This window comes from Lathyrus oleraceus, chromosome 4, assembly GCF_024323335.1.
Source record: "Lathyrus oleraceus cultivar Zhongwan6 chromosome 4, CAAS_Psat_ZW6_1.0, whole genome shotgun sequence".
Lineage (NCBI taxonomy): Eukaryota > Viridiplantae > Streptophyta > Magnoliopsida > Fabales > Fabaceae > Lathyrus > Lathyrus oleraceus.
In genome coordinates this window covers 87,100,008-87,172,096 of record NC_066582.1, presented here as the reverse complement: position 1 = coordinate 87,172,096, position 72,089 = coordinate 87,100,008, and the positions used below count along the sequence as shown (strand labels likewise).

At 38.0% G+C, this 72,089-nt stretch overlaps 1 protein-coding gene, 1 long non-coding RNA gene and 1 pseudogene across 2 annotated transcripts; all 3 read left to right on the top strand.

Moving 5' to 3' along the window:
* Positions 1-18,827: 18,827 nt before the first annotated feature.
* On the top strand, positions 18,828-19,717 carry LOC127135233 (uncharacterized). The gene is made up of 2 exons (XR_007808473.1): positions 18,828-19,011; positions 19,497-19,717. It is a non-coding gene; the product is annotated as an uncharacterized LOC127135233 (long non-coding RNA).
* Positions 19,718-21,049: 1,332 nt separating this feature from the next.
* LOC127136136 (zinc finger BED domain-containing protein RICESLEEPER 2-like) lies at positions 21,050-24,455 on the top strand (annotated as a pseudogene).
* A 26,798-nt stretch (positions 24,456-51,253) lies between these two features.
* LOC127136135 (zinc finger CCCH domain-containing protein 39) lies at positions 51,254-52,857 on the top strand. Its single transcript, XM_051062732.1, has 2 exons — positions 51,254-51,599; positions 52,625-52,857. Exons 1-2 carry the CDS (start codon positions 51,254-51,256, stop codon positions 52,855-52,857), a joined length of 579 nt encoding a protein of 192 aa, XP_050918689.1.
* Positions 52,858-72,089: the final 19,232 nt, after the last annotated feature.

The window sequence follows — 72,089 nt, the reverse complement described above, 5'->3', positions numbered from 1 at the left end:
ACAAATATTATTAGATATAGCCTAACGTACGGCTCATTCTGATTCAGCCTAACGTATGGTTCCTTCAACTGTTCCAATACGGTCTAGCGTACGACCCATTTGGATATTCATCCCCTCAGATACTACCTAGCATACGGTACATTCTGAAATGTAGTCTAGCGTATGACTACCCCTTTTATCATCAGATACAACCTAATGGACGGCTCATTCTGCTACTCAGATACGATCTAGCGTATGATCCATTCTAATCTTTTATCCTCAGATACAGCCTAATGGACGGATCATTCTGCAACTCAGATACGGTCTAGTGTACGACCCAGTCTGGCTCTTCTCATCAGATACTACCTAGCGTACGGTACATTCTGAAATGTAGTCTAGCGTACGACTACTTTTTATCGCCAGATACAGCCTAACAGACGGCTCATTCTACTACTCAGATACGATCTAGCGTACGATCCATTCTGATCTTTATTTCTCCAGATACAGCCTAACGGACGGCTCACTCTGCTACTCAGATACGGTCTAGCGTATGACCCATTCTGATCCTTATCTCATCAGGTTCATCTCACCCTAATATCACCTAATGGATGACTCATTATACGGTCTAGCGTATGACCCAGTGTGACACCCATGTCTTCAGATATGGTCTAATGTACGACGCATTCTGAAGCTCTCATCATCAAACTTTCTGGATGGCATCTTTAAGCCCATCTCCATCAAGACTATCTTTTAATTAACAAGTGCAAATTTTTGGGGCATTCTAAGTGTTCAATAATCTTCCACCTCCAGATCACGAATGGCGTACATACCATTCTAATTCTCTCGGTTTAAGAATATTGAACAGGGGCAACTGTCATACCCCAAAATTTGCCTGTTAATTTTTATGATAAATTGATTCATGCATGGCATTCATTTCACATTTGCATTCATTCATTAGCATACATTCTCATATAAATTATAAATTTTAATTTATTTATTATGTGATACAGATATAAAAAATAATAATGATTTTGGTTATCTGTATGATATAAATAAATTATATATATAAATAAAATAGTTTTAATTTAATGATAAATAAAAATAGATTTGAATTTTAATTGTATAATTAAAATTTTAAATTAATTTTATTTGTTAAAGCTCATTAAATTATAATAACTATTTTTTATAATTTAGTGACTCATGTTCCATTTATTCATTATTTATAAATAGTATTTATTTAGTAATTCACGTTTTTTACTTAATAAAATTTATTTATAAGAGTAACATTTTTTAAAAGCCCATAAATTATAAAATAATTTTGGTTGATATAAGTAAGAATAATTTTGATTTTTTTTAAATGATGAAAGTAAAAATAGAAATAGGTTTAAATTTTAATTCAATTATGTAACTAAAATTTAAATTAATTTTTATTTGTTAAAAGTCATTTAAATTATTCATTATTTATAATAATATTTGTATTTAATAAATATTTATTTATAATAATAGATATTTAAGACCAAATCCAAACTAAAAATATATAAATAATCATAGTATTATTTATCATGTGATGGTTTTGTTTTATAAAAATAATTTTGGCTCTAATTTAATAACAAAAATTTAAATTTTAATTGTGCAATTAAAGCTTTAAATTAATTTTATTTTTGGTTTATTATTAAATTGCATTTTATTATAATTTAGAAAAGTGAAGTTTGAATGAGTATTCCATGCCTCACGTGGAATTTGAACTTTTGAAATACCAGCCCATGCAAAATGTTAGAGCTAACTCTCCTAAATTATATGGTGAGATCCTAAAGTACAGGGAGGGATCCAAATATTTAGCAAGGTTAAACCCTAATCCACACCATTATAAATACTTCATATGGCTGCAGCGAGAGGAAAAGACGAAAAAGAGGAGAGATACAGCAGAAGAAGATACACAAGGCAAGGCAGAAGCAAGAAGATTCACGGGCAGGGAAAAGAGAAGCAACCATAAAGCACTCATAGCCTGAATAAGAACAACACACATACAGTGAGCAAGCTAGAAGAATCAAATCCCCAGTAAGTGTTCATTATGGAATTTGCATCCAGCATGATTACCTTGCAATACTCCTTAATTCATGCATGAATAATATTGGTTTAATATATATATTGAGATGATGTATTCATGGTTTGGTGGATGTGGATATTGCTTTATTCAATTATGCATCTGTTCTTGATATGTCATAGCATGTTGAAGAAATTCTGTTTGCATGATTAAAGAATTATATCTTCCATTTAATTATTATTATATGAGTGTTGTTTCTAGCATGATTATGTTTATTTCACATGTTGTTATTACATAATAATTATGATGATGATATAATGGTGATAATATAAATCCTTGGTTGTCTTTAGCATGTATGTGTAAGGTTTGTTTTATCATTATCACTTGCAGTAAAGAGAACTAATACATGAGTAAAATAATATAAGCTTCTTGATTTGTGCATGGCTATTTTTATTATTGCATGATGATTACATATGATCTTATTTTATGTGTGTGGTTTGATATAAGATGAAGTTACAGGTTTGTTGTATTCACATGAAAGAAACAGCATGAGAAAAAAATAAAGTAGCTTGCCGTAAGAGAGAAAGTTGTAACATGCATGGTGGTGTTGTGTCAAAATGGGAATTTCCATGTAGAATTAATATATATTTTAATGAAGGCGAATAAATAACGAATGGACCAACATGGCTCGTTGGTAGTCTATTTTAATGGTGGTAGTCTATTTTGAATAATAAAAATCTAATTATATTTTTTTTCTCTTTTCTTTAAAAATTTCTATCAATTTAGTCTAAGTTTTTCCATAAATTCATAAAAAAAAAAGTTTCTATTATTATAGACTAAAAATATTCTTAATTCATTCTTAAATTTAGTTTATTTATTTCATTTGTCATGAACTTTCTATGTAATAGATTTAATTAGGATTTTTTTTTATTTCTTTCTTTTTAGTTTAATTAGGTTTTATTATTTTGTATGCCCTTTTAATTTTGTACTCGTTAATTAAGATTTAGATATTTTATATCCCCTTTTAAATTATGTACCCCCCACCCCGAAGCCATGTAATAGCGTAGTCTTATTTTTCGCACTTTAATTTTTCCATACTGTGAATATAACTGTCTAGATGTATGCTAATAGGATTGCATGGAAAAATAAATAATCGAACTTAGATAAATTAATTCAAGATAATATATCTGAATCCAATCATTTCCACACTTGCACCTCTAGGGTAACTGAAATTCTAGTTAACAGACTTTCGATGTTACACGGGATGTTATGACATCCAATTCTGCGCAGACAAGAATTATGCAGAACTTAAAAAGTAAGTGCAGTAAATAATCACAAGGAATTGTTTACCCAGTTCGGTCCAACATGACCTACGTCTGGGGGCTACCAAGCCAGGGAGGAAATCCACTATTAGTAGTATTAATTCAGACCTTAAACCAACTGTTTAACCCTATCACTTAATACCTACCCAATGCAATTTCAATCTTACACTAAGATCAGAGTTCCTACTCACTCCCCCTCAATCACCTCAGTGATTACAACCTTTAATTAAGATTAAAGATAATTATGAAGTCACATTTCAAACAACTCTTGATTGTGCTTAACAGCTTTAATCAAGATACACAGCACTTACGCTTAAAAGCTTAGAGTGACACAACACTTACAACTCAATGAACACCCTAGTCCAATGCAATCATCTAGGTGATAATTGCTTGGCTCACAAGATACACCTAATACAAGACACTCACAAAAATACAGCAGTGAAGTATATGAAACAATAAAATCTTCACGCCTAAAATCCCCGAGTTCTGAATGAAGGATAACCATCCTTTTATATTGCAGCACTTGAGCCTTGTACTTGTATTTCCTGAAATTAAGGTCAAGCAAGTTAACCTAATTTCCACATCTTAGGGTACTAACAAATAAGCTATTTGTTAGGTTCATTAATTGTAGCTTAGTTGTTAGTTTCCTAGATTTTAGCTCAGTTGTTGACTTCCTGAAGAATAGCTTGAGAAAAATGCTGAAACAGAAAAACTAAACAACCTACAATTTAGCATATGCTGTCAGGAATGAATGTCACAACATTCAGTTTGACGTCCACATCATAGACCATATGCTAAGTCTGTTTTTCCTGAAAACAGACTGTACAAATTTGTTGTATTGTATAGGACCAATCCGTCCATACTCCAGTATCAGCTTACATTAATAAATGTCACAATATCCAATTTGACATTTACACATAAGGCCTTATGCCATGGTCTGTTGTTCTCCTGAAGAACGGACAGAGATACATACTGAAGTGTAGCAGAAAACCAACCTGCCTATTATTCAGTATATGCTGTCAATGATGAATGTCATAACATCCAGTTTGACATTCAGACAGTAGGCCTTGTGCCAGGTCTGTTATTCCCTTGATAAACAGACTGAAAATAAATACTGAGTTATAGAAGAACACCAACTGTTCTATTCCTCAGTATCTGCTGACAGGGATGAATGTCATAACATCTAGTTTGACATTCAGTGAGTCCTGTATTAGCTAAACCTGCAGCATACTACTCAAGTATGTCATGACATCATTCAAGACATCAGAGTACAGTTAGATGATCTAACACACAATGCAGTCAAACAAACATCTCCACAGCATGTCATGACATCAATCAAGACATTTGAATCCAGCTAGTGTTTTACCATAAAATGCCGCCAATCAAACATCTACAAACTCCCCCTTTGGCAAATTTTTGGTTAAAACACTTTGGCCTCACAACAGAGTACACAGCAGCAGAAAACACACATCTAGCAGGGAAATCGACCTAGCTAATACACTCAGAGTAGCAACACACTCACACACATAGAAGTTAAATAAAAACTTCACATATCATCACACATACAGAAGTTAAATACAAACTTCTAATTGCAACACACAAAAACACACTCACACTCATGGAAGTGGAACATCAGCTGCAGCACAACCTCTGGATTAGAGGATCTTCAATATCTGTTTAGAAAAAAATTTGTTGTCCTGGGGCATCACAGGTGTTACTCCCCCTTTTTGTCAAAAATGTTGCCAAAGCAACACTTTAAATTACAGACCACAATAAACAGAATTACACATAAATGACAGAATTACAGAAAATGATTTATTCATCTGACTTAGAGTCAGCCTCATCATCAGTGCCATCATCAGAACTGGCCTCCTCTTCACCCTCTGCACTTTGCCTTGAGCTCCTTCTGTACCCTCAGTAGCTTCACCAAGCACACCATCATCAGACATCTCCAATTGGATAATCAACCTTTCCAAAGTGAGCTTCCTTGCCTCTAGCTCTTTGCAAGTTTCTCTGAGTATGGCAACGACAGCAGCCTTATCTGGTTGATTGTCAACACTTGATGTTTCTCCAGTTGTCATGGCAATGTCAGGGACATGCTTACCCAGGAACAGTTTATAATTAAAGGCCAACAGACTCTCTCTTCTTTTCACAAAGTCATTGTCTGTCAAGATGTTTGGGAATTGATTTAGCACAATGCCACATATGAGGGAAGGAAAGGCTATAGGCCCTTTCACACTGAAGCTCCCAGCATGTTTCATGGTCTGATCAAAAATGTAGGTTCCATAGTCAAACTTTGCTTTGGCTCCAACAGCATAGATGAACTTTCCAAGCATCACAGACACAGTGGACTTGTGATTTGTGGGCACCCAGTTGGCAGCTCCAACTTTGTGTAGCATAGCATACTTCACACTGAGTTTGCTGGCCACCAACTTACCTTTAAGAGGCCACTTCCTGACTTGATTTGCAGTGATGACTTGACAGATTCTGTTGTCAGACACTTCAAGCTCTGGTTGAACTACATCAGGTCTTCCCAAATACAGGTTGATAACTGAGGAAGAGAAGTTCACACACTTGCCTCGCACATATACCTTTCTGAATTCACTTGACTTTCCATCTGCCCATTCCTCAGACACATTGACAATAAACTCCTTTACTAAGGTCTCATAGCACTTTGGGAGTTGAGTCACAATTTTCAGTAAGCTTGCTTCTTGAATCAGGTCTACAATCTCCTTACACTCCAGGGCATTCTGAGCCAGTTCCCTCTCCAAGGCCAGCCTCTTGTGATAGACGTACTTCCACCTGTTTACACTGGAGGCAAAATGGAATGACATGTTGTCAATAGGTACCTCAGGGACACTAGAAGCCAGCTTGCTAGTGGTTGGCTTCTTCTTTGACAGAGATGTTGTGACATCACAAGGGACATCAGAATCAGACTCCAAAACAACAGTCTTGGTCTTCATTTTCTTGGGCACCTCTTTGCTCCAAGATTTTGCAGGCCCATGCCCTTTCCTTTTGAGGGAACTCTCTGTCACCTTTGGAGTGGGAGAAGTTTCTACATCAACCTTCACAGTCTTCTTTCCTCTCCTAGTCCTAACCCTTTTGGCTATGCTAGGGACAACTGAGGTCAACAATTCATTATCAGAGAATTCTTCCAGATTCACTGTGTCAGCTTTAGGGTTGTCACTGACATCTTGAGTGACACGGACCTTCTCACCTCTCACATTGTCTAAGGGTTTGTCAAATTTTGACCCCTCAGGTTGCTCAGCATTGTCAGAAACATTCTTTCTTAATACGACTGCGTTTTCTTGACATGCTACATTATCAGGTATGATAGTGTTCAAGGGAACGGAAACCCCAGGAACATTCTGATTGTCAGATAGTATATTAGTGACAATAGTTGCAATGGCATTATGCACATACCTCGAGCCTTCCCTGGGTTGTTCATCACGTGCGATTGCTGACGAGAATCCGGAGACCGTTTCTTTAGGTCTTCTTGCATGATGCGAAGTTGCAACGTCAGCCACATGATCCTCCCGGTTAGGTTTGCAAGACTCAGAGCTGGAGGAATCAGACATGGTCGTGTAGGAGATTGAGTCGGATTTGTGCGACATGATGAATATCTCGGAGGAGAGTTGAACAGTTTCTTTGGGAGAAAGTTTGCAAGACTGAAAGTTGAAGCGATGGAATAGGAAACGCTTGTTGCACGAGCAATGTCTATTATTTGTTGACCACTCAGAGTGCACTATTAATTGTTTAATAAGTTGACTTACTAAACAGTAAATAACTAACATCATTAGTTGCTATAATTTCTCAGAAGCGCACATCCCCTCTTTGCCCCTAACTTCGTCAGACTGAGTAGCATCTAATGTCATGACATTCTGAGTGACATTGTACTCAGTCTGCATCTGGTTCATCCATACCAGAGGTGAACACCTGCTGCCAGAAGCTAGGTACTTAGCTTCTGCAGTGGACAATGATACACACATCTGTTTATCCCTTGCTACTGCACCATTTGTATGATGACCAATAGGTGACAATGACTCATAGCTTTCAATCAGACATTTTCCACAGTCTGTTCTTTTATCCATAAGCATATTTGGGATTCCTCTAATTGGTTCCTTGGATATGATCTTCTTCATTCCTTTTAAATGAAGTTGTCCAAGTCTTCCATGTCCCAGCTTCACTTCCTGCTCTCCCTTGGCTAAGGGGCACTTGGAGGAGTAGAGTGAGTCTTTAGATTCCCATGGATAACAATTATCTTTGGATCTGGCTCCTCTCATCACTTCCTGATTGCAACCATTCAACACCACACATCCTCCCCTAGTGAATTGCACATTGAATCCTTGGTCACATAGCTGGCTTATGCTGATGAGATTAGCAGTTAGTCCTTTTACTAACAGCACATTACTCAGTTTTGGAACTTCAGGAGAATCCAGCTTACCAACACCCTTGATTTCTCCTTTAGCTCCATCACCAAATGTCACATACCTGGTGGCATGGGGTTGAAGATCCACCAATAAGTTGCTCATCCCAGTCATATGTCTTGAGCAGCCACTATCAAAATACCAGTCTTGTCTGGTAGATGCCCTTGGAGATGTGTGAGCTAGTTTAGCAACCCATTGTTGTTTCTCAATGGGGATATTATGCTTAGATGCCTGCTGCTTAGGTCTGACTTGAGGTGTCTGATTAGCAACCCATTTTTGTTTCTTAATGGGGGCATTATGCTTAGATGCCTTCAGCTTAGGTCTGACTTGAGCAGTCTGGTTAGGATAACCATGCAGCCTGTAGCAGAAAGGTTTATGTGACCAAATCTACCACAGTAGTGACATCTCCATCTTTGAAATTTCTTCTTCTGATGGTTACTCATCCTGGTTCCCTGATGTTGAGACATCGGTTGTGACTTCTGCTTGAGTTTCTGAACTTCAGCCTTTGATCTCTTGAGTTCAGTTGAGGATTTCTTAGCATAGCCTAAACCAGACATGGTTCCTGACTTCTGCCCCACCTTTAGAATCTCTTCCAAGGTGTCAGTTCCTTTATTCAGCATTCTGATGGATTTAGTCATTTGTTCTAGCTTAGATGTCAGCACAGATATCTCACCATTCAGACCATCTATGACTGTCAGCTGCTTCTGTTTCTCAGCTTCCAACTCTTTGATGAGTTTCTTCTGCTTTTCTCCTTGGATGTAAACTTCTGCACTTTTAATACATAGTTTTTTATATGAAGCAGCAAGTTCATCAAGGGTAAGTTCATCTCCACTTGAGTCATCATCAGAGGCACAGACACTGGTCAGAGCAGTGACATGTTTAGCAGATTCTCCTTCAGATTCACTCTCAGAATCTCCTTCGGACCATGTGACAGATAACCCTTTCTTTTGCATCTTGAGAAAGGTAGGGCATTCAGCTTTAATATGACCATAACCTTCACATCTATGGCACTGGATTCCCTTGCCTTGAGTGACCTTTTCTTCATATTTTGACTTTTTACTGATGTCATATGAAGAGTTCTTGACATTAGGCCTAAAACCTGTTGATCAACCTTCTTTATGAACTTGTTGAACTGTCTTCCAAGCATGGCTATGGCTTCTGAAATGCTTTCATTTCCTCCAATGTTTCCTACTTCTGAATTCTCTTCAGTATTTGACACAAAAGCTATGCTTTTGTTCTTCTTTTCAGCATCCTCACATAAGCCCATTTCAAAGGTTTGGAGTGAACCAATAAGCTCATCAACCTTCATATTGCTGATATCTTGAGCCTCTTCTATGACTGTGACCTTCATGGCAAATCTCTTTGGCAATGATCTGAGAATCTTCCTTACAAGCTTCTCTTCAGCCATTTTCTCACCTAAGCCACCAGAAGTTTGGCGATTTCAAGAATATTCATGTGGAAGTCATGAATAGTCTCATCTTCTTTCATCCTCAGAATTTCAAACTTGGTGGTCAGCATCTGAAGTTTAGACATCCTAACCTTGGAGGTACCTTCATGAGTTATCTTGAGGGTATCCCAGACTTCCTTAGCCAGCTCACAGTGATGCACCAGTCTGAAGATGTTCTTACTTATTCCATTGAACAATGCATTCAAGGCCTTAGAATTTCCAAGGGCTAATGCCTCTTGCTCCCTGTCCCACTCTTCTTCAGGAATTTGCACACTGACTCCATCTTCATCTGTCTTCATTGGATGTTCCCATCCTTTGTTGACAGCTCTCCAGACTTTGCTATCTAGAGAGCTTAGGAAGGCTATCATACGAGGCTTCCAGTTATCATAGTTAGATCCATCCAGCATGGATGGTCTATTTGAGTATCCTACATCCTTGTCCATGGTACTAGAAAGTAACTTCCCTAGATCTCACCCAGAAATTAACAGGCAGGGTGCCTGCTCTGATGCCAATTGAAATTCTAGTTAACAGACTTTCGATGTCACACGGGATGTTATGACATCCAATTCTGCGCAGACAAGAATTATGCAGAACTTAAAAAGTAAGTGCAGTAAATAATCATAAGGAATTGTTTACCCAGTTCGTTCCAACATGACCTACGTCTGGGGGCTACCAAGCCAGGGAGGAAATCCATATTAGTAGTATTAATTCAGACCTTAAACCAACTGTTTAACCCTATCACTTAATACCTACCCAATGCAATTTCAATCTTACACTAAGATCAGAGTTCCTACTCACTCCCCCTCAATCACCTCAGTGATTACAACCTTTAATTAAGATTAAAGATAATTATGAAGTCACACTTCAAACAACTCTTGATTGTGCTTAACAGCTTTAATCAAGATACACATCACTCACGCTTAAAAGCTTAGAGTGACACAACACTTACAACTCAATGAACACCCTAGTCCAATGCAATCATCTAGGTGATAATTTCTTGGCTCACAAGATACACCTAATACAAGACACTCACAAAAATACAGCAGTGAAGTATATGAAACAATAAAATCTTCACACCTAAAATCCCCGAGTTCTGAATGAAGGATAGCCATCTTTTTATATTGCAGCACTTGGGCCTTGTACTTGTATTTCCTGAAATTAAGGTCAAGCAAGTTAACCTAATTTCCACATCTTAGGGTACTAACAAATAAGCTATTTGTTAGGTTCATTAATTGTAGCTTAGTTGTTAGTTTCCTAGATTTTAGCTCAGCTGTTGACTTCCTGAAGAATAGCCTGAGAAAAATGCTGAAACAGAAAAACTAAACAACCTACAATTTAGCATATGCTGTCAGGAATGAATGTCACAACATTCAGTTTGACATCCACATCATAGACCATATGCTAGGTCTGTTTTTCCTGAAAACAGACTGTATAAATTTGTTGTACTATATAGGACCAATCCGTCCATACTTCAGTATCAGCTTACATTAATAAATGTTACAATATCCAATTTGACATTTACACATAAGGCCTTATGCCATGGTCTGTTGTTCTCCTGAAGAACAGACAGAGATACATACTGAAGTGTAGCAGAAAACCAACCTGCCTATTATTCAGTATATGTTGTCAATGATGAATGTCATACCATCCAGTTTGACATTCAGACAGTAGGCCTTGTGCCAGGTCTGTTATTCCCTTGATAAACAGACTGAAAATAAATACTGAGTTATAGAAGAACACCAACTGTTCTATTCCTCAGTATCTGCTGACAGGGATGAATGTCATAACATCTAGTTTGACATTCAGTGAGTCCTGTATTAGCTAAACCTGCAGCATACTACTCAAGTATGTCATGACATCATTCAAGACATCAGAGTACAATTAGATGATCTAACACACAATGCAGTCAAACAAACATCTCCACAGCATGTCATGACATCAGTCAAGACATTTGAATCCAGCTAGTGTTTTACCATAAAATGCCGCCAATCAAACATCTACAGTAACCCTCTCTTTGTTGCCTTACGATATTACGGTCATGTCCCGCGAATGTGGGGATACCATTAGCAAAGACCCTTTCGATTAAATCATCATCATCCCTAAACAGATAAGTCATAGTCCCTTCGATCAAAAGGTCAATGTCCCTACAAGATAAATCATAGTCCCTCGAACATTGCCTTCGAATATATGACTTTGTCCCTTGATGACCCTTCGTTGTAGCCTACGATTAAATGATGATCGTCCCTTCGAATGCTAAGGTATCCTTACAAATGTTGCCTTCAATGACCAATCGACGACCCCACGATGTCCCTTTTCATCCAAGAGATAAGACTAATTACTTCTCAACAGTAAGGATAAGTTTACCCTCCTAAGGATAGGAAATACCTATAAAGACCTTGGTTAGGTATAACTCTTAAATGCTTGCTCACAGCTTAAAATACTTTTCACACCTCACACTTTTCAAAACATCTTTTAGAAAATCACCACTTGGTATACATTCGCACCAGAATCATCGCCGAGTTATATTTTTCTAAACATCTTTCAAAATCAAACGAGATAAACACTTTGTATACATTCGTACAAGAATCATTACAAAGTTAAACTCTCCTTTCAAAATATTTTCTAAACACACCACATTTCTCAAACACTTTCTCAAACAAGGAAAACATAAGTGAGTTAAGCAATTAAGAGCCCATGGATAACCATGGATACAAAGGGTGCTAACACCTTCCCTTTGTATAATGTACCTCCCGAACTCAAAATCTAATCAAGGTCTTTCCTGTTCTTTTCCGTCTTTCCTTATTGGATAAAAGAAAAGTCGGTGGCGACTCTTGCTATCCGCAACATTGCTTTTCAAAGCAAAAACACAAAGTCAGATCACCGTATCACAAATCCTAATAAGACATAAGTAAAAAATGCAATCATAAGAAGAAATACATAATATAAACATAGATAACAAAGGTATACGACTTTAAAATGGAATAAGTAAAAAGAGAGTGATAACATACAAATGTCGAGATATTCTCGAGTGTTCCTCTGTTTTCATCACCCATAGTTAATAGAGACATAATTTGATGTTGCAGAGCTTGAGTGTGGCAGAGAAATAGTATGGCAAAGAAAGAGTATAGATGAGTAGTGTTGGAGATGATTTGATATTGTGATTTGAAGGCTATTTATAGATGAGTGAGTTAGTAGGTTTGCAACCTACGAAGCATGTGATTGGTTGCATGTAATGACAAAAGTAGACTAGCCTTAGTCTTAGGCGCATGCATGTGAAGAATCACATGCAAGGAAGAGACGCCCTTCCTCTTGACGCCTGCATGTGATTAGTCACATGCAAGGAAGAGGCGCCCTTCCTCTTGGCGCCTAGGAGTAAATGAATATAAGGGACGCCCTTCCTCTTGGCGCCCATGTTGCTTTATGACGCATAGGGAATGAGCGCCTGTTTAGAATCTTAGGGCACAAAACTTCCTTGCTACAGAGATTCCCTGGGCGCATGTGTGTTCTTGTCATTCTTGTCACTGCATATGGATTCTTTTCACTGCATGCATGGTCAAGTCTGTGCAGACGCACCAAGTGATCAATGCGTTCAATGTTTACGCTATTTAGTATGTGCAGATGATCAACTTAGCAATGCATTCAATTTTAGTAAAGAAAAGAAAGTTAGATTTTTAAAAAATGTCTTCCTCACAACATTACATGATCAGTGCCCATATTGAAGGTGAAATATTTGATCATTAATGATTCGGTTTTTGTTTTCAAAACACAGGGGTAACTCGGTTTATAATAAATCGACGATCAAATTTTTCACATCTGAAACAAAGAATAGAAAAGAAATTGCAGTGCATTAATGTGTGCCAAATCATCTATAAAAATCCGGTTTGGTTTGCAGAAAACTAGATGAAGTTTTATCAGAAGAAGATTCTAGATGATGACGATGTTCAGCATATGTTTGTCAGTCATGAACAATCTGGTTACAACGATATAGAGTTGTATATATTACCACATCAACAACAAGTGTCTCAGTTCATTTATCAGTCACAAGTGTTTTGTGAAACTGATGACGAACAAGCTGAGGTGAATGTTCCAGATGACGAAGAAGAAGAAGTCGAGATCATGGTTGATTCAATGGTGAACGCTGATGAGGAAGAGGAGTCAATACCAACTAGTCATGTATATTGTCCACCCCAACACGTGACAGGGTTGAATTTGGGTTCCAATGAACCTTCATTAGATATATGGTACAATCCTTATATGCAAATGCAAGGATCTTTGAAACAAGGAGACACATTTCGCACAAAAGATGAATGTGTAAAAGCCATTAAGAAATTACACATGCAATTATCAGCTGATTTCAGAGTTGACAGAACTAACGCATTGAGGTATAAAATTTATTGTCCGAATGAGCACTGCCTTTTTAGGTTGTCGACTTCGTACCGGAAGAAGAGCGAGTCTTGGGAGATTGGATCCATGGGTCCAGATCACACATGCATGCTGACAAAACCAATGCAGGATCATCGAAAATTAAGCTCTCAGCTAATATGCGATGAAATATTGTTTGTCATTGACGACAATTCGTCGTTAAAGGTGAGTACAATAATCTTGCATATTAGGGCAGAGTACGAGTACACTCCATCATATAGGAAGGCATGGACAGTTAGGACAAAGGTTGTTGAAAGAGTGTTTGGCAATTGGGAGGAGTCTTACAAACAACTTCCAAAATACTTGTTGGCTCTAAAACAATATGCTTCCGGGACTATTGTCAAGTTGGAAACATTGCTCGCGTATACACCAGACGGGACGTGTGCTATTGGAAATGGAATATTCCACCGTCTCTTCTGGGCGTATCAACCATGCATCATAGGTTTTTCTTTCTGTAAATCAATTATACAAATTGATGGTACATGGTTGTACGGTAAATACAAAGGAACGTTACTGATGGTAGTGACACAAGATGGAAACAACAACATTTTTCCAATCGCCTTTTCCCTAGTTGAAGAGGAGACTGCTGAGGGATGGAGTTTTTTCCTAAGAAATCTCCGATTGCACGTTGCACCTCAGCCTAACTTATGTTTGATATCTGACAGACACCCTTCAATCATCAATGCACATAATAACATTGATAATGGCTGGCAAAATCCTCCTTCGACGCATATGTTCTGTATTAGACATATTGCTCCGAATTTCATACGGGAAATCAAAGATAAGACGTTACGGAAGAAGGTTGTCAATGCAGGTTACGCATTATCATAACCTTCTTTCAAACACTACCGCGAAGAAATAAGATTGTCAAACGAAGATGCAGTATGGTGGATCGATAGTATTCTATTGGACAAGTGGACTAGGGCATACGACAACGGTCAGTGTTGGGGCCACATGACAACAAATATTGTGGAATCAATGAACTCTATCTTCAAAGACATCTGCAACCTACTTATAACCGTTTTGGTGCAGGCAACATATTTCAGGCTAGGGGCGTTATTTGAGAGCCGACGTTCCAAATGGAGTTCAGTGTTACAATCTAAGGAGTTGTTTAGTGATGCTTCAATGAAATTCATTAAACATGAAGTTGCCAAAGCAAATACACATGTAGTCACGGTGTTTGACCGCACTAAAGGTTGGTATAGTGTTGTCGAGTCCATGGATCACAATGAGGGCATGCCGATGGGACGGTACAGAGTCGAACTAGATAGAGGTTGGTGTGACTACGGAAAGTTCCAAGCCTTTCGTACGCCCTGCTCCCATGTCATTGCAGCATGCTCAAAGGTTCGAAGGGATCCATCCTACTTGCTATCTGAAGTTTACAAAGTCACCAACCTATCAAATGTTTATAAAATTAGTTTTTCTGTAGTGGCAAAAGAGGATTACTGGCCAAAATATCAAGGGGACATCGTCTGGCACAACGAAGTTATGCGAAGGAAGAAAAAAGGTCGCCCAAACAGTACTCGGATTCGAACCGAAATGGATACGACGAACAAATGGTTAGATTATATAGTTCGTGCCGTCAGTCAGGTCACAATCGTAATAATTGTCCTAGTGTTGGAACGAACACAACCTGATAAATTCACATGTACCTCTATTGCAATATATGAAAAACTAAATTTATTTCATATTAGACATCTGTGACGAAAGTACCATTATATAAACAATAACACAAACAATTAAAACAACTAGAATACAAGAACTATGCGATTACAACCATCAATACAATTTTGAACATGTAATGCATCATCCTACGAGCGTCGTGGTCGGTCTTAATATCCACCCATTCGCGCACTTCTCAAGTTTAGTTGAATGTGGACACAAACCATTGTATTCTTCTAATCATTTCACCCTTTCCAATTTCTCCCTCTAATCAACTATACAACGTCCGGTTAAGACGTTCAAACGTATATGTACCGGAGCCGCAATGACGGAAAATATTACATCAACATTTCGCTTCTAAGTGTATGCAGACATGGTTAAAACACATAAACTTGAAGGTGGGTGGGGTTGAATTAAAGAAAATATGGTAGTAGGGGATGATTTTGTGGGGAAAATATTGCATCCAATGCGTGTTATTATACAAAGAGGCATAAAATGCATGCGCCAAGAGGGTTGGCGCCCAACATGACACAACATGCAGACGCTAGAGGCATTGACACCTTCACTTAAGGCACCACACATGCGCCAAGGGAATTGACGCCTCCTCATGAAGGTCAATGCATGCGCCAAGAGCATTGGCGTCTCCTCATGAGGAGCCCAATACATGCGTCAATGCCTTGAGCGCCTCCTTTGCTAGCTTAAGGGATGCGTCAGTTCAACCGGCGCATCCTCTTCTAAAAATGGTTATTTGATTTATTTTTGAAATATTTATTATTTTTGAATTTTTATAAAAATGATTATTTTAAAAAACAAATTCAACTGTGCACTATATATATTTTCGCTCTATTTTTTCTTGCGTGACAAATAATTTTCTGTACCTACGGATTTCTTCCTTCAAGGAGGCTATAGTAACGACGGATTTCTTCCTTCAAGGAGGCTATAGTAACGAATTTTGGCCGATGGCATAGAGCATTTAGTTATACCTATGAATTTGACTGAACGTATAATCTGAGCATTTTGCTTTTTAGACACAGCTCTGTCCCATTATTTTACTAATATTATTATTCATTAAAAAAATATTAATAGTTCAAATCACACAATGGAAAGAAAATTTTTAAAAAAATTACTAACAGTTTGAGTAAAAAAAAATTACTAACAGTTCAAATCACACAATCGAAATAACATTATCAGTAACAGAAAAAAAATAGTGTTATTAAACCTTCAAACAGAATATAAAAATTATGAAAAATAATTAATCACTTGTCATTAACGATGATCTAATGTAAACAATTCCAAGTCAAATATTAAATGTGATAATACAATCAAAATTCTTAGTAGCCTAAAAGCTTATACTAAAATATTTTAAAAAATGTTACACCTTGCTAGCATCAACACTAGATGTTCAACTTGTTGCATCCAAATACGAATAAAACTCACTTTCAACCTTGTCCTCTATTAGAACCCAAAATTTAATACCAACTCTTTGAAGAGCACAATACCAAAATTGAGAGAATCATCACGGGAGCATATAAAGAAACCTTGATTGAGACAAGCAAAACCCAAAGTACATGGTCATTAAATACAAGTGAATACTTCACACCTTTGCTGTATTTTCAATTGGCCAAGGTTATGTTCGTGTCAATAGTAAAAATAGAGATAATATGAATTATGATGCAGAAACTTACCTTGCAACATAAGTGGCATTCTCAATTGAAGCAAAGAGAAACCTCAAAGGATTCAGACCCTACAAATCGTAAAACACTCCATTACAAGTTCAACAATGAATAAATAGTCTTATATCATGTAACTACATTTTTAAGTGTAGTCCATACTAAGCTACTGGAGGGTAAATATATAACTCACATTTAACCAAATATGAGTCATCCTTCCATTCAAGTATAGAAATGTCATTGCCCAACCAAGGAAAGTCCCTATGCTATTGTGTCCTGGTGCGCCATTGACAATAAATTCAATACCATTAAACCCTTCAATTTTTATAAACAAATAGAATACAAATGGTACATAGAATGAAACTATTATTTTTCTTTGTATTAGGTCCAACTCTGACTATTTGCCTTAGAATAAAAATGATCCATAGAACAAAATCATTGTTGCTCAAGTCAGTACAATCAAAACAAAATATCACTTAAAATTAGGATGTCAAAACGGATCTGGCTGTCCGTTTTGCCTGCACTTTACTGTGGATAGGCCAAGGGTTTAGGTCTTCATCCTCTAATGTGTCCGTCCTACCCGTCCCATTTTTTTTTTGTGGGTTTTTGCGGGCATGAAAACTTACATACACTTTTGTGTTTTTAGGCTTAAAAAATACAGTGTCTGCAGAATTTTCCTGCCCCGCCCTCATTCTTTTGTGGGGCAGATTTAATTTTTAAACTCGCGTCTTCAACTATGACTGCCCCGTTCCGTTTTTATGCAGACTTTTGTGAGACGGGTCTAAACGGCGCGGATTCCCGTTTGTCACAATTCTTAAAATATACATCTTTATCAATATAATGACTAGTAAAAAAATCCATCCTCTTCACAATTATCTAAAATTGACAAGAGAAGTGATGATCAAAATTTAATAAATAATTATATAAATATAAATTTTATCAGAAAATTAAGATAAAAACAAATTTGAGCTTGAGATGAACCTCTCTGAAACTGACTCTAATGTGTGCATCTATCATCTCCAATGGGAAATTGAAACTAGAATTTCACACAAGCTATATTCATCCAACAAAAAAATCAATGGTAAGAACATTGGGAACAAGAATTGATTATGTTCTGATATCTGGGATGGATTAAATTCAAAGAAAAATAGAATAAATTGAAAAAAAATCAAAGATCTACATATGATTTGATACCTATAATAGATTGTGGAATGTTGATGACGTCTTACTTTAATGCATCGACAAAGAAAAGAGCACTGATAGATTCCTTAAGATACGTTCCCAAAAAAATACCGTATATAGGTATTTTGAGCTATACCTAGGATAAATATATACCAGTATTTATCTACGCTTTTAAGATATCACTAAAAGTAAATTTTCTTGTATTATATAATTTGAACTATTAGTAATTTTTTTTAATGGATAATGATATCTAGTGTCTTTGGAATATAACTTAAAAAACTCATATATAGAAGATTTGTATTGAAATAAACAATTACATCATTAATTATATATTTGTATTAAATTCACCATATAATTTTAAATTTTTTTATTATATTTATCTTTTAACTAGTCCTCATTACCCTAATAATATTAGTAAAATAATTGGACAAAGCTGTCTGAATAGCAAAATGCTCAATTTATACCTGCAGTCGAAATTCGTAGGTACAACTAAAATGTTCTGTCATAGGCTAAAATTCGTTATATAGCCTATAGTGAAAGAAGAAATCCGTAGTTACAAAAAATTATATATCACGAAAAAAAATACTGTAGATATAGGTGTTTTGAGCTATACCTACTATAAATATATATTTACCCCTTTTATGTTTTTATGCTGTCATTAAAAGTCAATTTTCTTGTATTAAGAGTCCTCTTCAATCAGCATTGGAACTATTGGTAATAATTTGGAAGGCAATAAGATTGTGACAAAGCCACCTAGGGGCACTTATTGGAAGACTCAGTCAGCCATGTGTCAAGTGGAAGCATACCAGGAGATGTCCCATTGGTGATGAATGTCACTTTGCTCATGGAGATGCTGGTAATAAGATTGGTTTGTGTTTTTTCCCATAGAATCCTACTCTTGTTTTTTGTTCAATTATATAAACTCTGTTTTTTATTTTTTATTTTCATGATGATGTGTAAAAGGTCATTTTCTATGATATGATGTACTATTCCAGTGTTTGAATGCGCGTTGTTTTTGTTGTTGTGTATGATGTTTCCATGTTTGATTTGGCATAAACTGCTCCTCCTACTTGTTGTCTCTTTACCTTGTCTCCACAAAAAGTGTCTTCCTTAAAAAGTTGATCTATTTAGCTCTGTGAAGCACTGATACTCCATTTTAGACAAAGTATCGAGTACGTATCGTACGGTATTCGTATGGTACGTACCGATATCGTACCAATTTTTTTTAATTTTTGTTTAAGTCGGTACTCAATTTAGCTCTGTGAAACTGTTTGGTTTCCATGTATCTTCTTCATCTTCTTCTGACTAATGAAATGAAGTATTGGTTGTTTTGCTATTCAGAGGTACAAATTCTCGGTGGAGGCGTTGAAGCTGAAGCTGAGTTGATGAGACCTGATCTTGATGAGGATTCTTCTCTATGATGAATGGAGTTCAATTCATGTTAGCCAAACAAATATCCTGCAAGTGATATGCATCTGGCTGGTTGTTGGAGCCTGAATATTAAGATGTTTCTCTAGTGTGATTCTCATAATTATCTTTCTACAATTATCCTTGGAGAATAATTCACATATTTTTCTCACTTTCTCAAGAGTTACTGGAAAAAAAACCTCATTTGGAGCTTGTTTGCTCAGCTGGTGCATTATATATTGGTGAGTAGACAAATAGTGTGGAATGTAATAGAGGTGTTAATCTAAAGGCATCTAAATTAAAACTACATATTAATTTTTAAAATTGAAAATTACATAGAAATTAAATATTATTAGATTATGTTTGAGAATTTTTTACAAAAATAATCCAATTTTTTGAAGAAAAATCCTAAAATATCCCTCGTTTCAAAATTTTTTCCCAAATTATCCCATTTTTAGGAGGAGGCGCCAATTCAATTGGCGACTCCTCTTAAAAATTGAATGGAGACGTCAATTGGATTGGCTAGGACACATGCCCTACCCAATCCAATTGGCGCCCATGTGTATTTTTACAAAGGAGGCGCCAATTGGATTGACACCTCAGTGTAAAATATATTTTTTTTTGCTAAATGGTCTACGTGATACATAATTTTGAAATAAGACCGATTGATATTAATAAAATTTTCCGTTTACACAAAAAAGCCTAATGGCGATGACCTGGATCACCTAACCGACCTCCGGTCCCACATCCCCTAGCTACCCTAACTCGTGGTCCTAACCCACGTTGATGATTCACTACTGGTGTTTGAGCATCTGAGGGGTCAGGAGCGTCACTACCAACTACAAGAGATAGCCTATTGAGGTAGTCAGACAAGTCGGCATAGTCTTCAGTATGTAGGGGTGTTCAAAACCAAACCGGCCCAATAAAAAACCGCAAACCGAACCTAACCAAACCGAAAATCGTAAAAACCGCATTTGGTTCGGATTTGTTTGGGCCACTTTATGACAGAACCGTGCGGTTTGGTTTGGTTTGCGGTTTATATTTTGAAACCAAACCAAACCACGTTATTTACAACCCATTTATTTTACACCAAACCCAAGCCCATTTCTAAAGAAAGAAACATGAAAACCTAGGGTTAGCAACAGAACAAAAACATGAAAACTTATGAATGCATCGAAAGGTAAAGACAAAATCGTACACAGAAGAAGGCAAAGACAAAATCGTACACAGAAGAAGGCAAAGACAAATTAGTTTATCATCTAGGGTTTCTCATCTTCATCCTCTTCACAATCGAAAGGTAAATCTCTCGCTTCATAAGTTTTCATGTTTTTGTACACAGAAGAAGGCAAAGACAAATTAGTTTATCATCTAGGGTTTCTCATCTTCATCCTCTTCACAATCGAAAGGTAAATCTCTCGCTTCCTCATGTTTCAATTTCGTTTTTCATCTCCTCTTCTCTAATATCCCTTCTTCTCTCTTTCTTAGATATGACTATTGAGAAGGAAGTCAGTTCTGTTGCCGAAAATCAGGTAAAATATAGAAATTATTCTCTGTAATTTGTGAGTTTTTAGGGAGATGGGTGAGTTCATAATTTGTGGTTAGTTGTCAATGATTGATTGGTTCAGTTTTATGATGATGTGACAATGTTAGTTTGGGTTCAATTAGTTTGTTCAGTTATGGTTAAAATGCATATCTGGTTTGAATCAATGGATTGTGATCTCATGACTTATTGCTGCTCATTTATTTGTTGTTGAATATGTGACCATTGTTGAATTTCTTGCATTGGTTGTTATTGATATGTTATGTTAATGGACTTTTGTGAAGTTATTATGATACCTTGTATGATAAAAATTTTGCTGTCATAATGCTTTGTGATGATTGAACTGCTTGCCCTGTTGCATTGCTCTTGATTGTATTTACTGTTGCAGCCTTGATGAATGATGCTTTGATGTTTGATCTATTATGCTTAATGTAGAATGTTAGGTTTGGATATGTTGGCGACAACTGATGTTTTACTGAGGGCTTATGAATGACAAGTTTGTTTGTATGATCATTGCAATTGGGTGCATGTGAATGGTTGCATTTCTTGTAAATGTTTGCATCATTAATATGATGTTAGGTCTGCTATGTGCATATGCGGGGTGAAATGCTTGATGACAGGGTTGTAACATTATTGATGTGCATATGCGTGGACTGGCTGGCTGCAATGTATGGCGCATAATTGTTGGTTGCTACAGCCTGTTGTGAAATTTTTATGCTTAGCATGATGATTGGAAATGTGCAGCTTGATCTGTTACATGTTATGATGATGTGTTAGGTCTGCTATGATGCTTGTTTCTGCAGGTTTTGTGTGGTGCTGTAGTAGGATAGCCATGGCTTGCTGCAGTAGGATAGCCATGGCTTGTTTCTGCAGGTTTTATGTGGTCTGCTATGATGCATGGTTCTGCAGGTTTTGTGTTAGGTTTTTTGTTCATGATTTCCTTTTATTGCCTTGGTTTGGTTTGGTCATGTATGGTGCATTGTTATGTCACTTGTTTGGTGCATTGTTATGTCACTTGTGATAGGATATTAATTGAAATATATGCATACTCAATTAAGTGCAGTTTAAATATTATGCAGTAAATTAACAAACAATATATGTATATATATTTGCAGTATGAAAATAATCCATCGATGGCGATGCCTACAGCAAATCCATCTCAAACTATTGATTTGGACAAACATGAAGATGATAATGTTCAAAAGAAAAAGAAAAGGAAAGTTGGAGAAGTTGGTGATTCTAATGCTAATGATTCTAATGATGGAGATTCAGGTAAACAAAAACCTTGTAGGCCTAAATCTTGGGTTTGGGATCATTTTACAAGAGACACTTCGGGTAATCGTGCTAAGTGTAATTGGTGTACGAAGTCGTATACTGCTGATTCACACAAAAATGGAACCACCAATTTAAATAACCATTTGTTGCATCAATGTAAAAAAATTCCCAAGAGTGTTCTTGATCCTACTCAAACCACTCTTAGCCTTCAAGAAGGTGGTAAAGGAACTAGTAATAATAAACTTGTTGGTATCCATTTTGATGTTGAATTATGTAGACAAGCTTTAGCTAGAATGATAATTGTGGATGAGTTGCCTTTTTCGTTTGTTGAAAATGAAGGATTTCGTTATTTTATGAGTGTTACACAACCTAGGCTCCCACTTCCGGGAAGGATTTCAATTGCTAGGGATTGTTTGAGTCTTTAAATGAGTGAAAAACATAAGTTTAGAGACTTATTTACTAAAACAAATCAAAGTGTATGTCTAACAACTAATACTTGGACTTCCGTGCAAAATATTAATTATATGGTTCTTACTGCGCATTTCATTGATCAAGACTGGAAGTTGCGTAAAAGAATTCTCAATTTTTGTCCAATAACATCTCATAAGGGAGAGATAATTGGGAAAAAGATTGAAAAGTGTTTGGAGGGTTGGATGATAGATAAGGTTTTCACCATCACAGTTGATAATGCTGCTTCAAATGATGTTGCTATCTCTTACCTAAAAAATAGAATGGAGGATTGGAATTCACATCCATTAAAAGGAGAGCATTTACACGTCAGATGTTGTGCCCACATTCTTAACCTTGTTGTCAATGATGGGTTAAAGTTGAAGAAAATGCATTCTTCAATTTCCAAAATTAGGAGTGCGGTTCGATATGTTCGTCAGTCACCTGGCCGTTTAGATAGGTTTAGGACATGTATTAAAGAAGTTAGGATACAAGACAAGTCTACAGTGCAATATGATTGTCCCACTAGGTGGAACTCCACATACCTTATGCTTGAAAGCGCATTGAAGTTTCAAAAGGCCTTTAAAAGATTAGGTGAGAAGTGTGTTGAGTATGCGATGTTGGAAGGTGGTATCCCAAATAATGAGGATTGGGATAATGCCAAGTGTTTTGTGAAATTTTGAAGTTGTTTTTTGAAATCACTACAAAGGTGTCAGGTTCAACTTATGTAACATCTTCTACATATTTCATGGAACATTGTACGATATTGGGGGCATTGAAGACTTGGACGGAATATCATAAAGATGACCCATTACTTACAAATATGGCTAATGCTATGAACGACAAATATAATAGGTATTAGGGGGATGCCATAAAGATGAATAAGCTAGTCTTTATTGCTGTCATTTTTTATCCTCGATGTAAGTTCCAGTTTATTCGGTGGGGATTGGATAAGATTTATGATAAGGAAGTTGCTGATTCTCTGTGTGATAAGGTGAGGCAAACATTAAACAAAATGTTTGAAAGCTATAGTCTTTTCTTAAGTAAAGGCCAAGTCGAAAGTGATGCACAAGAAATAGAGCTATCAGAATTTGTTACATCTTTTGATCATATGGATGATCAATTTGAGAAGGACATGGACCAAGATTCAAATTTAAATAAAAATGAAGTGGATTTGTATCTCATGGAGACGAGGGAGAAGAAAAGTCAACATTTTGACATCTTGAATTGGTGGAAGGTAAATTCCACCAAATACCCTACTCTTGGTATAATGGCTAGAGATATCTTGGCTATGCCAATATCTACTGTTGCTTCGGAGTCTGCTTTTAGCACCGGGGGTAGAGTTCTTAGTTGTTATAGGAGCTCTCTTACACCAAACACTGTTGAAGCTTTGATATGTGCACAAAATTGGTTAAGATCTTCCCCTTTGAAAGTGGATATTGAAGAGCACTTGGAAGACTTGGAGAAGCTCGAACAAGGTATATATAAATTTGTAAACTTTATTTGTTCATGATTCTATTTTATTCAATTGTTTGTTTTGTCTAACATTTGTTAATATATTTGATATATTTTTAGAAATGGCTCCGATCCCGCAACTAAATGAAGGATTTTCTGATATTGAATTTGACTAGTATACGTGCTTGAAAAAAAGGTATGTGTTTTAATATTTGCTTCCTTTTAAATTCCAGTTTAACCTTTTCTATCATTAGGACTTTCAATTTGGTTATGAGTTACTTTAAGTTGCTTGCTATATAAATGACTTATACTTAGCATTGGTGGGGTTGGCTAGAATATTGAGTGTGATTATTGAAAGTGTAGCATTGTGGATAGGGATTATATTAGCATGAGTAAATATAAGGCTACTAGATGATACTTATACTTGAAGATGACGTTGTTGTGGGAACATTGGTGGATTATTGCAATCCATTTTAAGCTATTAAATTAGTGAGAAGAGTCCTAACAAATTCATGTCTAAAATCTAAAATTTATTGCTGATTGTTCATTCTACTGTGGATATTTTCCAGTTGCTTTTTCAAATTTTAAGATTTGATGATGAGTGTGGTTGATTGTATCTTCAGTATATTCATAAACAAGTTAAGTAGAATTATCTAATCCTTAAAAGAATGATGTGTAGGTTTACGAGATATGAAGAGGAAGTTTCATCTCCGGATGCCACCGGTTGTGAAGAGGTAGCTCCTGCTCCCATGGTTTCTTGTTTAAGTCTACAGAGACTAACCGTTTTGAACCTACACGAGCCATTTCTGTGTGGTGATGTTTTTATAAAAAAGAAACAGGTGTATATATGTAGGAATAGTAGTAGTTATCCTACTGCAGCAAGCCATGGCTATTCCAGTTTAAATATTATGCAGTAAATTAACAAATAGTATAACTTATGTAGAAATATATGCATACTTAATTAAGTGCAGTTTAAATATTATGCAGTAAATTAACAAACTTATATATAACCTATTCTTTATTATCTTGTCATTACTTATGACTCAAAAATCAATCTGTATCAAGAAACTTTAGATATATTGTATGTTTATATTAAGTTTTCTCCTTTTACTAAAGACTAGAATATTATTAGGACTTTCAATTTGACTGAATTTTGCATTTGTGAACAAACAGGATGGATGCTAGAAGACACATGAACCAATATTATTATGAGGATGGATGCTAGAAGACACATGAACCAATATTATTATGAGAAAACAAACGCCATTGTGAACAAACATGAAGAATTATGAATTATCAACTATGTAGTTTTTTTATGAACAAACAGAAAGTTTAATTGTAATTCATAATTCTATTTTTACAAATCTCTTTTTTATGAATACTATTTTTATAAGTTTGGTAATGTGTGAATTGTTATTCGGTAATGTTTATGTATGAATGATTTGGTATTTATTTATTATTGACTATACATAATAAAAGTATTGTAAAAAACCGCATCAACCGAACCAACTCAAACCGCATTGGTTTGGTTTTTTTTTTTTTAATCTTCAACCGAACCAAACCGAACCGCATGTTTTTTTCTCTTGCGGTTCGGATGATTTTTAACATTAAAACCGCTCAAACCGCACCGCGAACACCCTTATCAGTATGCGTTGAGGGTGTACCGTCGTAGCTGAGTTCATGACCCATGCCAGAGTAGTTGGGTTGTGTTTGACTCATTGGTGGGCGATCGGGACGGTTGAAGGGAGACATGGGTGTGAATGATGCATCGAGGAAAGGTTGGAAAGGTTGGAAAGGTTGTTGGGGTGTTTGGTATAGATAGGGTTGTTGGAGGTTTTGCTTTTGTGAGGTTTGGGCTTCTTCGCTATGGTAGGAAGAGGGGCAGTTGATGTTGAATGATCGTTGGGTGTTCTGGCTAAGGCGGCTTTGGTAGGGTGATGTGGTGGGTGCGAAGCGATGTTGGGTCTCAGGTTGATGGTCAATTTGTTGGTGGAGGTATGAGGTATGATCTTGGTATTAGGGTTGGGTGTATGACATATTTTGGTTGTATGTTTGTGTATTGGTTGAACGGAACGTTTGACGGACAGGTGGTTGTGGGTATCCAGTCTGACAATGTTGTTGGGGGTTTGATGTTGAGGTATCAGGTGTGTAAGTTTGTTGGCGTGGGTCGTACAAGTACATATCCTCGGCGATGAACTGAAAACCAACCGATGTGTACCAAGCCATATAAGTACGACTTGGTTTTTTCTTCATTTGGCATGACTGCGTCAGTTAAGACATGGTCATGGTGGTGCTTCCATTTGCGACACTCCGATCTTGCGAAGTTTTTCCATGGATTGAAGTTCCATTGGTCATTAACTTTACGCAGATGCCCTTCTCCTAGACTTGCTGGGGGATCTGGGATATTTTAGGGCATACCGAACTGCAACTTCACACGATCACTGTTGTGCATCTCCATAGTTGTGAATCGTATTATCGGTGTGCATGCAGTCCATACGGCCGCGTCTTCAGCGTTAACCTCATGGTCATGATCCAAGTTAAGGTATGGACGCCAAATGAACTGAAATGTGAAAGATAATAGGATTATAATCTAGGTAGAAGAAGTTAACAAATTATAACGAAATAATGAGGTTATTATCCTTATGTCTGTCGGTCGAAGATGATCCAACAGATTGTGATACTGAGTAATACAATGTCTAGGACATATGTTATAACTCATACCACGTGCAGACCATCTACATCAAAAAGGTAAAAATTATAGTTAGAGATAATAATCTTTAAAGAAATAAGTAAATATATAGCAATTTAAACAACTTACTTTTGTGCATACGGGAATGTGAAAGGGTTGTTGTTGACGGGTGCTAGGGACGGTAGTCTTGACCAACCCCATGCTTGGAGCAAAACAGCACATCCAGAAAATGTAGATGTGTCTTTCTATGAGTTTTTGCACAAGGAGCTATAGAGATAGACTAGACAAGCAGATCCCCAACTGTAACTTCCTATTCTATCTATATGTCTAAGTAAAGGTAAATACATAATATGCATGCTAGAACCACTACCTCCGGGAAATAAAAAAGAACCAATTAAAAACATAATGTAACACCTAGTTTTTATTATTCGAGCATCTTCGGTAGAATGCTCATCTAAGTATAAACTGTTATAGTATGACTTAAGGCGTGAAAGGAGTATACCTTGACCTCTTGAGTTATCATCTAACAAATCAGTCTCCAAGAGGTCCATGCAAATTGAATTTGCATAGTTGGTTTTACCATTAACACCCTTATCTTCAATGGGCAGTCCCAAAAGCATGTAGACGTCTTATAACGTCACGATACACTCACCGGTTGGGAACCAAATGTGTGTGTCTCTGGACGCCATCTTTCGCATAAAGCAAGAATGAATTTGTTATCTACCGACCAAGACAAAATCTTGCTTATATGACCAAAACCGACGAGTTCAACATAAGGTTGAATCATCGGGTCCATATGGACATATTCGTGGACACGAGCCCGGAACCTTGAAACATCCTATAAACGAAAGAACAAAAAACTTTACTAAGTTGGTATGTTATTAAAAGGGACTCTATTAAAACAAATAACAAAAGAAGAAAACGCTTACATAAGTTGCTATGTTTGCAACCGTTCCTCTATGCGATTCGCCCATTGTGAGGATAGATATTTTGTCGGGGATGAAAGCGGTTGGTGAAGATGAAACCACAAGAAGTTGTTGCAGATGAAATTATAGAAGAAGTATTATAGAAGAAGTAGTGAGTGATGGTGTGGAAGAAGTGTTAATGGTGTGGATGTATTTATAGGCAAATGGCTTGGAGCATGAAAAGTTGTGTTTGCATGTGGTCTCCAATTTAATTGGCGCCCATGTGCAATTTGTACATAGTGTCGCCATTCAAATTGGCTCCTCCATTGGGGCATGCATGACACACATATGTCTGATTGTTTGGTTTCGAGGTCTCCATGCATGCAAGACAAGGTGTCGCCAAATGGATTGGCGCCCATGTGCAAGGAATGAATGGGGGCGCCAATTCAATTGGAGTGTGTGTCTGCATGTCTGACACATGGTTGTCCTCTCTCTTGCATGTTGAACATGTCACTTTTGAGTAGCTTGCATGGTTGACACATCATTTAGGACTAGCTTGCATGTGCGACACATCACTTCGAACTAGCTTGCATGTGAGACACATCACTCACCTATTTAAGTGTCTTACTATCAACATCCATGACTCAACCCACATTCATCTGCAGCAAGAAAATAGTTTTCATCTGCACAATGTCATCTTCACCAAAATACAGTGTCAATGTTCACTGCAACAGTGAAACATACGAGTCTGAGTTATACGATTTTTGTTTTTGAAACACCGATACCATTAGACTTACGATCAAGATAAATGCAACCTTCTTGCATTTGAAAAAAAAAATACAATCATGTATAGGATCGGGTATTGTGTCAAAGATCACGTATCAAAATCCAATATTTTTTTAGAACAGTCAATGCAAGTTTTTCCCGCTTAAGGTACGGGCGATGAAGATGTTGAATACATGTTTGTTAGTCATGAACATACAGGTTGCAATTGTATTGAGTTGTATATTACTCTTCAACCATGTATACTATCTCAGCAGTCTCAAATAACCAGTCAGGATGAATCTAGTGAATTTGATCCACAATGGTCAGATGACGTCAACCCAGAAGCAGAAGCAGAAGTGGATGTCGTTGACGAAGAAGAAGAGGAGACCGAGATACAGGTTGATCACATGCTGAACAATGACATTGAAAATGATGATCAACCACCGGCAATACCTCATAGTCATGTCTATAGTCCATCACAACATATGATAAAGATGGATCTGCATGACGATGAAACATCCAAAAATGTTTTCTATAACCCGTATCCACGATCAGAAGGCGAATTAAAGGTGGGAGGCATGTTTCGTACGAAAGAAGAATGTGTGTGAGCTATCAAAAAATTCCACATGAACAACTCTGCTGATTTTACAGTGAAATACACTGATTCGAGAAGGTATGTCATCGAATATCGTAACATCCTTTGTAAGTTTCGGTTGACTGTGTCTTACAAAAAGAAAAACGACTCTTGGGAGATCACTTCAATAGACCCACCTCACAGTTGCATTGCAACTAACGTTGAACAAGATCACCGTAAACTAAGCGCTGCATTAATATGTTAAGACATTCTGCCGTTGGTTAATAAAGACCCATCAGTGAAGGTGAGTATAATTATATCCCATATCAGAACAACATATAATTATACTCCATCTTACAAGAAAGCCTAGATTGCGAGGTCAAAGGCTGTTGAATAGGTATTCGACAATTGGGAGGATTCATACAAAGAATTGCCACGATTTTTATGGGCACTAAAAACATATGTCCCAGGAACTATGGCAATTATGGAGACATTGCCAACAATGATGCCAGGAGAAACCTATGTTACAGGTAATAGAATCTTTCACCGTCTCTTTTGGGCGTTTGACTCATGCATCAAAGGTTTCACATTCTGCAAACCTATTATTCAAATTGATGGCACTTGGTTATACAGCAAATACAAGGGTACTTTGCTTATGGCGGTTGCACAAGACGGCAACAACAATGTCTTTCCCATTGCCTTTGCTCTGGTTGAAGGTGAAACGGCTGGTGGATGAGGTTTCTTTCTTCGACATCTCAGAATGCATGTGGTTCCACAAGCCAATCTCTGTTTGATTTCTGATAGACATGCTGTCATTGAGAGTGCATACAACAACCATGACAACGGATGGCATGATTCTCCTTCTACCCATGTCTATTGCATTAGACATATTGCACAAAACTTCATGCGTGCAATAAAAGATAAGAATTTTCGCAAGAAGGTGGTGAATGTTAGGTATGCTCTAACTCAGCCGTCATTTCAATATTATCGTGATGAAATTAGACTGTCTAATGAAGACGCAGGGAGATGGCTAAATAATATACCAGTAGAGCAGTGGACAAGGGCATTTGATAGAGGTTGTCGATGGGGACACATGACAACAAACCTTGTGGAATGCATGAACGGGGTATTCAAAGGAATTAGAAATCTGCCAATAACCGCCTTGGTAAGATCGACCTATTATAGGTTGGCTTCTACGTTCATAACTAGAGGTGAAAGATGGAGTACAGTGTTAATGTCTGGTCAAGTATTCAGTGAGTGTTGCATGAAAGTCATGAAAGAGGAAAGCATCAAAGCTAGCACACATGCTGTAACAGTCTTTGACCGTCATAGGCAAAATTTCAGCGTCCAGGAAACAATGGACCACAACGAGCGGAGACCAAATTTAGCCTATGCTGTTAGACTAAACAAAAGTTGGTGCGATTGTGGAAAGTTCCAGGCCTTCCGTATTCCTTGCTCCCATGTCATTGCAGCATGCGCATATACTCGTCAAGACGCTTACAACCATTTATCTGATGTGTATAAGGTTGTCACCGTCATGAATGTATATAATAAAAGCTTCTCGGTACTACCAATGGAGGAATACTGGCCTCCATATGAAGGTGATATAGTTTGGCACAACGACGAGATGCGTAGAAAGAAAAAAGGAAGGCCAAACAACACACATATCAGGACAGAAATGGATTCGACAGATAAAATGATAAGATTATGTAGTATCTGTCGTTAGCCAGGACACAACAAGAACAATTGTCCCAATCGAGGAGCATCATCTGGGTCATAAGCTTTTTTTAACATTGTATTTCTGTAACCTTCAATCATTATATATCATAATGTTTTTGTTACAACGAGGTTCACAACAAACATCAGTACAAAACAAGCTAACTGAAAACATAAATATTTATAACTGATTACAACAATCAAATTGATGTCATCTCGACCGAACATCATTTCCCTAACATCATTATTAGTCTTCATTCGCATTCAACCAAAGATATTGTCGAGTCTCTCAATACTTCTAATTTTTCCCCTTCTGGTATTTTTCCATCTAACCAACAAATCAGCTCCCTCTTCAGTTGCCCGAACGTAGTGATGTTCCAAAAGAGCATCAGCATCTGAGGTTTGTCTCTCGCATAAATCACATTTCCGTATCGGCGACGAACACCAAACATGATTTCTAAATGATTAAATGAGATGTGGAACAATGACTCACACAACACATCTATTTATAACAAAAAATTGCATTTTACACTGAGGTGTCAATCCAATTGGCGTCTCCTTTGTAAAAATACACATGGGCGTCAATTGGATTGGTTAGAGCATGTGCCCTAGCCAATCCAATTGACGCCTCCATTCAATCTTTAAGACGAGTCGCCATTAGAATTGGCGTCTCCTCCTAAAAGTGTGGTAGTTTGAGAATTTTTTTGAAACCAAGGGTATTTTGGGAATTTTCTTGAAATTTGGGTTATTTTTGTGAAAGATTCTTATGTTTGAATTGTATTTATTTATGAAAATAGTTTGAATGAATCAAATTTTAAATTGAATTTTAAATTATATCAAATCGAACTAAACTGCATATCTATATTTTAATATTTTTTTATATTAGTATAATATATTATTCTAATACCTTATTAATTGATTTTTAATTTTTTCATACAATTCATTATTTTAACTTAATTTTTTATTTATTTTATATATTTCAAATGTAATTGATGGATTTTATTTCTTAATATTAAAATTTTTAATATATTATACATTTTATTTATATTATGTTTATATCAAATTTATTATTTTATTACATTTTATAATATTATTAATTAAAAATTATAACTTAAAATTTTGAATATCCAAAAAAAAACAGATTTAAAATATACCATCTCAAATATTTAACCATTACAATTAGGTGCCCAGTTGAATGGAGAGTCATTCATGGCTGTACTTGGGTTTGTGTGCAGAGGAGGACGCCGTTTAGTGGTCAATCGATGTATCTGCTAAGTTACCTCAATTGGGTATTAATGCCAACGTCGAATTGCATGTTGCTGGTTATGTCCGTTAGTTATCTTGCTAACATGATAAACCAATATCTTATGTTTGGTTAAGAAAACTTGTATATGTTCTAGTATAAACTATTTCTATAATTAAAAACAAGTGTTTAATCAATATTGATTACATCAGGATTTTCACACCACCTAGGGTTTTCACTGTCTTAACTCAACAATAAAAAATATCTTGTAAGACTGGACATTGGACGCTCCATATCGGTTTTCGGTTGAAAAATGTTCATCGTTATTAATAGGACTAATTTTTCAAACTGTCCCATTGTTGAAAACTTTTTTCCACAATACCCTAGTCTAAAAAAAATTCTCAAACTGTCACATTTTTCTTTTGGAACTCGCCCATTGATTGAACGAGAGGATGAAGACTTTTTAGCGATGACTAGGCTCGGCCATTGGTTGGCCGAGCTAGTGAAGGGAGAGTTTTTTTTTATTTTTTATTATTTTAAAAACTATTATATAATTAAATAATTTTATTAAAATTATTATTAAATAGTTTTTTAATTAATTCTATATTTAAATAATAAATTTGATTATTTTTAAATAATAATGTTTTTATAAAATACAAATAATAGTTTTCTAATATTGTTTTATTAAAATATTAATAATAAAAATGATTATTTTTTATAATATTAATAATAAAAATAATTATTTTTTTAAATATTAATAGAAATAATTTTTTTGAAAATATTAATAATAAAAATGATATGTTTCCTTCCAAAATTTCAATAATTTTTTGGAATGATATGTTTCCCTCCAAAAAAATTTGAATGATATGTTTCCCTCCAAAATTTCAATGACAGAGCAATTGCTTTGTGTTTGTACTGTCTCGGCCAATGATTGGCCGAGTATTCAAGTATTATTTTTCTATAAAAAGTAGGACTTCTAAAAAATTAACTCAAAGCACAAAATCCTTTATTTTGGTAAAAATGTATGTTTGGGGTCTTGTATTTTATGGACATGGTGAAAAAATCAGTGTTTGTCTCGATTCGCAATGAAATTTCAGAACACTGATTTCAGCCATCCACACTGGTTTCCAACTGTTGGGCGGGCGTCGTATGAAGGTGAGGAAAGTAGAGTATCGTTGTCCATACATAACGTTGACTGATGCAAGCCCCGATGGTACGTACATGTATTACCTGGATCATATAGAAAACGATGAAGATGTTCAATGTATGTTTTCGGCACATAGTGGTGAAGTTAATAGAGGAGTTGAAGGTTCACTTGTGTTGGTTGTTGTTGTTGATTAGTTTTTTAATTACCACTTGTGTTGGTTATTGTTGTTGTTTAGTTGATGTGGTCGTACTTTGTAACCAGAAGCCTTTGATTATCAAATGTATTTCATAATTGTTTGTTCCCAAAAGACATTAGAAATACACAATGGTTTATATATAGTACGTGCATAGTAGTTAATAATTAAAAAAAAACATAATCATCTTGACGGATATTTAAAATAACAACATAATCATCTGGATGGTCGCTGGGACGGTCTTGCAACATTAGGACATTTCCTACGCATGTGTCCTATTTCACGGCAAATTCCACACCTTTTCTTTTCCTTCTCAACGTCGTCCATCTCGGTTCTAATCCTGGTGCTATTTGGGTGCCCTTTCTTCCTCCTTCTCATAGAATCGTCGTGGCAAAGAGTAAATCCTTCATATTGTGGCCAATTCTCCTCATGGGGAAGTCCTAGGAAACTCTCCTTATAGACCTTGAACACGTTAAGAATTTTGAAGACATCTGAAATGTGAATGGAGTACTCCTGGTGTATGCTCGAACATGTTGCGATTACATGGGAGCAACTACTATTACAACCAACAATATCAACAACAAACCAACATACGCCTGTCATACCCCAAAATTTGCCCGTTAATCTTACAAAACATTTTTCGAAGCACTCCAACTCATTTTTCAAGGGATTGACCTTAAAAGAACCAAAGGCCCAGCTCACGAGGGGCCCAATCCAGAAAATGGCCCAAACTGGCCTGCTCGCTAGGCGAGCAACTCCTTCGCCTAGCGAACCCTTCGCTACACGCTCGCCTAGCGAAGCTTGCGAATATCAGAATTTTTGGCCTTCATTCTGAGCCCATTAGGTCACCACAATCACTATAAATACCGACACTTCAGTCACGAAAAGGGACAGACAAAGACGGACAGAAACCCTGGAGACCAACTCAGAGAATTCCGAGTAAAGAAACCCTGAAGGCCGCTCATCCGCACCGAAGTTACCTCCGCCCAACTCCATCCGATACCAAGAGTGGTCAGTCCCTTCAACATCGCAGCTCAGTTGCAAACAGGTTTGCGCATCACTACTGTTTTATGCTTTTAATCGGTAATCTCTACATACATAAGGCATCATGATTAAATTTTCGGATATGTAATTTGATTTCACATGTGAATTTAAGTATGCCTGAATATCCTGAATGTTTGTCCATGTTATTCCTGTAATTAAATGCCATAAAGTTCAGGGTTCCGGAGATCATGCTGCTATCAAACTCAAAACCCGTAGCCGCTCGCTAGCACATCGCTAAGCGAGCCTGTAGCGAGCACTCGCTAAGCCTTCGCTAGGCGAAGCAGGAGCGAACGAGACAGTGGCTGTTTTGTTTTCTTTGTTGTTCGGCCTTATGTTTATCTAATCAAGATTTATTATAATTCTGCATTATTTGGCCTGACCTTATGACTGTTGTGTTTATTTTGTGGTGCAATTTTCAATTGTACTTTCTCTCGATGTTCTAACCCGTGTGCTGAATTGTGTAAAGGCTTACATATTCCCGAAGAAACGGTCGGCTAGGTATTCCACTTTATTTGTGGGATACCCTTATGGAGGTGGATTCTGAATTACTTAATTTTAATGTGGAGATTCATCCTAATTGCCTAATTAATTTTAATGTGGAGATTCATCCTAATTACTTAATTAATATGGACTTAATTACCTAATTGATTATAACTATCTAATCGATTGCAAAATATTGCCTTTGAATATGTGATCTTGGACCTCTCTTTGTTGCCTTACGGTATTACGGTCATGTCCCGCGAATGTGGGGATACCCTTAGCCAAGACCCTTCGATTAAATCATCATGTCCCTCTAAAATAAACCATAGCCCCTCGGATGTTGCCTTCGAATATATGATTTTGTCCCTCGATGACCCTTCGGTGTAGCCTACGGTTAAATGATGATAGTCCCTTCGAATGCTGAGGTGTCCTCACAACCGTTGCTTTCAATGACCAATCGATGACCCTACGATGACCCTTTTACATCCAAAGGATAAAACTACTTACTTCTCAATAGTAAGGACAGTTTTACCCTCATAAGGATAGGAAATGCCCATAAAGACCTTGGGTAGGTATAACTCTTAATTGCTTACTCACAATTTAAAAATACTTTTCACACTTCATAAATACTAGAAAATCACCACTTGGTATACATTCATACTAGAATCATTACTGAGTTATATTTTTCTAAACCATTTTTAAAACTAAACGAGATAACCACTTTGTATACATTCATACGAGAATCATTACAAAGTTAAATTCTCTTTTTCAAAACATTTTCTAAACAATTCACGAACACTTTTTCAGACAAGAAAAATAAGATAAGTGATCAAGCAATTAAGAGCTCATGGATAACCATGGATACAAAGGGTGCTAACACCTTCCCTTTGTATAATGTACCTCCCGAACCCAAAATCTAATTAAGGTATTTCCTGTTCTTTTCCACCTTTCCTTATTGGATAAAAGAAAAGTCGGTGGCGACTCTTGCTAACCGCGACATTTGCTTTCCAAAGCAAAAACACACGAAGTCAGTTCACCGTATGACAGAACTGGCGACTCTGCTGGGGAGACTTGAAAAGAGAGGTTACCTTAAAAACAAGATCACTTATTCAAATTGTCTGATTTACTTTTAAGGGATTGCTTGGGTATTTTATGCTTGAGTGAAAGATCCTACACCCGGATCTAGTGTACCTTAGGTAAGCAGCAATAGATCATCGCGACTATCCGGCGTATACTGGAATGGTCAAAATGATGGCTACGGTTAATGTGACACTTTGGATGTCCTGATGTTCCTCATGTTTACTTGAGGAAAAATTTGGCTTCCGCGTGGTGTCATCAAAGCATTAACCAGACCTTTAGAACCCTAATTGACTCATCCTAGCCATTAGAAAGTAGTGAGATAACTGACTTCGGTTCCGACTGGGGTTGGTTGAGACTCGATACTACACTCTTTGAGATTGGACTTTGGGGAAGCTTTGGTCAACCACTTGGTGTTGCACTGAAGTGGACTTAAAGAAAGGTCAATGATTTGAGATCCTTCTAGAACCCGGTTACTATTCTAGGACAGGTTGAACCAACCAAACTTCAGTGGGGAGGGTATTTACCTATGGAACTCATGCAAGCCTTAAAACCTAAGGATGATTGTTGTGTGACTTGTTTGTTCTTGTTATCTATTTAACATCATAACATCATAACATCATAACATCATAACATCATAACATCATAGCATTGTACTAACCATTTCAAGGCCTTAGGGATTTAGCTTTGCTCTGTTAGACATGTTATGGCTTCCAGGAAGACCATCCGGATCAATCTTGTAGCGATCTCTCCTCAACTCAAGGATTTAGTGTCAGAACTTCCCGATCAGGCTCAGTTCATCAAGAAACATGGTTCTCTCCTCAATTTGGTTACCACTGGTTTCAAAGAGGATATGATGAGGGTTCTATTCCAGTTCTTCGATCCTAAACATCATTGCTTCACATTCCCAGATTATCAGTTGGTACCCACATTAGAACCCTGTGCCTACCTTGCTTGGAGACATTCTGCATTCCCTTCACACTCGTACTATGAAAAGGCAAGGGACTCTCATGTGCTGCATACCTTTATTGTCTAGGTGGTTTATTTCACACCTTCCTCAATCAGTCTTGAAGAATGAGCAAAATCTGAAATGGTCTCAAAGGATAATGTCGCTCTCCCATTCAGACATCCGTTGGTGTCCTCATCTCAAAGAAAATGTTATCATCATTGACCGTGGTGGAGAATTCTCTAACGTACCACTCCTGGGGATAAGAGGAGGTATTACTTATAACCCAGCTTTAGCCCTACGCCAGTTTGGTTATGCTCGAAGAGACGGTCCACATGAAATAATTATTCAAGGCACGGTGTTTGACTATGACAACGATTCCCAAGGTCTCCGTCAAAGATTTGTACGAGCTTGGGGCATGGTGAAAAGAAGTACTTTAGGACCGAAAAACTCTATTCCTATGGAACCTTATCTCAGATGGGTACGCGCCAGAGCTCGTGAACTTGTTATGCCATACCTTACAGTCGGGCCGCTGATTGTTGAACCAGAAGTTGAAGAAGGTACTCCTCAGATCATTCCTTATCCAGATATGCCTACCGATGTTGAAGAATTAAAGAGATCCTGGATCCAGTTGAGAGAGGAAAGGGATACTTTTGAGACTCAGTTTGTTGCAGAAAGGAAGAAAGTATTAGAGCTCACCAGCCAGCTTAATGAGGAACGAAGACTCAATACATATCTTCGTCCGAAAAGAAGTCGTCCCTGGGAGATTTGAGCTTTCATTGCATTTTTATTATTTCCTTTTGTAATGAACATTGATTAAAAAAATTATTAATAAAAGTTTCCCTCTTTTTGGTGGTTTACGCAAAGTTAAATTCCAAAAGTCCTTGAAAACATTTCATACATTGCATAGCATGACATAACATTGCATAACAGGTATTCTAAAGGATCTATATTCTCACGATCTTCCTTGCAAACAGAAAAATGGCTCTCGAACAAACTGTCAAAGATCTCCAGGCTCAGAATGCTCAATTCCAGGAGATGATGCTGAGCTTATCCAAGGGGCAGGAGGAACTGAAGGCTCTCTTGCTCGAGAAGAAGAAAGACCAGAAACCAGTGAGTTACATTAACCTGGGAAGAAGGCGTAAAGGACAGGCTGCGGGAATCAAGATTAGACTTCCGAAAGATCAAGAAGAGGAGACGGAGAATGATTCAGAAGAGGAGAATGCGGATCCTCTCAACCAGGAGGACGACGATGAAGATGAACAGTACTCTCCAAAAGAGGATAAGTATAAGTTGTTGGAAGAACGCATGCTAGCTATGGAGGGTCAGAAGGCGCCCGGTCTGGATTTCGAAAGCTTGGGACTGGTCTCTGATGTGGTCATTCCTCGCAAATTCAAGATTCCCACTTTCACTAAATATGATGGTGCGTCTTGTCCTCAGATGCATTTGAGAGCTTATGTGAGAAAGATTCAGCCGTATACCACTGATAGGAAACTATGGATCCATTTCTTCCAGGAGAGCCTGTCTGGCACACAGTTGGAGTGGTATTATCAGCTCGAGAGCTCTAACATCCGCACCTGGACTGACTTAGCGACGACTTTCTACAAGCACTACCAGTACAATTCTGAATTGGCGCCTACTCGGCTACAGTTGCAGAATATGACTATGGGATCTAAAGAAAGCTTCAAAGAATATGCTCAAAAATGGAGAGATTTGGCTGGCAGAGTCAAACCCCCCATGACTGATCGGGAATTAGTGGACATGTTCATGGGTACACTGACTGGTCCATTCTACAGTCATCTACTGGGAAGTTCTTCAACGGGTTTCACGGACCTTATATTGACGGGTGAACGTGTTGAAAGTGGCATTCGAAGTGGAAAGATACAGGCAGCTACCTCCGCAAGCACCAGAAAGACCCATCAGGGAAAGAATGAGTCAAATGCTGTGTATGGTGAAAAGGGTCATAACAAGAAAAGCCGTGACCATACCATCGGAGCAGTTACAATTGCAGCCCCGCCAGCTCAAAACTTCCAGCACAGACAAGACAGGCCAAGAAGGCAGTTTACCAAGATCAATATGACTTTAGCACAAGCACTGCAGGGTATGCTGAAGGCGAATTTAATTACCCTCAGAGGCCCTCCTGCGAATGTCAACACTATTTCTCCTCGTTATAATCCCAATGCCAGGTGTGCATATCACTCCGATAGCCCCGGGCACGATACAAACGATTGTTGGTTGTTGAAGAATAAAATTCAGGATATGATCGACGCGGGGGAAATTGAATTTGATCCTCCGGAGACTCCTAATGTCATCACTGCTCCTATGCCTAACCATGACAAGACTGTTAATTCTGTGAATGACAATTCTCACATTGCTAATGTGGCGGACTTAACATCTCCTCTCCTGATCATCAAGAAGAATTTATTGCAAGCTGGTTTATTTCCAGGTTGTGCTGGAAGTTGCGATCTTTGTGTACTTCGACCCAACGAGTGCTTGAAGTTGAGAAATGGTATTCAACGACTGATGGACGATCGTACAATTCTCTTCGAAAAGATTCCTAAGGTGGAAAACCCTGTGGAAGAAATATCTGTGATTGCCAGGTCCAAAGGTCCAGTGAAGATTACCGCTACTAGAGTACCTGTGAAGATTACTGCTGAGCCCAAGGTAGCTCCCCTAATCATTACTGCACCTGGCCCAGTGCCGTATTCCTCAAGCAAAGCCATTCCGTGGAATTATGGAGGTGATATTTACATCCATGGCGTGAAGCAAGTTGGTAATTCTGCTAATCCTAATGACATTGTTGGGACTAGTAAAGTTACTCGAAGTGGAAGGATCTTCTCTCCAGAAATCTCGCCTCCCGCCCCTGAAACCCGAGGAAAGGAACCAGTTAACCCTTCTCAGTCAGGGACACCCGTCGAAGTTACTACTGAAGAGGTTGCCAAACAAGAAATGGAAGAAATGCTGAAAATCATCCGCAAGAGTGATTTTGATGTGGTAGAACAGCTGGGGCATACTCCGTCTAAGATATCGATGTTATCCTTGTTATTATCTTCTGAATCTCATGCCAAAGCGTTGATAAAATTCTTGAAGACTGCTCATGTACCTCAGGAGACATCCGTCGATCAGTTCGAAAACTATGTTGCTCACCTGGCTGTTGACAATGGCCTAGGCTTTTCTGATGCTGACCTGACATCAGCATGAAAGAATCACAATAAAGCTCTGCATATCTCCATTGAGTGTAAGGGGATCACTTTGTCTCATGTGTTGATCGATAATGGCTCTTCTTTGAATGTGCTACCGAAAGCCGTGCTCGATAAGCTTGACTGTAAAAGCATTGAACTGAAGCCTAGTGACATTGTGGTGCGTGCTTACGATGGTGCGAAGAGTGTTGTCCATGGTGAAGTGGTTCTCCCTATCAAGATAGGACCTCAAGTCTTCAACACTACCTTTCACGTAATGAACATTCGTCCTGCCTATTCCTGCTTGCTGGGACGCCCTTGGATTGATGGGGCAAGTGCTGTAGCTTCATCTCTCCATCAAAAGCTGAGGTATCCAATAGAGGGTAAGGTTGTCACTGTGTGTGGAGAAGAAGAATATATTGTCAGTAGTGTGCAGGCCTTCAGATACGTCGAGATGGATGGTGAATTCTTTGAGACTCCTTCTCAGTCATTTGAAGTAGTTCCGCCGACCAGCCCTGTCCTTAAGCCAACTCCCCTTGTGCCCAAGGTTATTCGTGCTCCTCCTGCCATGATTTCTCTGAAAGATGCTCAAGCCGTGGTTGAAAACGGTGGTCGTACTGGTTAGGGTCAACTGATTAACGTACCGTACAAGTCTGACAAGTCTGGTCTGGGATTTAACTCTGAAAAGATGGTCAAAGATCAAATTAATGCTGTAGAAGATGCTGATAGCGATTGCGATCTGGATAGCTGGATTTTCCCAACAATTGGTGACGGACTCAATAATTGGAAGGCTGAAGACACTATCCCGATTTCCTTTAGTCAGGAGTAATTGTTATTGTCTGTCTTAGTGTTGCATTTTTTTAAATTTTATAGTTGAACTTCTTAAAGCATTGTGTCTATGCCCGAGGCACAATAGCTAATTTGTTAAGGGTTTTGTCATTTTCATAAGCATATTCACATTCAATAAATCAATGGACTTTTTGCATTCAAATATTGTGCTCTTTATCTTTCCTGTCATCTTCCGAAAAAGCTATGTTTTTTTACACACACTCACGTAACGAATTGCAGATCCATACCCACTCTGGATCCTGTTGATAATAGTTCTACTACTGTTCATTATGACTTTGAAAATCCGATCTACCAAGCCGAGGATGGAAGTGAGGAAGATTGTGAAGTACCTGGAGAACTTGCCAGACTGTTACTGCAAGAAGAAAGGACTATACAGCCGCATGAAGAGTCAATCGAAATTGTAAACCTGGGTACTGAAGTGGACAAGAAAGAAGTCAAAATAGGAGCAGGCTTGGAAAACAGTATTAAAGAAAGATTGATTCAGATGTTACATGACTATGTAGAGATTTTTGCTTGGTCTTATGAAGACATGCCAGGATTGGATACTGATATAGTAGTGCATCGTTTGCCAACGAAGGAAGATTGTCGTCCTGTTAAGCAAAAGGTTCGCCGCATGCGTCCTGAAATGTCTGAGAAAATCAAAGTCGAAGTTATGAAACAGTTCAATGCCGGTTTTCTAGCCGTTACTTCTTATCCTCAATGGGTTGCGAATGTGGTACCAGTGCCGAAGAAGGATGGTAAGGTGCGAATGTGCGTCGATTACAGAGATCTGAACAAAGCGAGTCCCAAAGATGACTTTCCACTCCCGCACATTGATGTTATGGTAGACAACACCGCTCAACACAAAGTATTCTCCTTCATGGATGGATTATCGGGTTATAACCAGATTAAGATGGCACCTGAGGACATGGAGAAAACTACGTTTGTGACGCAATGGGGCACTTTCTGTTACAAAGTAATGTCATTCGGTTTGAAGAATGCAGGAGCAACATACCAGCGTGCTATGGTAGTTTTGTTCCATGATATGATTCATCATGAAATAGAAGTATACGTGGATGACATGATAGCCAGATCTCATACTGAAGAAGAACATCTCGATCATTTGTACAAATTGTTTGAGAGGTTGAAGAAATACAAGGTGAGATTGAACCCGAACAAATGCACCTTTGGAGTAAGATCCGGTAAACTCTTGGGATTTATTGTCAGTGTTAAAGGAATTGAGGTTGACCCGGCTAAGGTGAGAGCTATCAAAGAAATGCCAGTGCCCCGTACAGATAAGGAAGTCAGAGGTTTCTTAGGACGTTTGAATTACATCGCCCGGTTTATCTCCCATTTAACTGCTACCTGCAAACCCATCTTCAAACTACTGAGGAAGAATCAAGAGATGATATGGAATGATGAATGTCAAGAAGCTTTTGACAAAATCAAGAAGTATCTCCAGGAACCTCCGATCCTGATGCCACCAGTTGAAGGAAGACCTCTAATCATGTATTTGACCGTGTTAGAAAATTCAATGGGGTGTGTGTTGGGGCAACATGACGAGTCTGGTCGAAAAGAGCATGCCATATACTACCTTAGCAAAAAGTTTACCGACTGTGAAACAAGATACTCACTGCTCGAGAGAACTTACTGTGCTTTGGCCTGGGCTGCTCGCCGACTAAGACAGTATATGTTGAATCATACCACTTTGTTGATTTCTAAGATGGATCCCATCAAATACATATTTGAGAAACCCGCCCTCTCCGGAAGAATAGCGAGATGGCAGATGATTTTAACAGAGTATGATATCCAGTATACTACCCAGAAAGCAATCAAAGGAAGCGTGATAGCTGATCATTTGGCTCATCAAGTAGTGGATGATTGATTACCAATCTATGAATTTTGAGTTCCCAGATGAGGATGTCATGCTTGTTACTGATTACGAAAAACCTGGACCAGATGAAGGACCCGAACTAGGATCCCGATGGACTATGGTTTTTGATGGATCTTCTAATGCGTTGGGTAATGGTGTTGGTGTTGTAATTATTTCTCCCAAGGGTTGCCATACGCCTTTCACTGCTAGACTATGTTTCGATTGTACCAATAATATGGCTGAGTATGAAGCATGTATTTTGGGACTCAGAGCTGCTATAGACCTGAGAATCCAATTTTTGAGTGTGTACGGAGACTCAGCATTAGTAATCAGTCAGATCAAAGGAGAATGGGACACTAAACATCCGAATCTCATCCCTTATCGAGAGCGGGTGTTGACATTAATCCCATACTTTGAAAAGATTACATTCGAACATATTCCACGAGAAGAGAATCAGTTGGCAGACGCCTTGGCCACCATGTCATCTATGTTCAGAGTCAGATGGGACAATGAAGCTCCCAGGATCACCATTGAACGACTAGATGAACCAGCATATTGTTATGAACTTAACGCTGCTGAAGCAGAAGAGAAACCTTGGTTCCACGAAGTAAAAAGATATTTAGAAGCTCAAGAATACCCTGAAGGGGCGTCCATCAATGACAGAAAATTCCTGAGGAAGTTCTCCGCTAAATTCTTTTTGAGTAATGGAATATTATACAAACGTAATCATGATTCGACTTTGCTTCGCTGTGTGGATAAAAAGGAAGCAGAAAAGATTATGGAAGACATGCATGACGGTATTTTTGGGACTCACTCTAGTGGAAATACAATGGCCAAGAAGATTCTGAGATCAGGGTATTATTGGTCTACCATGGAAGCTGATTGCCACCATCACTCCAGAACTTGTCACAAGTGCCAGATCTATGCGGATAAAGTACATGTGCCTCCTGCTCCATTGAACGTGTTGACAGCCCCTTGGCTCTTTGCAATGTGGGGCATTGATATGATCAGAGAGATCAAACCTACGGCTTCTAATGGACATCGTTTCATCCTTGTTGCTATTGATTACTTTACAAAGTGGGTAGAGGCAGCCTCATTTGCTTCTGTCACCAAGAATGTGGTGGCACGATTCATCAAGAGTAATCTCATTTGTCGATATGGCATCCCTGAAAGAGTTATCACTGACAATGGCACCAATTTGAACAACAAAATGATTACTAAACTCTGCACGCAGTTCAAGATAAAACACCATAACTCTTCTCCGTACCGGCCAAAGATGAACGGCGCCGTGGAGGCTGCTAATAAGAATATCAAGAAGATCATACAAAAGATGACAGTAACGTACAAAGACTGGCATGAGATGTTACCATTTGCTCTTCATGGTTATCGCACTTCAGTACGCACTTCGACAGGGGCAACTCCTTTCTCTTTAGTCTATGGAATGGAAGTCGTCCTACCGGTAGAGGTTCAGATTCCCTCTCTAAGAATCATGAAAGAGACAGGTTTAGACGAGGATGAATGGATTCAGACTCGACTCGATCAGATAAATTTGATTGATGAAAAGAGATTGGCGGCTGTTTGTCATGGGCAGATATATCAGAAGCGCATGACCCAGGCATTCAACAAAAAGGTCAAGAGACGAGTGTATCAAATCGGCGACTTAGTTATCAAGCGTATCATTCTACCACAAGGTGATCCCAGGGGCAAATGGACTCCCACATACGAAGGGCCATTTGTAGTTAAGAAGGTATTCTCTGGTGGAGCCATGATACTTGCTACGATGGATGGCGAAGACTTCCCACATCCCGTGAACGCAGACATAGTTAAAAAATACTACGCATAAAAGAGACCCGCTAGGTCGACATACCTAGGCAAAAGTAAGGGCATCCCGGCGAACCAAAAGGGTTCGGGCAAAAATTAGGGATAAACATATAAAAATGTACACCCGGCAAGTCGAAAACCTGAAAAGGCGGCTTGGGCAAAAAAGGGTATCCTGGTGGACTGAAAACCTGAAAAGGCGGTCCAGGCAAAAATTAGGGATTAAAAGCGTATGACTATGTCCCGTTCTCAGACAGCGTTATCCAAGTTCAAGGGACTGAACAAGCCAATCAATTCTATCCGACAGCAAGAGATGAGACGCTTGAAGACATAATGACAGTAGTAGAATTAAAATCAACAGGGCTTTTCCTTCATAGCTTTTCTTTATGTTCTCGACAATTTCCTCTTACTAGAATTTCTGTCTCCATGTACACAAATTGCCTGTTTATAGGCCCTCTTTCAAAATCAATATAATTTTATTTCCAAAAAGATGCTTTTGTTTTACTTTTCCCGTTTGTTTGCGTAAACGTCCATTGATTTAATTTGAATTGATATATGCATTTGAATATGATCGATGTTTATCAAAATTACATGCATAAAACGGAAATAGCAATTACAAAAGACTTCAGGATCGAGGAGAAGGTCTAACCATGCGTTCCAATGAATCCGGCTGCTAATTCCATTCCCCAACAAAAACAACTATTTCCCAGAAGAGGTTGGCATCGCTAAACATACGAATCATCTCTTCCATCCCCCAGCCAGACTCTGTTGAATATCTCTACCACCAGACAGAAATCAAGTATCCCCAGCCAAGAAAGGGTCATCAATACAAGCATCTCCAACCAGAAGATGGGGATTTATTTTCCCCAGGGAGTTGCCAGGAAAAACTTTTCAGACGCATAATTCATCCATTACATCATTTCACAGCATACGCATGCATACATTGTTCGCATTTATTTTCATAAGCATAAAACATCTCATGCATCATGACATGGCATGGAGCTAACTTTATTTTTTCAGGTTAATTATCCTCCTGATACAGTCAAAACAAAGGTCCATTCAGACGGACATCTTTATCAATTACAGTCAAGATTCAAATACACCCCAAATATTCATTGCAAATACAACATATACAAATCCTCAGATACTGCCTAGCGTACGGTACATTCCGAGGTGTAGTCTAGCGTACGACTACTTTCTTCTTCAGATACAGCCTAACGTACGGCTCATTCTGCAACTCCAATACGGTCTAACGTACGACCCATTTGGATCTTCAACTCAGATGCGATCTAACGTACGATCCATTCTGACCTTCAACAACTCCAATACGGTCTAACGTACGACTCATTTGGATCTTCAAATCCTCAGATACTGCCTAGCGTACGGTACATTCCGAGGTGTAGTCTAGCGTACGACTACTTTCTTCTTCAGATACAGCCTAACGTACGGCTCATTCTGCAACTCCAATACGGTCTAACGTATGACCCATTTGGATCTTCAACTCAGATGCGATCTAACGTACGATCCATTCTGACTTTCAGCAACTCCAATACGGTCTAACGTACGACCCATTTGGATCTTCAACTCAGATGCGATCTAACATACGATCCATTCTGACTTTCAGCAACTCCAATACGGTCTAACGTACGACCCATTTGGATCTTCAACTCAGATGCGATCTAACGTACGATCCATTCTGACTTTCAGCAACTCCAATACGGTCTAACGTACGACCCATTTGGATCTTCAACTCAGATACGATCTAGCGTATGATCCATTCTGATTCTACCTTCGTCAGATACAGCCTAACGTACGGCTCATTCTGCAACTCCAATACGGTCTAACGTACGACCCATTTGGATCTTCAACTCAGATACGATCTAGCGTATGATCCATTCTGATTCTACCTTCATCAGTCATCCGCCTAATGAACAATTCACTCTGCTATTCAGATACGGTCTAGTGTATGATCCATTCTGATCTCTTATCCCCAGCAACGTATAACACACTCTGACTCCCCAGCGAAGTCGACAGCCTAATGGATGACTCACTATACGACCCGGTATGACTTCGTCTAATGTACAATGCACTCTGAAGCTCTCGTCATCAAACTTCCTGGATGGCATCTTTAAGCCCATCTCCATCAAGACTAATTGACAAGTGCAAATTTTTGGGGCATTCTAGTGTTCAATAATCTTCCACCTCCAGACCACGAATGGCATACATGCCATCCTAACTCTCTCGGTTCAAGAATATTGAACAGGGGCAGCTGTCATACCCCAAAATTTGCCCGTTAATCTTACAAAACATTTTTCGAAGCACTCCAACTCATTTTTCAAGGGATTGACCTTAAAAGAACCAAAGGCCCAGCTCACGAGGGGCCCAATCCAGAAAATGGCCCAAACTAGCCTGCTCGCTAGGCGAGCAACTCCTTCGCCTAGCGAACCCTTCGCTACACGCTCGCCTAGCGAAGCTTGCGAATATCAGAATTTTTGGGCTTCATTCTGAGCCCATTAGGTCACCACAATCACTATAAATACCGACACTTCAGTCACGAAAAGGGACAGACAAAGACGGACAGAAACCCTGGCATAGAAACCCTGGAGACCAACTCAGAGAATTCCGAGTAAAGAAACCCTGAAGGCCGCTCATCTGCACCGAAGTTACCTCCGCCCAACTCCATCCGATACCAAGAGTGGTCAGTCCCTTCAACATCGCAGCTCAGTTGCAAACAGGTTTGCGCATCACTACTGTTTTATGCTTTTAATCGGTAATCTCTACATACATAAGGCATCATGATTAAATTTTCGGATATGTAATTTGATTTCACATGTGAATTTAAGTATGCCTGAATATCCTGAATGTTTGTCCATGCTATTCCTGTAATTAAATGCCATAAAGTTCAGGGTTCCGGAGATCATGCTGCTATCAAACTCAAAACCCGTAGCCGCTCGCTAGCACATCGCTAAGCGAGCCTGTAGCGAGCACTCGCTAAGCCTTCGCTAGGCGAAGCAGGAGCGAACGAGACAGTGGCTGTTTTGTTTTCTTTGTTGTTCGGCCTTATGTTTATCTAATCAAGATTTATTATAATTCTGCATTATTTGGCCTGACCTTATGACTGTTATGTTTATTTTATGGTGCAATTTTCAATTGTACTTTCTCTCGATGTTCTAACCCGTGTGCTGAATTGTGTAAAGGCTTACATATTCCCGAAGAAACGGCCGGCTAGGTATTCCACTTTATTTGTGGGATACCCTTATGGAGGTGGATTCTGAATTACTTAATTTTAATGTGGAGATTCATCCTAATTGCCTAATTAATTTTAATGTGGAGATTCATCCTAATTACTTAATTAATATGGACTTAATTACCTAATTGATTATAACTATCTAATCGATTGCAAAATATTGCCTTTGAATATGTGATCTTGGACCTCTCTTTGTTGCCTTACGGTATTACGGTCATGTCCCGCGAATGTGGGGATACCCTTATCCAAGACCCTTCGATTAAATCATCATGTCCCTCTAAAATAAACCATAGCCCCTCGGATGTTGCCTTCGAATATATGATTTTGTCCCTCGATGACCCTTCGGTGTAGCCTACGGTTAAATGATGATAGTCCCTTCGAATGCTGAGGTGTCCTCACAACCGTTGCTTTCAATGACCAATCGATGACCCTACGATGACCCTTTTACATCCAAAGGATAAAACTACTTACTTCTCAATAGTAAGGACAGTTTTACCCTCATAAGGATAGGAAATGCCCATAAAGACCTTGGGTAGGTATAACTCTTAATTGCTTACTCACAATTTAAAAATACTTTTCACACTTCATAAATACTAGAAAATCACCACTTGGTATACATTCATACTAGAATCATTACTGAGTTATATTTTTCTAAACCATTTTAAAAACTAAACGAGATAACCACTTTGTATACATTCATACGAGAATCATTACAAAGTTAAATTCTCTTTTTCAAAACATTTTCTAAACAATTCACAAACACTTTTTCAGACAAGAAAAATAAGATAAGTGATCAAGCAATTAAGAGCCCATGGATAACCATGGATACAAAGGGTGCTAACACCTTCCCTTTGTATAATGTACCTCCCGAACCCAAAATCTAATTAAGGTCTTTCCTGTTCTTTTCCACCTTTCCTTATTGGATAAAAGAAAAGTCGGTGGCGACTCTTGCTAACCGCGACATTTGCTTTCCAAAGCAAAAACACACGAAGTCAGTTCACCGTATGACAACGCCCACCCATACAATACACTCCAATTCCTCAACCCAACTTTGAATACTCAAACCCTCATTCTCAACCCTAAACATTTAACACCACATTCGCACAACTCACTCCTACATACAACCCTGATGATGTCTATTATCGTCCTATCCAACACACTCAACCCAGCACTTACACACAACTCCCACATTCACTATCCAACTATGACCTCACTGATGATCATCTAATGAATATCCCTTCTTTTCGCATTCAAGATCTCGACAGTATGGATATGCCTCCAAACACATCACAACAACATCAACAACAAGACGCCCATGATGAATTGTCTTCCGACTCATCTCCGTTTTCCGCAAGACAAAGACAAGAAGACTTGAGCAAGGAAAAACGCAAAAAAGTTGGCACAAGATGTGGAACAGGCGATCACTATAAATAAAATGTATTTCTTCCATTATATCAATAAAATATTTCTTCCATTATATCAATAAAATGTATTTCTTCCATTGTAATTCTTAAAAAAAAAATCATTTCTATTATTAATATTTTTTAAAAAAATCATTTTATTATTAATATTTAAAAAAATATATTAGAAAACTATTATTATTATAAAAAACTATTATTATTAACATTTTATTTTAAATATTTTTATAAAAATATTATTATTATTTAAAAAAAATATATTATTTAAATATAGAATTAATTAGAAAACTATTTAATAATAATTTTAATAAAGTTATTTAATTATATAAGAGTATTTAAAATAATATAAAAAAAATTCATTCACTAGCTCGGTCAATGAATGACCGAGCATACTCAGCAAAAACACGTCTTCATCATCTCGTCCATTCATTGGACGAGTCCAAATAAAAAAATGGGGCAGTTTGGAAAAAAAATTAGACTGAAGTATTATTGAAAAAACTTTTCAGGAATGGGGTAGTCTGGGCAAATAGTCGACTAATAGATGGATGAAATATTCTGATCCATTTCCACCCATTTGTGTGAATGGGTAATTTGGATTTCGGATGCTTTGGATCACGGTTTAATCGGTTGGATAGCATCGACAATTGGTTATGTGTGGTTGTAAGAAAGCATCGAGAATTGAGATTGAGATGACTTTAAAGATTTAATCTATAGGTATTAACTACTACTCCCTCCGTTCCTTTTTAAGTGTCATTTTTTGACTTTTTACACATACCAAAGAAGCTAATCATTATTGTTACTTTTCAAAGAATAATTCTTCTTTTACCTATAATACCCTTAACTATTTATTACATTCATTTTACTTTTTCTCTCTCTGCAATCATTATCTAGGGGTAATTTTAACAAAATTGCAATTAATACTACCTTGAACTTTGCAAGTGACAATTAAAAAAAAACAATTTTTTTACAAGAAAGTGACACTTATAAAGGAACGGAGGGAATACTATAGAAATATGTACAGGCTTTTATTATGAATTCTAAAACCATGCAGTAGCAACAAATTGCTGGCACATGGTATTTTTATTACTTTTTTTTTTTTATATTTATCAAGAATCATTATTAATATTTTTTATATGTTTTAGGAATTCCAATCATTAGAATCAATATATATATATATATATATATATATATATATATATATATATATATATATATGCGCGTTACAAGACTATCTATTTACAATCTATTACAAAATCTCCTGATTTTAGGAGTTCCAATCACAAAAGACTCCTAAATATAAGGTAATTGCAACAGCCAATAACAATACATAAATATGCAATAAATAACAATAACCTTCACCAATGAATTTAGAGTAAAACATGACACAAAAATATCTCAATAATCTTAATAGTTAAGCATTTTTATATGTCTTGATATTTGTGGTATGTGTTGATTATTTAGACATGTTGTTATTCATTTTGTGATATTTGGTTTATTGTTATTTATATTTGGTACTTAACGAGTAATTGTTCAAATGATTCACAAGAACACATCTACTAAACCCCCCAACTACAAATGCCACCTACCACCCAGTCAAATTGGAATAACGACCAAACAAGATTAAGTTATGGTAGTGCGGCGACGATGGATGAGTTTAGTGATGATATGGTCGCTGAATTTATGAATCCTAGGAATGACGCGAGACCTTCTACTCTGTTAAGAGTCCCACATCGGACAATATATGGTCTGAATATGACTTTATAAATGGGGGCAGCCCTCACTCTACCAACCGGTTTTGTAGGGTTGAGTTAGGCCCAGCCACACTTCTTAAAATGGTATTAGAGTCTCGTTTAAGATCCGGTGGACCAGGCTGCAATTGGGAGGGAATTGGAATGATGATCAGAATGAAGCTTTGCAAGAAGTATTACAATGGTGAGGAGTGTCCTTATTATAATAAGTGTAGCTTTCTTCATGAGAATCCTGCTAAGTTTAGGGACGACTTTTGGAAAACAAGAGAGTCCTCTACCATCAGCATTGGAACTTGTAATAATTTGGAAGGCAATAGGGTTGGGACTATGCCAGCAAGGGGCACTTATTTGAACGCTAAGACTTGTCTTAAGTGGATGAATACCGGGAGCTGTCCCTTTGGTGATAACTGCTTTGCTCATGGAGATGCAGGTAATAAGATTGATTTTGGTTTTTTATCATATGATCCCACTGTTTTGTTTTCTTTGATTATATAAAACATGTTTCTATTTTTTACTCTCGTGATGATACGTAGAAGCACATTTTCTGTCATATGATGTACAAATTACGGTGTTTTCATGGTTGGTTTGGGATAAACTTGACCTTCCTACCTGTTGTCCCTTTTTGCCTTGTCTCCATAAAAAGTGTCTTAGGTAGTTGATCATATTAAATGGAATCCAATTTCACCTTTGCTTCTAACAAAAGCAGGTTCTAGATGATCATTTGGTATTTTGATAATACAACATATGCTACTTCAATCTAAAAGTAATGGGCACTTGTCTGTATGATTAGTGATTACTTTTTTTTTTTGCCATGTTGTCAAATCTCCGTCATAACGATGCCATGGCTCAAGGGATTTTATGTCTGTGGCCATAGGGCGTGAAACCATGTTTATTTGGCTAATTTTTTGCTGGTCCCGCAATCCACCGTCTGCTATTGATAGCACTGCTTTATCTAAGGTTTGCATATCAGTGTTTTCAATGGCGTGGCCAGTATTTTCAATAGCGAGATGTTAAGTTTTGCTATGTAATAGTGATAGCACCGTTATAGTGGCTATTTGACAACATTTTAGAAAAAATAGCGTATCGCATCGAACAATAGCGATTGTCCAACTTCCACTATGCTATAGCGGCTATCTAGCAATAAAGGGCGTGGCAGATTTTAACTTCCATAGGCAGTTTGTAAAGGTATGTCTGCCACGGCTTCGCCATAAAATCATTGCTCATTTGCAAGTTTTTGCAATCCTAAATATTAAAATTAAATATGGTTAATGTAGCTAGAATTGCGATGGCGGAGACATCAAAAAACATAATGTTTTTTTTTAGATCTTGTTTGTTTTCATATTATACTTATGCATTATGTGAACAAAAATTAAAAGATGATTATAACAATTGAAAATGTTTAGTTTTCATGTATCTTTTTCTAACCGATGAAGTGTTGGTCGTTCTGCTATTCAGAGTTACAAGATCCTGATGGGAGCATTGAAGCAGAAGCTGCAGTTGCCAAAGCAAATTCAACAAAAGCTGTCATTCCAACTTTACCAACAATAAGTTGTTCGACCAATGATGCACCTACTGTACCAGCAACTGCGGCGATGGAAGAGGAGAAGAAGGCAAAGAAGAAATTACTTTGGAAGAAATTAAACAAGTCAACCGTATTAATGGCGATTGGATTGATGATTAACCTCTAAATCATCCAGGAACTACCTTGAACTTTGTAAAGTTCAACTGACAATTAAAAAGAATTTTTATTTTTTAAAAAAGACTTAAAAAAGTACGGAGTGAGGATAATTTTATGGTCACAAACGCATGCATTTGTAGGTTGAGGGACATTTCGATGAATTCAACAACTTTTTGTAGGATTGTGGGTTGAATGAACATCGATCAAATTTCTAAAGCAAAGTCCAACTTAATAGATTATATCATACTATTGTTTAGTTACATTGATATATGAAAATGTGATTATAGCTTATATATGTCGTTTGTATATCATATTCATATCTTACATTGGTTTGTTTTGGATTAACATTTAAATATTTCTTAGCCGATGAGATATGTAGTCAACATGGTTGTAATGAAACCTGCAGGTACGAGAGTTTCCCCCATATAACAGTATAAAAATAGATGATCGAGATGTTGCAGGTGACATAATGTGGTTAAATAACTATATTTTATTAAGGGTCAGTTTGTTTTGACTTTTTTTAAAATGATTTTTATAGTATTACATATTTTATTGTAAAATAAATTTACAAAGAAATTTTTCATAAAAATTTCAAATGAAAATTTGGTTTGAATAGTTATTCTTAAAAGGTTATTTTAGGTATTTCATCATTTTATCGAAAAAAAAAATTGATATCAAAATTTTAAAAAATCACTTAATTTAGAAGCTATTCCAAATAATTTTTAATAAAAATTATTTTTAATATATAACTTTTTTTTAAAATTATGATTTTGACTATGTTTTGATCTTTAATAATATATGTTTATCTTATAGAATGAACAATTCAATCTTTTAATTTATAAAAAACAAATTTAGAAAAACTTATAATATTTTAAAAAACCTTTTTGTAGAAACCATTTTCATAAATACAAAGAAAAAAATCCATTTTTTTAAAGGTAAAACAAACTGACACTAATAGCAACTCGAATATCAATTCAGAGCATGAATAGAGATCAATTCATGTTAAACAAATTATGTTTGTTGGTCATTAATGTTGGAAATCCCCTACATCTATGGAGAATTTCAATCAATCTTGATGAACAAGATTGTTATCACCCACACAATAACAATGAAAAGAGAAGAACAATGGAGAAAGAAAGAAAGTAAAGAACGATGAAGGAGAAGAAGAATTAAATTCTGTAGAGTTTCTCTTTGCCCACAAACTGTGGAAAGCTTCTTATTCACTTTGCAACTGCAAAATACTGTGAATTACAATGTTATGAATATTATATTCACTTCATTACAAGAATAAGGGTTACTCCCTCTATTTATAGATTTAGGTTAACTTGGACCTCAAGCCAAAGCCCAAAACTATAAAAGTCCAAAATAGATAACACTACTAAAATAGGCCTAAGTCGAAATCATGTGTGATGCAATATGCTTCGACACTTCGACACACTAACAGAACTCAACACACTATGTGGTTCGACACTTCCTTGTTCTTGTCGAGCAACCTGCTTCGGCACAAGGAATTACAATTCAACACACCACATAATTCATTATGTCTAAGCTATCAACATTTATCATAACTCTTAATCTTTCTGAGCACTTCGACCTGCACTACCTTCGTCATGATGTCTGCAATCTGATTCTTAGTTTTATAGTGTTCCACATTCATCTTCCCTTGCTACATGCTCTCGAAGATAATGGAACTTCATCTTGATGTGCTTGTTTCGACCATGTGCTATCGGATTCTTCGCCAGATTGATAGCTAACATGCTGTCGATCTTCATGGTAATTGCTCCATGACTCTTCGTTGTTATCTCTTAGACCAGATTCACCATCCACGTTGCTTGACATGCACAAAGAGAAGCAATTATGTATTCTACTCCGTACGACAATAATGCCACTACTGACTCCTTTCTCGAACTCTAAGCAACTGGTGCACCACATAGCATAAACACATAGCCCGCTGTGGATTTTCGATCCTCGGCATCACTACACCAACTTAAGTCAGTGTATCCCACTAATTTGCATTCTTTTCCTTCATCGGCTGCAGGAAACAAAATGCCATAGTCGAAAGTTCCTTTCAGATACCTTAGTATCCTCTTCGCCACTGCTAGATGTGATATCTTTGGCTTCTCCATGAACCTACTCATGATACCTATATTATATGCTAAGTCGGGCCTTGTATGACAAAGGTATCGAAGTGACCCAATAAGTCTTCTATATTGGATTGGGTCGACATCATCTTCATCTGAATATTTCGACAGTTATAATCTAGGTTTAACTGGAGTCGAAGTTAGGTTGCAATCTTGCATCTCAAATTTCTTGAGTATTTCGTCTGCATACCTTCTTTGATGCATCATAAAACCTCTACCACTCTTGTAGAATTCGACGCCAAGGAAATATGAAATGTTACCCAAATCTGACATTTCAAATTCCTTGTTGAGATCACCTTTCAAGTCTTCGATCTCCTTCTTGCAGCTACCTGTTATCAACAAGTCAACGACACAAAGACATAGTGTAAGCAGCTCACTCTTGCTTCTTCTTACATATACTCCATGTTCAGATTTTCACTTTACAAATTCACTCTCCCTTAGAAAGCCAATTATCTTCTTGTTCCAAGCTCTTGGAGCTTGTTTAAGTCCGTACAGGGCTTTATGCAGCCTGTACAATTTTCTTTCTTCGCCATGTTTCACAAACCCAGTTGGTTGTGCAACATAAACTTCTTCTTCTAAGAGGCCATTCAGGAATGCATATTTCACATCCATCTGACACATCTGTCAGTTGTTCATGTTTGCTAAACCAACAACCAACCTGATTGTTTTGATCTTAGCAACAGGTGCGAAAACTTCATTGAAGTCGATTCCTTCTTTCTGAAGAAATCCTTTTGCCACAAGTCTCGCCTTATGTCAAGTCATTTCTCCTTTGGGGTCTAACTTCATCGTGTATACCCACTTCACATCGATTGCCTTCTTGTCTTGGGGCAATTCGACAAGTGATCAAGTTCTTCGTCCATTGCTTTCATCCACTTCAAATCTTTCAAGCATCAACTGCATTGACTGGTTCGACATCTGCATAGAAAGTATAGTGTACCAGCTCACCTGTCATACCCCAAAATTCACCCTACCCTTCACAAGTTCATCTAGGTCACTGACCCTGAGCATTCGCATATCCTGATAAGCATTCATCTCATTTACATATTCATTATACCATAACATTCCACTTGCATTTGAAAAAAAATATAAAATCATGGGTTCAAAGGTGTTCACCGAAGAGCGTAGTGGAAACCCTAATTCAAGGGGGTTGCATCCGATTCGTTTGGCTCATTTTAAATGGTTCAGTTGTCTGGTTAAGATTCTCGGTTTTTATCCTTTGGCTAAGACTCATTCAAGATGCTACAATTTGTTACTTGATTGAATATCATTTGGTTGGCTTTGATTGATTGGATTTGGAATCTCGGATTGACATGTTTTATCTGGTTTAAGAATATCGGGTTATCCATTCAGATCCTTACTCAGTCATGATGTGCATTCATGTTCTTAGTTGGTTAAGACCTTGGTTTATGTTTGGTTCTTTGGATAATCGATTCACAATATCCGCAGTCCATTTGTGTGTTGCATTGTCATCATGGTCCATTTTCGTCTTCCACCAAAAAATGCGCATTTTTACAGAAGTTGACTTTTGGTCAACTGTTGACTTTTTGGTCAACTAGTTGACCAAAGTCAACCAAATTAACCAAAATCCATTTTACATTTATCCATTATTATCCATTTTCCTAAATCCAGTTTCATCAATTATCCAAAATCCAAATCCATGTTTCAATTTTTATGTCCAATATTCATTTTAAACAATTTCTAAAACCAATTATCCAATTTTTGGATTCCATCCAAATAACCATTTGGGCCCATTTAAACACCTATTTTTGGTATTGTCTGATTCACAAGTCCAATTCCATTTTCATATCCACATTTTAAGACGAAAAACCAAATGTTCAATTCCAACTCATTTTTCAAATTAACTCATAAGTCCATTAATACATCAGTTTGAATACAAAAAAAAAGGGAGAAGGAAATAATAAAGTGGAACGAAATGCAGCAAAGCTGCTACACTTCACGTCAGCATCCAAATGACGTGAGCAACTTCACATCAACTTCCAAGCCAACTACAGAACGGAATAACAAGTGAAATGCATCAGCCTTGAAGCTACCACCAAGCCATAGCGTAGCGTAAACGACGACAATGAGTGACGGAAGTAAATTGTATCTCATGGACAAGCTTCACGCTGCAATAGTTAAAACGAATCCAAGCTTCCGCTGCAATGCATAAACCTTGAAGTACAACCAAGCTTCAAATGCAGCTACAAAACCAAAGCAATAAGCCAAGGTTGCAATGAAACGAAAACCGCAAGCTAGAACAAGCCACCGCCGGCAAAAGCCGTAACGCCATCCAAGCCACACAGAGCTAAACGCGAGCGTAAGCTGCAAAACCAATGATTCACCTGCTGTTATACGGTGAACTGACTTTTGTGTTTTGCTTTGAAAAGCAATGCGCGGATAGCAAGAGTCGCCACCGACTTTTCTTTTATCCAATAAGGAAAGGCGGAAAAGAACAAGAAAGACCTTGATTAGATTTTGGGTTCGGGAGGTACATTATACAAAGGGAAGGTGTTAGCACTCTTTGTATCCATGGTTATCCATGGGCTCTTAATTGCTTAGCTCACTTATGTTTTCCTTGTTCGAGAAAGTGTTTGAGAAATGTGGTGTGTTTAGAACATATTTTGAAAGGAGAGTTTAACTTTATAATGATTCTTGTACGAATGTATACAAAGTGTTTATCTCGTTTGATTTTGAAAGATGTTTAGAAAAATATAACTCGGCGATGATTATGGTGCGAATGTATACCAAGTGGTGATTTTCTAAAAGATGTTTTGAAAAGTGTGAGGTGTGAAAAGTATTTTAAGCCGTGAGCAAGCATTTAAGAGTTATACCTAACAAAGGTCTTTATAGGTATTTCCTATCCTTAGGAGGTTAAAATTGTCCATACTATTGAGAAGTAAGTAGTCTTATCCTTTGGATGTAAAGGGACATCGTAGGGTCGTCGATCGGTCATTGAAGGCAACATTTGTAAGGATACCTTAGCATTCGAAGGGACGATCATCATTTAACCGTAGGCTACCACGAAGGGTCATCGAGGGACAAAGTCATGTATTCGAAGGCAACATTCGAGGGACTATGATGATTTAACCGAAGGGTCTTTGCTAAGGGTATCCTTACATTCGCGGAACATAGCCGTAATATCGTAAGGCACCAAAGAGAGGGCCCAGATCATATGTTCGAAGGCAATGTAATCAGTCAAGTAATTAAAATGAATCTTCACAAGGGTATCCCACAAATAAAGTGGAATACCTAGCAAACTGTCTCTTCAGGAGTATGTGAACCCTCACAAAATTCAACAAACGGGTTAGAATACGAAGCTAGGGTGCAACCAAGAATTGCACCAAACAAAGAATCACAGCAATAATGGTGTCAGGAAAACAACGTGTAGATGCAATAGAAAACATGTCAATCAAGTACAAAACAGATTAGAATGCAAATGGAAAAAACAAATACTGTCATGTTCGCTACTGCCTCGCCTAGCGAAGGCTTGGCGAACCCTCGCTACATGTTCGCTCAGCGAAGTGCTGGCGAACGGCTGCGGGTTCTGGGTTCTCCTTTGATAACAGTGCGATTTCCGGAACCCCAAACCCTATGGCATCCATTACAAAAATTACATGGTTAAACATTCAAGATATTGTGTTACACATTCATGCATACTTAAACCCATATGCAAAACCTAATGAGAAATTCAATCATAATGCCTCATGTATTTGTAGATATCAAATTATGAGCATAAAATTAGTGGGGGTGTGGCAAACCTGTTTGCAACTGAGTTGGGCGGATGTAACCTTTGTGCAGATGAGTTTCCTTCGGGGTATCCGGGGGTTACTCTGAATTCTCTTCGTTAGCCTCCAGGGTTTTTCTGGTTGCCTCTGTTAGGATTTGCTTGTTCCCTCTCTGTCCACCGTCTGTCTATCTGTCCCCTTCTCTGTGTGAAGTTCTGGTATTTATAATAATTGTGTCTTGGTGGGCTCAGAATTAAGCCCAAAATTTTCTGGTATTTCGTGAGCTCGCTAGGCGAGTGAGGTAGCGAAGGATTCGCCTAGCGAAGGGTTCGCTCGCCTAGCGAGCATGCCAGTTCAGGTCATCTTCTGGATTTGGTAACCTGTGCATTGGACCCTTGCTCCTTTAACATTAATGTCTTGAAAATGGATTAGAATGTCTTGAAAAATGTCCTGAACACTTAACGGGCAAATTTTGGGGTATGACAGCTGCCCCTGTTCAATATTCATAAACCGAGAGAGTTAGAATGGTATGTATGCCATTCGTGATCTGGAGGTGGAAGATTATTGAACACTTAGAATGCCCCAAAAATTTGCGCTTGTTAATTAAAAGTTAGTCTTGATGGAGATGGGCTTAAAGATGCCATCCAGAAAGTATGAGGATGGAGGCTTCAGAGTGCTTCGTACATTAGACCATATCTGAAGACATGGGTGTCATACTGGGTTTTACGCTAGACCGTATAATGAGTCATCTATTAGGTGATATTAGGGTGAGTTGAACCTGATGAGATAAGAATCTGAATGGGTCATACACTGTTGGGGATAAAGGATCAGAATGGATCATACGTTGGATCGTATCTGAATTGCACAATGAACCGTCCGTTAGGTTGCATCTGGAGAGGTAAATATCAGAATTGATCGTACGCTAGATCGTATCTGAGTAGCAGAATGAGCCGTCCGTTAGGTTGTATCTGGAGAAATAAAGGTCAGAATGGATCGTACGCTAGATCGTATCTGAGTAGCAGAATGAGCCTTCCGTTTGGCTGCATCTGATGATAAAAGGTAGTCGTACGCTAGACTACACTTCAGAATGTACCGTACGCTAGATAGTATCTGAGGAATGAAGATCAGAATGGATCGTACGCTAGATCGTATCTGAGTAGCAGAATGAGCCGTCCGTTAGGCTGTATCTGATGATAAAAGGTAGTCGTACGCTAGACTACACTTCAGAATGTACCGTACGCTAGGTAGTATCTCAGGAATGAAGATCAGAATGAATCGTACGCTAGATCGTATCTGAGTAGCAGAATGAGCCGTCCATTAGGCTGTATCTGATGATAAAAGGGGTAGTCATACACTAGACTACACTTCAGAATGTACCGTACGCTAGGTAGTATCTGAGGGGATGAACATCCAAATGGATCGCACGCTAGACCGTATTGGAACAGTTGAAGGAACCATACGTTAGGCTGAATCAGAATGAACCGTACGTTAGGCTATATCTGATAATATTTGTATATGTTATATTTGCAATAAATGTCTGGGATGGGCTTAAAGATGCCATCATTATGAGGATGTCAGAATGCTCATCAGAATGAACATCCATATGGATTATATCTGAAAGATGCATCTGAATCTAAAATGTAACCGATGAGGGTGTCCGTCTGAATGAACCTTTATTTTGACTGTATCGGGAGGATAATTAACCTGAAAAAAGGTTAGCCTCATGCCATGTCATGATGCATGAGATGTTTTATGCTTGTGAAAATAAATGTGAACATTGCATGCATGTATATGATGCGAAATGATGCATGAATGAATTATGCGTCTGAAAATTTTTGCGAGGGGAAAATAAATCCCCATATTCTGGTTGGAGATATTTGTATTGATGACCCTTTCTTAGCTAGGGGTATTTGATTTCTTGTCTGATGGTAGAAATATTCGCCAGGACCTGGCTGGGGGATAAAAGAGATGACCAGTCTGTCTAGTAATGCCAATTTCTTCTGGGAAATAACTGGTTTTGCTGGGGAATAGGATTAGCAACTGGATTCATCGGAAAGCATAGTTAGACTTTATCCTCAACCCTGAAGTCTTTTAGTAATTGCTATTCCTATTTTATGCATGTATTTTCGGTAAACATCAATCATGTTCAAATGCATATATTAATTCGAATTAAATCAATGGACGTTTATGCAAACAAAACAGAGAAAGTAAAACAACAGCGTCTTTTTGGAAATAAAATTGTATCGATTTTGAAAGAGGGCCTATAAACAGGCAATTTGAGTACAAGGAGACAGAGATCCTAGTAAGAGGAAATTGTCAAGAAAACAAAGAAAAAGCTATGAAGAAAAAGTCCTATTGATTTTAATTTCACTACTGTCATTATGTCTTCAAGCCTCTCATCTTCTGCTGTCGGATAGAAGTGATTGGCTTGTTCAGTCCCTTTGACTTGGGTGAAGCTAACCTAGAACGGGACATAGTCATACGCTTTAATCCCTAATTTTTTCCTGGACCGCCTTTTCAGGTTTTCAGTCCACCAGGATACCCTTTCTTGCCCAAGCCGCCTTTTCAGGTTTTCGACTTGCCGGGTGTACATTTTTATATGTTTATCCCTAGTTTTTGCCCGAACCCTTTTGGTTCGCCGGGATGCCCTTACTTTTGCCTAGATACGTCGACCTAGCGGGTCTCTTTTATGCGTAGTATTTTTTAACTATGTATGCGTTCACAGGATGTGGGAAGTCTTCGCCATCCATTGTAGCAAGCATCATGGCTCCACCAGAGAATACCTTCTTAACTACAAACGGCCCTTCGTATGTGGGAGTCCATTTGCCTCTAGAATCACCTTGTGGTAGAATGATACGCTTTATTACCAAGTCGCCAATTTGATATACCTGTCTCTTGACTTTCTTATTAAACGCCTGGGTCATGCGCTTCTGATATATCTGTCCATGACAAACAGCCGCGAGTCTCTTTTCATCAATCAAATTTATCTGATCGAGTCGAGTCTGAATCCATTCATCTTCCTCTAAGCCTGCATCTTTCATAATTCTTAGAGAGGGAATCTGAACTTCCACTGGTAAAATGCCTTCCATTCCGTAGACTAAAGAGAAAGGCGTTGCCCCTGTCGAAGTGCGTACTGAAGTGCGATAACCATGAAGACCAAAGGGTAACATCTCATGCCAGTCTTTGTATGTTACTGTCATCTTTTGTATGATCTTCTTAATATTCTTATTGGCAGCTTCTACGGCGCCATTCATCTTTGGCCGGTACGGAGAAGAGTTATGGTGTTTTATTTTGAACTGCGTGTAGAGTTCAGTAATCATCTTGTTGTTCAAATTAGTACCATTATCAGTGATAACTCTTTCAGGGATGCCATACCGACAAATGAGACTATTCTTGATGAACCGTGCCACCACATTCTTGGTGACAGAAGCAAATGAGGTTGCCTCTACCCACTTCGTAAAGTAATCAATAGCAACAAGAATGAAACGATGTCCATTAGAAGCAGTAGGTTTAATCTCTCCAATCATATCAATGCCCCACATTGCAAAGGGCCAAGGTGCTGTCAACACGTTCAATGGAGCAGGAGGTACATGTACTTTGTCCGCATAGATATGGCACTTGTGACAAGTTCTTGAGTGATGGTGGCAATCAGCTTCCATGGTAGACCAATAATACCCTGATCTCAGAATCTTCTTGGCCATCGTATGTCCACTAGAATGAGTCCCAAAAGTACCGTCATGTATGTCTTCCATAATCTTTTCTGCTTCCCTTTTATCCACACAGGGCAGTAAAGTCGAATCATGATTACGTTTGTATAATACTCCATTACTCAAAAAGAATTTAGCGGAGAACTTCCTCAGAAATTTTCTGTCATTGATGGATGCCCCTTCAGGGTATTCCTGAGTTTCTAAATATCTTTTTACTTCGTGGAACCAAGGTTTCTCTTCTACTTCATCAGTTTTAAGTTCATAACAATATGATGGTTCATCTAATCGTTCAACGGTGATCATGGGAGCTTCATCATCCCATCTGACCCTGAACATAGATGACATGGTAGCTAATGCGTCTGCCAACTGATTCTCTTCTCGTGGAATATGTTCGAATGTAATCTCTTCAAAGTATGGGATTAATGTCAACACCCGCTCTCGATAAGGGATGAGATTCGGATGTTTAGTGTCCCATTCTCCTTTGATCTGACTGATTACTAAGGCTGAGTCTCCGTACACACTCAAAAACTTGATTCTCAGGTCTATAGCAGCCTTGAGTCCCAAAATACATGCTTCATACTCAGCCATATTGTTGGTACAGTCAAAACATAGTCTAGCAGTGAAAGGCGTATGGCAACCCCTGGGAGAAATAATTACAACACCAACACCATTGCCAAATGCATTAGAAGATCCGTCGAAAACCATAGTCCATCGGGATCCCAGTTCGGGTCCTTCATCTGGTCCAGGTTCTTCATAATCAGTAACAAGCATGACATCTTCATCTGGGAACTCAAAATTCATAGATTGGTAATCATCAACTGCTTGATGAGCCAAATGATCAGCTAACACGCTTCCTTTGATTGCTTTCTGAGTAGTATACTGGATATCTTACTCTGTTAAAATCATCTGCCATCTTGCTATTCTTCCGGAAAGGGCAGGTTTCTCAAATATATATTTGATAGGATCCATCTTAGAAATCAATAAAGTGGTATGATTCAACATATACTTTCTTAGTCGGCGAGCAGCCCAAGCCAAAGCACAACAAGTTTTCTCGAGCAATGAGTATCTTGTTTCACAGTCAGTAAACTTTTTGCTAAGGTAGTATATGGCATGCTCTTTTCGACCAGACTCGTCATGTTGCCCCAACACACACCCCATTGAATTTTCTAACACGGTCAAATACATGATTAGAGGTCTTCCTTCAACTGGTGGCATCAGAATTGGAGGTTCTTGGAGATACTTCTTGATTTTGTCAAAAGCTTCTTGACATTCATCATTCCATATCATCTCTTGATTTTTCCTCAGTAATTTGAAGATGGGTTTGTAAGTAGCAGTCAAATGGGAGATAAATCGGGCAATGTAATTCAAGCGTCCCAAGAAACCTCTGACTTCCTTATCTGTACGGGGAACTGGCATTTCTTGAATAGCTCTCACCTTAGCCGGGTCAACCTCAATTCCTTTACCACTGACAATAAAGCCCAAGAGTTTACCGGATCTTACTCCAAAGGTGCATTTGTTCGGGTTCAATCTCAACTTGTATTTCTTCAACCTCACAAACAGTTTGTATAAATGATCGAGATGTTCTTCTTCAGTATGAGATCTGGCTATCATGTCATCCACATATACCTCTATTTCATGATGGATCATATCATGGAACAAAACCACCATAGCACGCTGGTATGTTGCCCCTGCATTTTTTAAACCGAATGGCATTACTTTGTAACAGAAAGTGCCCAATTGCGTCACAAACATAGTTTTCTCCATGTCTTCAGGTGCCATCTTAATTTGGTTATAACCTGAGAATCCATCCATGAATGAGAATACCTTGTGTTGAGCGGTGTTATCTACCAGAACATCAATGTGCGGAAGTGGAAAGTCATCTTTGGGACTCGCTTTATTCAAATCTCTGTAATCTACACACATTCGCACCTTACCATCCTTCTTTGGCACTGGTACCACATTAGCAACCCATTGAGGATAAGAAGTAACAGCCAGAAAACCTGCATCGAATTGTTTCATAACCTCGGCTTTGATTTTCTCAGACATTTCAGGACGCATGCGACGAACCTTTTGCTTAACAGGACGACAATCTTCCTTCATTGGCAAACGATGCACTACTATATCAGTATCCAGTCCTGGCATGTCTTCATAAGACCAAGCAAAAATCTCTATATAGTCATGTAACATCTGAATCAATCTTTCTTTGACACTGTTTCCCAAGCCTGCTCCTATTTTGACTTCTTTCTTGTCTACTTCAGTACCCAGATTTACAGTTTCAATTGATTCCTCATGCGACTGTATAGTCTTTTCTTCTTGCAGTAACAGTCTGGCAAGCTCTCCAGGTACTTCAAAATCTTCCTAACTTCCATCCTCGGCTTGGTAGATCGGATTTTCAAAGTCATAATGAACAGTAGCAGAATTATTATCAACAGGATCCAGAGTGGATATGGATCTGCAATTTGTTACGTGAGTGTATGTAAGAAAGCATAGCTTGTTTAAAAGATGATAGGAAAGATAAAGAGCGTAATATTTGAATGCAAAAAGTCCATTGATTTATTGAATGTGGATATGCTTATGAAAATGACAAAACCCTTAACAAATTAGCTATTTGTGCCCCGGGTATAGACACAATACTTTAAGAAAATTCAATTGTAAAAATTAAAAATTTGCAACACTAAAATAGGCAATAACAATTACTCCTGACTAAACGAAATCGAGATAGTGTCTTCAGCCTTCCAATTATTGAGTCTGTCACCAATTGTTGGGAAAATCCAGCTATCCCAGTCGCAATCGCTATCAGTATCTTCTACAATATTAATCTGATTTTTGACTACCTTTTCAGAGCTAAATCCCAGGCCAAATCTATCAGACTTATACGGTACGTCGATCCGTTGACCCCAGCCAGTACGACCACCATCTTCGACCACGGCTTGAGCGTCTTTCAGAGAAGTCATGGCAGGAGGAGCACGAATAACCTTGGGCACACGTGAAGTTGGCTTAAGGACGGGACTGGTCGGAGGAACTACTTCAAGTGACTGAGACGGAGTCTCAAAGAATTCACCATCCATCTCAACGTATCTGAAGGTATGCACACTACTGACAATATACTCTTCTTCTCCACGCATACGCCAAATTTTTCCTCAAGTAAACATGAGGAACATCAGGACGTCTAAAGTGTCACATTAACCGTAGCCATCATTTTAACCATTCCAGTATACGCCGGACAGTCGCGATGATCTCTTGCTACTTACCTAAGGTACACTAGATCCGAGTGTAGGATCTTTCACTCAAGCATAGAATACCCAAACAATCCCTTAAAAGTAAATCAGCTGAAGGAACAATTCGAAAACATAAATGACCTTATTTTTAAGGTAACCTCTCTTTTTAAGGGTCCCCAGCAGAGTCGCCAGTTCTGTTATACGGTGAACTGACTTTTGTGTTTTGCTTTGAAAAGCAATGTCGCGGATAGCAAGAGCCGCCACCGACTTTTCTTTTATCCAATAAGGAAAGGCGGAAAAGAACAGGAAAGACCTTGATTAGATTTTGGGTTCGGGAGGTACATTATACAAAGGGAAGGTGTTAGCACCCTTTGTATCCATGGTTATCCATGGGCTCTTAATTGCTTAGCTCACTTATGTTTTCCTTGTTCGAGAAAGTGTTTGAGAAATGTGGTGTGTTTAGAACATATTTTTAAAGGAGAGTTTAACTTTATAATGATTCTTATACGAATGTATACAAAGTGTTTATCTCGTTTGATTTTGAAAGATGTTTAGAAAAATATAACTCGGCGATGATTCTGGTGCGAATGTATACCAAGTGGTAATTTTCTAAAAGATGTTTTGAAAAGTGTGAGGTGTGAAAAGTATTTTAAGCTGTGAGAAATCATTTAAGAGTTATACCTAACAAAGGTCTTTATAGGTATTTCCTATCCTTAGGAGGGTAAAACTGTCATTACTATTGAGAAGTAAGTAGTCTTATCCTTTGGATGTAAAGGGACATCGTAGGGTCGTCGATCGGTCATTGAAGGCAACATTTGTAAGGATACCTTAGCATTCGAAGAGACGATCATCATTTAACCGTAGGCTACCACGAAGGGTCATCGAGGGACAAAGTCATGTATTCGAAGGCAACATTCGAGGGACTATGATGATTTAACCGAAGGGTCTTTGCTAAGGGTATCCTTACATTCGTGGAACATAGCCGTAATATTGTAAGGCACCAAAGAGAGGGCCCAGATCATATGTTCGAAGGCAATGTAATCAGTCAAGTAATTAAAATGAATCTTCACAAGGGTATCCCACAAATAAAGTGGAATACCTAGCAAACTGTCTCTTCAGGAGTATGTGAACCCTCACAAAATTCAACAAACGGGTTAGAATACGAAGCTAGGGTGCAACCAAGAATTGCACCAAACAAAGAATCACAGCAATAATGGTGTCAGGCAAACAACGTGTAGATGCAATAGAAAACATGTCAATCAAGTACAGAACAGATTAGAATGCAAATGGAAAAAACAAATACTGTCATGTTCGCTACTGCCTCGCCTAGCGAAGGCTTGGCGAACCCTCGCTACATGTTCGCTCAGCGAAGTGCTGGCGAACGGCTGCGGGTTCTGGGTTCTCCTTTGATAACAGTGCGATTTCTGGAACCCCAAACCCTATGGCATCCATTACAGAAATTACATGGTTAAACATTCAAGATATTGTGTTACACATTCATGCATACTTAAACCCATATGCAAAACCTAATGAGAAATTCAATCATAATGCCTCATGTATTTGCAGATATCAAATTAGGAGCATAAAATTAGTGGGGGTGTGGCAAACCTGTTTGCAGCTGAGTTGGGCTGAGGTAACCTTTGTGCAGATGAGTTTCCTTCGGGGTATCCGGGGGTTACTCTGAATTCTCTTCGTTAGCCTCCAGGGTTTTTCCGGTTGCCTCTGTTAGGGTTTGCTTGTTCCCTCTCTGTCCACCGTCTGTTTATCTGTCCCCTTCTCTGTGTGAAGTTCTGGTATTTATAATAATTGTGTCTTGGTGGGCTCAGAATTAAGCCCAAAATTTTCTGGTATTTCGTGAGCTCGCTAGGCGAGTGAGGTAGCGAAGGATTCGCCTAGCGAAGGGTTCGCTTGCCTAGCGAGCATGCCAGTTCAGGTCATCTTCTGGATTTGGTAACCTGTGCGCTGGACCCTTGCTCCTTTAACATTAATGTCTTGAAAATGGATTAGAATGTCTTGAAAAATGTCCTGAACCCTTAACGGGCAAATTTTGGGGTATGACACCTGCGTACAAACCAATATAACAGAATCAATTTAGAATTTTCAAACTAAATTCAAAACCTCCCAACGGAATTTCTTCGACAAAAATTAAATAACTGAATAACCGTTTTGAAACCGCTAACCAACTGTTATAACAGAAAAACCTCTCAATCGTTTTCTTGAATCCAACTAACTTCCAACCTCCCTAACCAATACAAAACCAAATCGAAACTTCCATAACAATTTTCTTGGATAACCAGTCGACCGTCATTCTTCATCCCATCTACCATAACCACCAGCTAACAGAAAGAATCTCTCTCCATAACAGAATTAATAGGAAACGACCCAAAACCTTCAAAACCCCACCTTCAAGCTCCAACTAAATGAGAGAACTACAATCACCCTGACTGGAACTCCCTCCAACTATCATAACCATCTTCAACAACCCCTTCAACAAAGCCCCTAACTACCTCAATTGAAACCCTTTATAAGAATCAAAAAAGGCTTCTCTCCATAGTTTTTCTGAACAAAAATTCTGCAACCTGCAAAATTCAAGAACAATATTAGAACCATTAGCCAGAATCTTTCTTCAACTCTTGATTTCCCCCATGACCTCTAACCAACCTAACTACATCTTGATAACTTCAAACTGACTCTTGAGAGAACCAACGGATAACCAAATCTCCAACTGAATAATTGAGACTCTCAACAAACCTCTAACTGAGTTCCTCAACTCTCCATAACTCCCTCTACTCATCGACCTCCAAAGGCTCCCGGAGAATGACCTGACCCTCAACCTTGAATTGACCATATCATCATTATGCAGAAAAAATGGCGATCCAGACAAACCTTAAATCCAGTACCAACCTTCAATCCAAGAGAGGAGAACCCAATCTTTCACTACCTCTAACCTCTTCTTCACCCTCATAAAAACCTTCAATAACAGTCCCAAAAAACTCTCCATTCTAACTTCCCGCAACAAACTTCTACAACCTATAACTAACTTCACTCCATCTTCAATTGAGGAGGACCCTCCACTTCAAACTTCCCCCGACTCTTCACGCTCACTCCATCGTCTTCACGATTCTCTCACCCTCCAACAAAACCTCACCCTCCTTCATCACACTTCTTCAACCACTCTTAACTCTTCTCCAACTACCTCTCATTCGTACAACCTTCTTCAACCTTCCAAGAACCACAGCAAAAAAATCATAAACGAAAAAGAAGAAGAAGAAGAAAGCAGTTAATAAAAAACTAGAAACTGGAAAAGGAAAGGAGAGGTGTACCGATCGCGGCGCATCCCTCTTCATCATCGGAAACACGAATCTTCACCACCGATGACGCATAGTTGTGTGACTCTTGCACGAAGGGGATCAAGGTTGCTGACGGGGAGGATTTCTTTCCGGCGCCGACGGTGAGAGCGTTTCGTTTTCGACACCAACGATTTTCCTCTTCTTCCTTGTCATGAGCGTTTTTTCTTTTTCTTTCGTGTCGTGGGCATAAAGAGTTTTGGGTACGCTATGGAGGTCAGCCGTGTTCACGAGCCCAATCAGGATCAGATGGTCCGGCGTCATATACAACAACTGGTACCTCTCTTGGATCGTCACGAGAGGGAGGGAGCAACCGTGGATGCGAAACACAATAATACCACTCCAGATAACCATCTTCTACATCAGATAGAGTGGTGGCCAGGGTAGTTGAACGGATCACAGCGATAACACTCTGATGGTAACCAATCCAATCAACATCAATATCTATCACCATCATACAATCAAGAGGTGGGGATGGAACATACTGCCTGTACCCGAACTGACGTAAACATCTGTCAGGCAAGTATGGAACAACTGTGTCACCCCACTTCAAACAGTCCCTGTAGAGACATATCTCATCAAACAGACGCCATGCTCTATGATCCTTGCCTATACGACCATCTCATCGCTCGGGGAAGACCACAATTATCAGTTGGTTTCCAATTCTCCCCTCTTTTTCCAACAGTTGGGAAGTATTCGTGAATCCAGCACTGTTACAAAATACAAACATAATAAATAAAATAAATTAAGTTAACATATTTTATAAAATGAATCCAACACTTAATAAACAAAATTAAATTATATACTTGTAGGAGAGTAGGATATCCACCGAGCTGTTTGCAACTGTACATGGACACATCTCCAAGATATCTGTATAGGGTAACTAGTGCAGCTACTCCCCAACTATATCCTGAACATCTATCTAAGTCCGTAAATAGGAGGAGGTATCGTGCATGTACAAGTGTAAAGGTCTTATCGGCAAAAATGGTGGAACCCACCAACATCAACAGATATGCTTTAGTCGCATATGCCCAGCTGGAAGCAATCTATGTTGTACGAATAAATCGTATAACCACTCCAACTTATAATATGAACCCCTGCAGCTACGAACATGTGATTGTGCCGCACCCTGTGACACTCCTAAGTAGTCACCAGCAAGTTCAACAGCTACCTCTTCCGTGACATCCTGAGGACTCCAGAAGATACCCCTGATGGGCAAGTGAAGCAAACATGAGACATCATCCAAAGTAATGCTCATTTCACCAAATGGCATGTGAAATGAAGATGTCTTTAGATGTCATCTTTCCACAAATGCAGAGACAAGATTTGTGTCTAACTTGTTCAGACTAGTTAAAGTGAAGATAAACCAAATCTAGATACTCAACTCTCCATCTGTGGTGGAAGAGCCAATGGAACCCTAGATGTCAGCTTCAGTCCATGTCCAGCAACCTTCAACTCTTTCTTTGGACCTCTTTCCTAAAAACAATTAAAACACATATTAGAAAACACAATATAAAATATTCAACTATTATTCATTTTCAAATATATCCTGTTTATTTACCTCACCAAACCATAAATGCCGAGCAACATGATGCTCGTACTTCACCAAAAGAGACGTATCGTACGACCCTCCTGGATATCCAGCCGACTCAGTTGCAGATGAAGATGCGCCCCGGTCTAAAGTGCGGTCTGGAATCCTACCATCTGCACATCGTCTTCGAACCACTACAAAAAAAAATATCAAAAAATTATTAAAAATTATAAATAAAAAAAATTTTAAATTTTTTTTTAAAAAAATTAAAAAAAAAAAAAACGCACCGGAACACTTCAAAGAAGAGTTCCGGTGTAGAAAAGTAAAAGGCTGACTACCATAACACTTTTTAAAAGAGTTCCGGTTTAGTTCATCCAAACCAGAAGTCTTTAAGAAAGAGTTCCGGTATACAACCAACCAAACCGGAAGACTTTCTAAAAGACTTCCGGTTCAATGCCCCCAAAAGGCAACAAATTGGAAGACTTTAGACAAGTGTTCCGGTATACACTATGTGAACCGGAAGACTTACTCTTAGTGTTTCGGTTTACAATGCCAAAAAATGCAAAATTTTGTCTTCCAAAAGTCTTCAGACGAAAATGGTAAAAAGTTTCATTTTTGAAAAATATACCCTATTTATATGAGGGTATTTTGGTCAAAACAAATTATATGTAGGGGTGTGGGTACAATTGTAGGGGTACGAGGTAAAGTTTTCGTCGGATCGTGGTGTTGTGAATTTGGGCTTTTCGCTCAAGAGTCTCATGGCCCATGCGCCATTCTCTTCCTATACCCCTTTTTCGTTTCATTGCACACCCATGAGCCCAATCCATGGCCACCATTAGTGCTCCCCTTAATTATTTCTTTAATCCATGATTAGGGTCTCTTAATTTACTTTATTTTTTCATAATCATGTTATTGTTCCTTTCTTGTAGATATTATTAGAAATAGGTTAAGTCATAGTTAGATTTCATTAGGTTTAATTAGGTAGTTAATTAGAAAATGGGTTTAATCAAGTTTAGATTAGATTTAATCTTCTCTTAATTTTCCAGAATTAATTCATTTGATTAACCATGTCATGATCAATTTTTAGTCATTAAATCTCGTTATTTCTTTTTGTGGATTTTTGGTTGAGATTAAGATAGTTAGATATTGTTTTTACCATGATTAAACGTTAGGCTAACTTCCCCTCAATTTGATTCGTATAATCATAGTTGTTAGATTCAATTCTTAAACTTGGATTGTCAATTTTCCATTTGATTGATTGTGATCATAATTCATGTTTAGGTAGATTTTAATTTTTAGAATTAATATTCACTTTAATTGTCCATTTAATTGCTTCTTTGGTTTATGATCATTTTGATTAAATTGAAAATCATATTTCAATTTAGGTGAAGAATACTTTGTATGTCTAATTTCATTTGTCATGATCATATGATAGATCTTTGATTATTTTTCTATCGAATCGATTTTAACCATTGAGCATTCTTACATATTGTTATATCATTCTCATTCATGCTAACTCGTTTGTTGTTTTGTGTCCACAAGTTGACTTGGAGAAGTAAGCTCACTCTTAGCT

What these genes read in the sequence shown, in the direction of transcription:
- LOC127136135 (XM_051062732.1), top strand. Translation starts at nt 51,254, where the DNA reads ATGGTATTAGAGTCTCGTTTAAGATCCGGTGGACCAGGCTGCAATTGG. An exon ending in CTTTGCTCATGGAGATGCAG is followed by an intron (nt 51,600 to 52,624) that starts GTAATAAGATTG and finishes TCTGCTATTCAG; the next exon opens with AGTTACAAGATCCTGATGGG.